The sequence below is a fragment of the Tetrao urogallus genome, assembly GCF_951394365.1.
Source record: "Tetrao urogallus genome assembly, chromosome: 2".
Classification (NCBI taxonomy): Eukaryota; Metazoa; Chordata; class Aves; order Galliformes; family Phasianidae; genus Tetrao; species Tetrao urogallus.
This window is the reverse complement of record NC_136814.1, coordinates 17,789,082-17,861,170: the sequence shown is the minus strand read 5'-3', so window position 1 is coordinate 17,861,170 and position 72,089 is coordinate 17,789,082. Positions and strand designations below refer to the sequence as shown.

General features: G+C 44.5%; 1 protein-coding gene across 1 annotated transcript; it reads right to left on the bottom strand.

The window, feature by feature from the left end:
- Positions 1-35,117: 35,117 nt before the first annotated feature.
- Positions 35,118-54,994, bottom strand: DUSP10 (dual specificity phosphatase 10; the record flags this gene model as incomplete). The annotated part of the gene is made up of 3 exons (XM_079549891.1): positions 54,193-54,994; positions 38,052-38,426; positions 35,118-35,383 (listed from the first exon to the last, which is right to left on the bottom strand). The coding sequence occupies exons 1-3, from the start codon at positions 54,986-54,988 to the stop codon at positions 35,118-35,120; spliced, it is 1,437 nt and encodes a 478-aa protein (XP_079406017.1). The 5' UTR covers positions 54,989-54,994.
- Positions 54,995-72,089: the final 17,095 nt, after the last annotated feature.

Sequence of the window (72,089 nt, the reverse complement as noted above, 5' to 3'; positions counted from 1 at the left end):
CTGTAAATTTGGAACTGACCAGATTAACAATTTTAGGACTGAATGCAGAAGGTTTATCCTAAAAAGAATGAAATAAGTGAGCTCATGCTGTATTTCAGTGAACCTTGACAGCTGTGGACGCCTTGTTTGTTCTAATATTGTGCTGTGGTCCTTCTGACATGATTTTGGAAATATCTACCTCAGCCACCATATTGCAGACCTCTGCTTCAGCAGCGGACTTCTCTTCTAGCAAGACAGGGCAAAAGCTGAGACTGGAAGAGCAGAAAGAAAACTGCACTACTCCATATGCATTTGCTTGCTTAAGAAATGAGGGGATTTAAAGATTTATGTGTCATACTAAAGAAGGGTCAAAGGAGGTTTGTGACTTGCTCTCATCAGCAGAGTGAAGCAGCATCTTGCTCTCCTTGGAGATTCAGCTAATTTCTGTTAAGCCCTTGGTCAATATAGGAGAAAGACATAGCATACAGCTACTAAGCACAACCAGGAGAAGCAGTGCTGACGATTGGCCTTGATCCTACAAGTAAGTGCTTGAACGTCTCTCCTCATAATTAAAAAAAAATAATTTAAAATGTAATCATTTACACACTGGTAGAGTTCTTCTAATGCTCTTAACCAAATTGATTGTAGTTGCTGAACACATGATCCCAGCTCCTACCCTGCCAGCTTTTCAGCACAGCCCAAACACATGACTGGGACAAGGGAATGGAAGAATTGGTGGAATAATTACCTCTACCTATGCTTAAATAGGTCTTGCTTAAAGTCTCCTGAGGACTAGCAAAAACAACACATAAGTACACGCACAGTTCTGAAGTGCTCAAAGTTGAGCAACACAGGAAGTCTGAGCAGAGTGTGAAATAGAGCATAACCACACCCAGTACTAAAGCTCAAAATCGCTTGATCAAAAGTGCAGTATTGAATATCTTTAACTTACAAGCGTTATTCAAAGTTAGCTGCATTTGTACTCTTAGTTGGCGATCAAGTCTGACAGGCATCTTCACACTGCTGTATAAATCTAGGTAAACCTCCAGGGGTCTGCAAGTGACTATATGAGAGGAGCCTACTGAGCTCCGCATAGAGTTTAGTGCCAGAAATAAGCTAGCACTCATGAGCCCTTGGCTTCCAGTCTTTTGATTAACTCGTCATCTAGAAAATATGGCCAGATCCAAAGGACAGCATGGGAAAATGAACAATAGGTTCATATGTGACTAAAGACTTTTTTTGGGATAAGAGCTTAGAGGAATTTTTTTTTCTTTTCTCAAAAAAAAACCAAAACAAACAAACAAACAAAACTGTGTGAAAAAAAAAAAACAACAAGGTTAGTAACTTTGCAGGAACTTGATTTTTTTGCTGAATTATCTACCAGAAAAACACATTCACACATTTTCATTGGAACTTCTGCTTTTTACATTTCCTTAATAAAAGATTCAGCACTTTCAAATTGAAATTGATTAATAAAAGGAAAGCTCCATTTTCTTTTGTTTAATATATATATTTATATATATTTAAAGTTCTTGCACAAGACTTATTCAAAAAATAAATTTTGAGAAGGCCATGTGATTCTGCAGTCTTTGACTTCCTGAAATTACCAAGAAACCATGAGACCTAAAAAACAACTCAACCTAGTTCTTGCTGCTCATTTCACTGTTGTCACCTCTGCCAGTAACAGTACTTGCAAATCTGGTAACCTGATGTGGTTTAACCCAGCAGGCAGCTAAACACCACATTTGCTCTCTCTCCAATAAGTGAGACGAAGGAGAGAACTAGAAAAAAAATAGAAATTGTAGATTGAGATAAAAACTAAGACTGAAGAGGAAAACACAAACAAATACACAATGATACGAACATATATGTAGCCTCAATGCAATTACTCATCAACCAGCGTCCAACTAGCACCACATCTGCCCACCAACCAATGCTGTGCTATCGAGGCAACAGCTTACCCCCCACCAAACAACACTGCGAATCCTTGAGCAGCAGCTGCCCCCTGGTCAACTCCCCAGAGCTTCTAGCTTTCCATATGATATTATATAGTATGGAATGACCACCTCTCCATCTTTTTAATCAAACCTAGTTGATACTAAACTGGGAGGTAACTGTTCAAAGATGAGGAAGGACCAGTAGACAACACTCTTTAGCCTTATTTCCTGGACTGTCATCTGCTATAAAAGTCCATTCAAGAGAAAGAACAAGGAAATCTGTGATTGAAAGGAATGAATGGGAAAATGAACAGGGAAAAAAAATAGGGTGGTAAAAGACATTGATTGAAGGCTGCATCTTTCCCCTATTCCCTGGCAGGAGAGTTCCTCTGTTTACTGGACAGAGCTTTATGTAGTGGAAGATAACCTTTTCTGTTTATTGCAGAGATGACTTTTCACAAAGCTAACATGTATGATGGATGAAGCACACTTACAGTTTCTCTACCTGATCTAATTCTGAGCCCCTCATAGCCATAAGAGAAGAAAAGCTTTCTTTGATTATTACTAGATTTGATATTCTCCCTCACGAGAAACACCCCTTTCATATAGGGGACTTGCGTCTGCTTTGATTGTGGGGAAACAGGACACTTCTGCTCCTTCTATGCATTACTCCACGGGTTTTGCATATAGGATGACTCTTAACACTCTTCTGCTCCTCTCATACACTAGGGCTGCATAAGGATGACTCAAAGGCTTTCCCCAGGAGCCAAAGTCATCAAGTGTGGAGAGAAACCTCATACTCTGTCATTTTTCCACTTTGCTTTTTATGCATAATTATGAAGATCCACCCAAAAGATCAAACATCATCTATTCATTATGTATCTTCCCTGCTCTTGCACATTATCAGCAGAGCACTGACAACTTATTTTCTAGATTAAGTGGGCTTCAGCACAGACACTGAGGAAACATTTTAGGAGTAGTTGCATTTTGTTTGAGCAGATACCGTCTTCTCTACCTGCTGTTCAAAGAAAGTGGTGCCCTAGACTCTGCTACAGATGGGCAGAGATGACATTATATCTTTAAAGGTCAGCCTTGGATGATGTATTGGCCACTATGAGGGACCTCTGGGAAAGCACTGGCAGGTGGAGAGGGACAGAGGCAGGAAGAAGAGTTTATGCTGGGTACAGAGCTGCCACATGCTTATTTCCTTTGGATCACAAAACCTACATAGCTCCCAGTTCAGGTCCTCTCAAGACCAGCTCTCACATATGGCAGAATCCATCATCTCACACAAGCTCTGTTATTGTTATCAGGATATTATCATCTTTCTAGGTCAAAGGCATGTAAAAGGCTCACTGACAGCAGGTGATGATTGCGCATTGGCTGCCAGGCCCCCAGGTGGGATGCACAGTGCCAGCAGTTCTGGGAACATGCCTGGGGTTGAAACCAATTGAAAACCTATCCCCTTGGCATCAACCACTTACAGCCTGCCCTGCTCAATTATAAAACATGAGAAAAGGGCTGTGAAGGGTCACCTTCATACATGGTAAAGCAGTGGGCAGCTGAAATAGAGACAGATCTTTTCTCCTTTTTGTTCCAAGTCGTGAAAGCTTTGGGCATTTTGGCATTTGATTTTTTAGACTGTAATTTTCATTGCTTGCTTAGGCAATGCATTTACTCCAGCCATGTACTTCTCAAGGAGAAAATCATAAGTCCAATGAAAGTATTTTACAAGGATCTTACCGCTTTATGCATCTTATCCTATTTAGGGTAGAAGTTATTACAACATAATTGATTTAAATGGTGCAATAAATTTGATCACACATTCCTGCAATGCAAATATCGTTGCTGTAGGAGATGGGAACAACAATGTCTAAAAGTCTCACCTCCAACTCCTGAAGACAGTGCAACTACTAGCACAACCATAAATTCAGATAGGCAGGAAATGTTTCATCCCTGATTAGGAGACAGTACTGTGCTTACTCCTGTTCCTCAGCTATGCAGCCTGTGTGCACACAGAAGTCCTGAACTCAGTCCTCATCCATGGATGTGCACTCACGGAAGTCTGCTTCTCAGTGATGTCACTGTTTTATGCACAAGGAAAATCACACCCTGCATGGTGAGAGAGCTCTGCCAGTCATCCTGTCCTGATTCACCTAGTTTGTTCAGCCAGCACCAGCCAGAAAACATGCATGAGTAAGTGAATGCAGCAAAGCCCAGGGAAGTGGTGATGCATCAGCACTCCATTCAGCCATGCATCGTTCACGCATTTTTAAAGGTGAATGGAGTGGAATGACCTTGTATTTCCTTCTGCTGCCGATAAAGCAGAAAAAACACTTAACACATATTAATGGAAAGAAAATATAAACTGCTTTTGAAATCAACCCTACAAGATCTGACTGCTAAGCCAAACACACCTATCACATTGCACTCATCTGAATAAAAATGTGACTCATCTTTCCCACTGCTTATGCAGACATCTTCTGCTTCTTCAAGACCTTTCATCCTGCTGGAAGGGCCCAGGTACCAGCAATTCACCCAGCAGAACACCAGTGATGCCTCTCCACCTGGGGAAAAGTCTGCTACCTGTAACCTCTTTAAGGTTCTCTATTCTTTAGCTCCACACAAGTCTTAGAAATTTTGGAAGATGCTAGTTTGGCATGCCTCCACTGGCTGAATGAAATTTCACTGGATTATCCCATTTGAACTCTCTTCTCCAGTGTAGTTGCTCTACTGGAGGGATCACTGCCAATGCACACAGCCGAAGGAAACCTCCCATCAGTGCCTTTGTGCTCATATCACATCCAAATGGTGCACATGGCAGTGGTGGTGGAAAGTGACAGTTTGCTCAAGAGTACAGCAAAATTTTTTCAGTGCCTTACAAACTGTCTCCTGGAGTGCTGGTATAAATCAAGAGTGCTTTCACAGAGAAAAGTGATTTTGCTGCGCTGAATCTAAAGTAAAAGAGCAAAGAGACGAGCCACCTTCATCCAGCACTTCAGCTGGGCTGCTTGTCTCATAATGTATCATGTTGTTCTGCTAGAAATGTTTTCAAAAATAAGCTGATGTCAAAGCAAAATTGGACTCTGACAGATCTCAGCTGTGCAGAAATCTCCAGTGTGGACTCAGCACCTACAAGAGAAGGTGAATAGAGCTTCAATACCTACGGGCTTTTCTGACCTCTAGGGACTTCAAGTGCCCTCATAAAACAGAAATGTCACAATCTATTTATATTTTGAAAATGCTGTAGGAAAAGTACCCTTAGTTGGTCTCCTGGTTTATTTAGATCAGTATGCTCCTGTCAGAGAAAAGCAATCATCTTTCATAGCTAGAGCTGTGAGAATTAATTATTAGCCTTACTTCCACATGCGCGAAGAACTTCGTATACAACATGCATAAGATAAGGTACCATCATTTTAATATAGCACTGTGAGCAGTTGTTTCAAACAATCAATTGTTTAAAGAACAGCCCCAAAGAGGTCCAAATCTACGAAAGAAGCTGCGGCCAGGGATCAGGAGCTCCTGTACTTTTGTGTGCCACTGAGTTCACAGCAAAAGGACACTCCTAAGTCCCATCTGTGCTCCTGGAAGAACTGCTAAGGAAGAAGGGAGAAAATATGAACGGGAGAGAAGAAAAGGGACCAATTATTTTTGCAGAGCTAACCCCATAGGTGGCTGGGGGGACTGGACAGGGACACACAAGCAGTGGCCATGTACTCATTGTAGTCTCCAGTCAAAACTGGAGGTAACACATGCTCATTTGAAATGTAGCGTTGTGTTAAATTAAAGTCAAATTAAGTCAATAAAGTCAAATTAAATTATAACTCTGGGGAAATCCCTGCTTTATAATTTACAAGGATGCCAAAGGGAACTGAGGAAACAGAGACAGATAAATAGTAGAGCACTTACACCCAATTATACACTTTTTTTTTTAAAAAACACTTCTTGTCAAGAGCGTGATAGTAGATTAATCACTTTCTCCTCTTTATTCTGGGCAGAAAACTTGAGTTGTACTACAGTCAAGACAAGAGTTTCTCTAGGATGGATCCATAGCTGAAGTTTTCTTCCCATGCCAAGGCTATTACTCATTCTTTCCCCACTCAAAACTCCAGCAAAGTTTGCAAGATCCTCCAGCAAAAGGTAGCAACATTATACATGAACTCTCTCCCTCCCCGTTCTACACATACCAGCATTGGCCAGCTGGAAAGATAAAGAAAAAACTAATCACTGCAAAGATAGTGAGAAAAACCATATTCTATGCTGAGGTCAGGCTAAGAACTGCTAGTCTGACACTACAGGGAGAAAAACAAAACAAACAGAAACACCTCTAAAGCTAAGGCCAGTGCAGTATTACAAAGACGGCATCAGAGAACACAAGAACGATAATTATTTTCAAAGTATACTGTTAAAAAACTAATCCCAGGCTGTGGCAGGGCACAGTATTTCAAAGGCCCCTTCATCCCCTTTCTAACAGTTTCTATAACAGCTGCACTGCAATCATTCACACTGGCTAAGGATCACACCTAGGAAGTTAAAATAGCATTGCCGTAGCTTCTGCAGAAGTTCTGTGTAAAACCTCAGCCCAAGGCATCACTTCAGGCTTGCTGTTCCTGTTACACATTCTTGCTCCACACCAAAGCCTAATTCTCACTCCAGCCCAATGGCAGGTCACACTTCTCCTTTATGTGAGTGAGAGAACAAGTCAGGTGCACCCATGTGGCAGCAAAACCCACCTAACACTTTCCATTACCAACTCCACTCGCTAGCAGTTTCACACGAGCACTGATAGCCTGCTGTCATTTCCCTAGACTAGACTTCCCCAAACTAGACTTTCCTCCCCACACACAATAAAAATGCTAAGAATAACTCAGCATAATCTCCCTGAAGATCAAAGTACCAGCTTCAATCCTACTGTACCATTTGACATGTCAGGACTATTAGGACCTAAAAGCTCAGTCCTAGAGAAACGGAGGAGTGTGCACCCTTCAAACCAACAACCCCAACAGCATTTACAGCTCTCTTCCTCTACAGCATCAACAGTAGACCTATAGAGCAGAGGCAATATAATATTGCAATTCTCCAACACCCTGAAGAACTCTTCTCTGCCCCAACTGATAATTTGATTCTTGGCACAAAAAGTATGGTTGCAGTCTTTAACACCTCACTGGAAAATTCAATGCAGCTCAATGCTGAAAGAGAGCAGCATTATGAGACTATTTTAAAGACCTATCTAGAGAAATTTCTGCCCACACTGTATGTAAAAACTGCCATTACACAAAGCCAAATCACTAAGCAATTCTACCCTTTTTCTCTTATGAAGAGCCACTATAATTCATAGCCCTTTTAACTATTAAGTTATATGTAAAGATCACTGGGAAGGATGGAGGATGTAATAGACAACGTTCTGGACAATGAACTCGTACATCACATCTCTTACTGTAAGGTAAAAATACATATCAGGTATGAGCAGACCATGCAGCCAGCTTTTATTTTCACCCTGGTTATGTTGCGCTTTAACCAAGCCTGGATCCTTCAAATTCTCTGTAACACATTCATGCTGACTTTCTTGCACATTTGTTCTATCAGGACCTCTGCTGCCAATTCTGCAATGAGAATAGATCCCCTCATTGCTAAGAGAGCACTCACTGATGATTGGTTTGGTCACTCTTGGTCACTAGTACCTTATTCTGCCAAGTAGTATGAGTAAAACCAAGGAATAGGGAAGCAGTAAAGAACTAGTGATCAAAGGTACCTAAAAAGTATGCATACACACTGGAAACAAGTGGCTTGTCACATCCTCTAGTGGACTAATTGCTAACATCTACACCACCACCCAATACAGAAGTGGCTTGATAGCAAATAAATAATCATCTCAAAACAGCAGAGATTAGGAGATCAGGAAGTTTTTGAAGAACTCTCCTTTCTGAGGAAAGAAAAGCAAAAAAAAAAAAAAAAAAAAGTAGCACTTCATCTTCATTAGGGTTCATGCCTACGTACATTCCAGATATAATCCTCAGCTTGACTTTCCAACCCGTATCATGCCCTTCCAGAGAGATCTATTGCATACAGGTGTCACTTCATCCCCAGCTGATCCCCAATATGCAGGTGCCCTGAAATGTTGCACGTTCACAATGAATTTTGCTGATGCTGCTTTTATTCTTTCAGTTATCCATGACACACTCTGGTAGCCAGCACCTTCTACATGTACACTATTTTTAGAAAGCACACTTTATACTTACACTTACATCTGTCATCGGGAGACCTATGGCCAACATCTTATTTATGCTACTGTACTTTGACACATTGTCAGGCCCACATTTCATCTGAAGTTTGATGTTACATCGAAGGTCATGTCTGTGGTAGCATTTTGACAAGCACTCTTCTAAAGCAGGTTCTGAACACTGATCCCACTAAACTTCAAGCGCGCTGTCTAGGGAAGGAGCTACCTCTACCTTGACACTGCAGCAGCATCAGAAGGGCAAGTGAAGGAAAAAGCTCTCTTTTAAATAGCAAAATGCAGTGGGAAGGTCTAGACTAGCATCTCAGTGAACATCTAGAGCATTGAGAGTCTTTGAAGTTTTTAATCAGGACTGATGGGACTTAAAGTCATCTTTTGTATTAAAAACAAATTTTAAAAGCCCCACAGGAAAAAAAAAATCCTCTGGGAAGGTTACACAAGATTTGTTACTTTTAAGAAGTCAACATCCTTTTTTCTACAGAAAGTGCAGTTGTCCACAGAAGTCTTACAAGAGACATAGTCAGCAAGAGGGGCAACAGCCCAGTCCATATTCCTCCCATGGTGAAATGTGCCCCTTTTCCTGCAGTCACCACAGTGAAACTTCTTTCTTACACCCCACCAAAATACAGAACAGATCAATCTTTGACTGTTTCATAAAACGTTCCCACCTGGAAGTGACCCATGAGGATCCCTGTATCCAACTCCTGGCTCCACACAGCACCACCCAAAATCCAAACTCATTGTTTGAGAGCACTGCCAAGTGCCCCTTGAACTCCAGAATTGGGGCTATGCCCTCTGCCAATCTCTAACAGTTTTATGTCCGAGTTCGGTCCCTATGCCTGTTAAATGCAATGAGCAGCTATGCTGGATCCCTCCAGCACCTGTACGTGGCAAACCAAGTCCCTTCTCCACACGCCTTCAGCATCTAAGCAACACCTTTTTCCCCATGTTCTAGACAACAAAATGTTTAGACAGCGGCAGACCAGGAAGAAAGGGGAATATTAAAGCTGAACATAAAATCTTCATTAAAGCTTCTTAAAACTTGTGCTCCTGTACCCTTTCCTCAGCACCCAGCTCAGAGTCCAGAGGGCTTTTAGCTGCAGCCTTAGACTTCACAGGTGGAAGGAAATCACAACACTGCTGCACCTGGCAGGACACCATGAATTGCCATTTTATGATGCCAGATGACATCTAATGAGACAGCACAAATGACATCATGCCCCTGAGAGGATCACATTTTCACAGATTTCTTTGCCTGCTTTGAAAGGCTAAACTAAAACAATATTTGCCTTGAAGAAGTGTCATGGGAGAGAGGGTCAGAGTGTCTGCCAGGATTCAAGCCTGGGTTCCCCTGCAGCTGGAAACCCATTCTGAAGTGGAATTGCATCATAGCAGAGAATAAGCACAAGGGGACTCAAAGGGCAGGACATCAATTTACTGACTGGAATCTCATTAAGAATTTACAAGGTGGGCAGAAGTAATTGTCCTCATTTGGTATATTGCATTTCATAATTACATTATGTCCAATAATACTTAGAAAAATGCACTGGTGCTATGAATCCAAGTGCTTAAAGTTGCTCTGATGGGGGAAATATGCATCCTTGTCCATTATAATGGACCCTAATTATGTGCTGCCATTCCATTTTGTTTGTTTTTCCCTGGCCTATGCTTTGTTCAACAAGGAGCTATTGAAGTATACCTTCCTCTTCTCCCACGCCCTGTGTTTCCTCAGTGACAAAATGGCACCACTGTTCATTCACAGAACCCCACACCTGGCCCTGAAAACCAGATTTCGGAAGACATGATCACCTGAGGGGAGATACCTGCCCCCAGAGCTGCAGAGGGCCACCAGCATGGTGCATAGCAGAGGATGCAGAGGCCCAGGTAACCCCAGTCTCCACAGCTGCTTTCTAAAAGCAGAAGACAAAGGCTCAGCCCACTTCAGAGCCAGTTTATGAAGTGCTCAGGTTCCTCTTCCCTACTCATCCCCTGCCTGTCTCAGTTCTTTTTCAAGTCTCAATTTTGCCCCTATGTACCCCTCCCAGCCCCTCCGTTTTCCAACAAAGTGCTCCAATATCATCACCCTTACCCTGTTAAATCCCAGACTCAGCATTTTCTCCCCCTGAGGTTCTTGCCCTCAGACTATCTCCACCAGTCTTCACCCCTTTTGAATTTACACTCAGCCTATAAGCTTTGGCTTATAAAAAGAGAAATCAAGGAGCATTGTTGTGTTGCCTTTTTTAAGGACCTTTCCTCAGATAACATGGCAGGCATGGACAGCTGCAGCTGTCCCTCAGCCAGCACTACATGAAATAGCCTACCCTTCACCCTGTAAGTCTCACATGGGGGATATCTAGTAAGCTGCCATCCCTCCAAGTCACAGCCAATAATAGGTGCAACATATTCCATGTCCTGGGGCACTGCACATGAGGGTCTACCTTCAGCACAAGAGCTGGGACCATGCCCAGCTTTTCCTGGACCAGAGGGGTTCCTGTTTTGGAAGCATCAGTGAGCACTACTGTGGACTGCAGCAGCTGCAGCATTGTGTATGGGAGCTGAGCAAAGGTGGGCATAATTAGCATCACTCAGAGCACAGCACTCTGCACAGCACAGCAAGCGTGAGGGACATGAGGGGTGAATGCTTATCGTCCGGGAAATCTATCCCTACACAAATCTAAGTGTTTTCTATCTTGTTTGTATGGCACATTGCTCCCAAGAAATGCAAGAAATGCTGCCTTTCCAACTCATTGCTTTGTAGAAATGGAGATGGTTAAAAACAGCTGTGAAGGATTCTTTCTGGTCTGGACAAGTCCAAACATCAACTTTGATTTCATGGATGCAGTATGAAGAAAGCCGCTGAAGACTGAAAAGAGTATTTAACTGCAGACAGCATAGAACATCCATTGGGTGGCCAGATTCTATATCTTTCCTTCTTGCTGCACAGAAACTACAATTTCTGTAGGTTTCGAGGAAGAGAAAATCTCATTTCAGCTAAGCAGCAGTCTCACCTGTGTTTGGCAGAACATGCAAGAAAGAACCCTCACAATGAAAGTGTTTGTGTTTGTTGGTTTTGTTTTCTTTTTTTCATCCTAATCGCTTTTTCCCCAAGATAAGATCCTTTGGTGTTGGGGAAATGGCCTCAAGTTGTGCCAAGGAAGGTTTAGGTTGGATATCAGGAACAACTTCTTTACAGAAAGAGTTGTCAAGCACTGTAATAGGCTCTCCAAGAAGGTGGTTGAGTCACCACCCCTAGATATGTTTAAAATCCATTTGGATGTAGTGCTCAGGGACATGATTTAGCAGAGAGCTGTTAGTTAGGGTAGTTTGGTTAGGTTGCAGTTGGACTTGATGATCTTTAAGGTCTTCTCCAACCTGAGCGATTCTATGAACAACAACTTCGACTGGAGGTCTAATTTATAAAGCCTCCAACGTACTCTCTAGGTAGGAGCAGACAGTGATGTTACATCCTCAATCTATATTTCAAAAGGAAAAAAAATGTAAGAGTACATCGCAATAGTTCACTGCTGCAAAAGTGACTTATCTCCATGAATATATTTAATATTCAGCCCCAGCTGAAATCCAAGTGGTGCAAAGGCACTGATAACTCAAGCATCCTGTCCCTCCAGGTGCTTCCCTCCTTACTACACTTTGTTACCAGAGCTCTACCAACACTGCACCTACCATTTTTAAAGAGTGGTAGAGGAAATCTTATAATAAATCCAGCTATTGCATTACAACCCATGTGGCACGCAGCAAAGAACTGCAGAAAGCCCCCACTGACAGATTGCTGGGTTATAAATAGGTGCAGGGCTGACATAGCTGGAGTGACTCGTAGCTGCAGAGCAGCCCTCCAAATAAGTGACATTTATGATGTTTCTCACTGTAGCCAGCTTGCTAGCTGCCCAATAACTGGATCTGCACAGCTTCCCTCCAAACACCATTATCAGGCATGACCAGCCAAGGAAACCTAGTGAAACGTGTGCAAGCAGAACTGAAGGCAAACAGGTGAGGAAAATGAGTTTATAGTATATTTCCGAGTTTATAAATCCACTAATGTAGGGGTTCTCTTCTGCCTTCTTCCTAGCAGCCTGGAGGCACATTGTACAGCATGTTGAGGGACCTTCTTTGTGCACTATCACCTCAATAAGCACACACCAAATGAACTAGTTGACACTCAGTTAAGTAGAATTAAATAAAAACTTTAAAAGCACAACTTAAAGCAGCTTGTATTTGCCGTGACACAACAGCAAGCCAGCAGATGGCTGACAGATTAGCTGAAAAAAGGCAATCTGCACTTCTTCAAGCCTTACGTAATTCAACTTCATAATCTGGCTGAGGTTTTTAAGTATCTTCCCAGCTCCAAGAGGTAGTAATAGTGCTTTCCTTTCCCAGGATGCATCCCTTCAGGTGTTTCCAAAGCCAGTTCTCTGGTGCTGAGCACAAGGTGTTGGCAGGGAATACATCAGCAGGAGCGAAGACCTGAAGATGCCTATTTTTGCCCAAAGCAAACAGAGCTGAATGCAAAGGGACAAATATGACTAAATGCTCTTCAAAATCCTACCAGAAATCTATGGCTAAGAAAAGGTCAAAGCGACTTTATCAAGGAGAGGAGCCACCAGAAGCAAGACCAATGGGCTTCATCTTTCTGGCAAAGCCACAGTATGGAACTGTTGAGACCTAGTACCTCCCCACGAGCCTCACACAGGATCCTGAGCTCCCTGTGTCTGCAGGGACTGTCGAGCCAAGGCTTAGTCACCATTACAGTTTTGAATAATATTACAGAAGTAGTAAATATGCCACTACTGGGTCTGTAAGCACTTAAAAAAAAAAAAAAACAAACATGTAGAAGAAGGATATTTTGCAGCATTCATCAAAACAGAACAAAACTGCATCCAGTTACTGGTAGCAATAGGAGTTCATACTGATATGGAAATGGAAAGTCTCAAATGGGATTTAGTCACATGACACCAAGCCCAAACTTTATCTGTCTGGCTAAATACATTTCTTCATATTCTTGCCCCTTAAAATTGATTGCTAAAATAACATGTCAAATATATTCTGTCTTTAAAGAAAGACTTTCTTAGAGATTTAATTTTCATGTAAGGTCATATAATGGTTTGGATTAGAAGGGATCTTTGGTCACCTATAGTCCAACCCGCCTGCTGTAGGCAAGAACAACTCCCAATAGAGCAACATGTATTCCATGGGGCCAGCAGGCATTTCCCATACCACTATGGATGCAGACACTGCAAAACAAAGGTGAGAATACTCAGCATCTTTGGGATTATATGCCTTATTGAACAAGGTAATGACATATTGCAGGAGACTTTAAGCCCCCTATAAGTTTTATATCATTTTAAGTGACTGTACATCACATCATGCACATGTGGCCCAACACCTGCCTTTTCTTTTTCTTCCGTTTTTAATTACCTACATTCTTTGCTTCATGTCTCTTTTATAGTGGGATGTAACCTACTACAGACTGTGCTTTAAAAGTAAGACATTATTAGTTTCCCAAGTAGTCAAACACTAAGGTGACAGCAAACCAGGTCAGTATAGCTTCTGCAGACCAGCAGAGAAATTGTGCTGCTTTTCCTTAATGCAATCTTCTCTTTTTTTTGCTTTTAACACCAAAATAACATCTTTATACCCTCCTTGCCCACAGGCTCAAATACTCAACTCTCTCCTTTTCACCTATTGCTTGTGTCCCCCAGAAATGTTTTTCCTATCCACAGACCCATTGCTTTCAGCTTCTTGCTCAGCTGTTGGCCAACTGGCCCAGGAGTTGGGCACACAATACATCATATTACATCAGCGATCTTCTGAAGCGAATGTACAAACAGTCTTCAGAAGACCTTAAACACCCATTGGAGAGCTGACAAGCTTGCAGTGTTAACTGCAGGGCTAAAAATACCTCCCCAGGAATTCAGAATACATGGCATAGCCATTAGGACTCCTGACTTCCAATTGAGCCAGAAGATGGTTTTAGCTTCAAAAAAGATCTTTTAAAAAGGTCTGATCTCATGAAAGTTTTCAAAGAAATCTTCTGGAAGTCGTGGCTGCTGCTGAAGGGCTTTAGATTAAGTATAAGTCAGAAGACAAGAATAGAAAAAAACAGAAAAGAAAGCCTAGCCCTTTCCATAGAAGTAACATCTGCAGTGCCTGGTGATAAGAGTTGTCTTTCAGCAGTAAACTCCTCACTGAAATCCTATGAATATGACAAAACCGCCAGTGATAAGGGATTGGGAAGTGTGGAAATATCACACAAAGTAACTTCTGGAAATGCTAGGACTGAGCAGAGGAAACTTTGCATCCTGACCCCCCACAGCCAGTGGTGATGCCTGCTAGCAGTCAAGTATATCCTGCTGTTGCTGATCTTTTCTCCTTGTAGCATGCTACAGAGCATTAACTTGGAAGCAGGAGGAGCTGAGCTGAAGACACCTATAGAGGTATCTATATAGGTATACACTGGGTTAAAAAAAAAAAAAAACAAAAAAAAAAACACCTTTTTTTCCTAGTTCTGCCACTCTTCTGGTGTCCGAAGTTGGTCATCTTGTGACTCTGCTCTGTTGGTGCCATTTCTCTCCCAAAAACATGAAGTACTAAGAAGAGAACGCAATGAGAGCAAGCAGGCTGCTAACAGAAACAAATACCGGGAAGGAAGAAGTAGTAAATATTTCTCTTGTTACTATTTGTTTCATTGTTTTTAAAGTAATATTGCATATGTAGAAAGAAACACAAAAAGGCTGAAGCAGAATTGTTGTCTTAATCAGCAGCTAAAATATTTAGCTGGCAAAAGCAGTTTTTTTTTTTTTTTCAGCAATGATTCTTTCTAGCATATCAGTGAAATCTTCAGCAGATGGGCCCCAGTGAACAGTCTGCATCAAATGACAAGCTCATAATCATTTGGGTTCCATGCAACGCAGGTTAGAAATTTTCTTTCAGCTCTCGCAACCAAACGTCATAATGTTCTCTATGGGGAGAACAGCTAAAAATAAAGAAATATCAAAGCTGAGAAGACTGCTTTATGCTCCTTGGACATTGTTTTGATGCGTCTCAGTACTCCGGAAGTAAGGCTTATAAATTATAGATGCTATTGGGAACTACATGCAAATACTGCACGACAGAAGCAGGTTATTAGAGAGAACACAGTGAATAAAGAAAGATAGAAAGTTATTTCAGACAGCCTAGAGAAAACAGCAAAGGCTGCTTTGGCTACTATTGTTCATACAGAGAAGTCTTAATTAGAAGAAGTAACTTTTTCTGTCAAGTACAGAACTTTGTTGTCACTGACACCCCAGCAACAAACACAAATACATGAGTCAATACTATGAAAAATACAGGGCAGATTAATGAATTATCATCATCTCCTACGTATCTCCAAACCATGCTAGTGAACAAGGCAATGAGCTCCCCAAGCATCTGTCTCTAACACAGCTTTCTCATTAGGCATTGTGGACAGAATTTCAGCACAAGGAACTGATTTTGGAAGATGTCAACCTGCCAGAAGTGTAAGTTGCCCATAATTTTAAATCATCAACAGCAATTTCAACTATTTCCTGACTCAAAAACACTTTATCTTGACTTGATCTAACAGATAGCTAGCACACACAAAGTTAGAACAGAAACCAAATGCTTTCAGTGCATGACAACATGGTTTGGCTATTCATTTTGAACACCACAAATGCAGAATCCAAATCACTAACTATGCCCTGCCATTCCATCCAATCACGAACATTTGACAGTAAGATAGAAAACCATAAACACAAAAACATGAATTATCATTTTTAATAGCATTTTATTGGATAACCTAGGAATGAAGATGCCGCAGTCCAAGATAGCCTTCAGTGATTATAAAAGCATTTGGCTTAAAGAGAAAACAAAAAACTCAAGCTAAAATACTTTGCCAAGGGTGAAGTTAATAATATAAATAAATACAACAATAAATATAAATGTAAGCACAAAATAAGAGGTTGAAGAAAAACTCTGAATTTAGCACAAAAAAAGAGGATTGGATATTTCTGAGCATGCAAAGAAGAAAAGAAAGTGATACAGAACCAGTAGTATTGAGTACTACAATTCCTTCAATAGATATTTTAGTACTACAGAAATAGGTAGAAGAACACATATGCATTATGCATGGAAATGAAATACCATGTGTTATCGAATAATAGAGTGTTTAACGGAAACTAATGCAGAGTTGAGAGCTAAGAGATATCCAAAGGACTATTCAGATCGCTGACTGTGAATCTTCAGCTCTTTGAATGTCGGGGAAGTTCTAGGAGAGGACAAGAATGTCCATGTTGTACCAGAGAAGTCAAAACCCTAACTTTGTAACAGAGTTGATAGTGGTTTTTTGCTTTTCTGCAGTTTCTCAGATCATTAGCTGCAGCCATAAACAACAGATCGTTCCCAAACACACATGATTTTGGTGGGATTCTATAGGAATCAGCCCTCACCTTCCATTTTTTACTCCTTGGGCTGCTCCTGCCACTGACCTCAAAGGACAGATAAGCACTCTGGATCAATAGTTAAAAACGAGACGGGTTTGAAGACTAGCAAGTAATGAGGACATTCTTTAATTCTTGATGGTCTGAACTGATGGTTTGCCAAGAACAAGAAAGTAGCTCCTGCTCCAGGAGAACCAGCCATTTGGTTCCGAACTCTTAAAAGAGAAATTCATTCAGACCACATTCCCCTGGGAACCAGCTGTTTTTAGAAAACACTTGTTTATGGCAATTATTAAGCCACTGTGACACACTGTGGCCAGTAAATTTTAAGTATGCAAACAGGAGAATATCAAGAAGCCAAACAACTGCTCACTTTGCTTTGTTGCAGCTACTACTGTGCTCCACTCTGGTGTCCATGTCTAGAAAGCAGGTGAAAGTCATAAAAGGATGAGTGAATAATGAACAGAGTGGAAATGAAGGATGTACGCTGTTCAGTCTGTTTAATTTATGGAAAAGAACATTACAAATGTTTTCATCACAGTTTAATCATCAGCTTTCACAATTGCCATAACTAATCACTCTTGAATTTAGGAACCGAAAGTGCATCGGGAACCAACTGATGCAAGAGGAAGCTAGGAAAACTCACTCTAGAAAGAAAAGACAAAGCAAGAAGAGAATAGCAAATCATTGAAATTACACATCCCATACCTTATGTTAGATCACCCCTGGAAATCTTGGAGCAAAAATGAAAAGCATCATCTGAAAACTACACTCCAGATCAATGTTAAAGTGGACTTGGCATTATCAGTCCTCCTAGGGAACTGTCATGATATTTACAACACAAGAGGTGATCACATTTGAGTTCCCTAAACAAATTCTGTTCACACTGCAATTTAAAATTGAAACATAAGATAAATTCCCAAGTAAATGCACTTCCAATCCACTTTGAGGTTTCTATACTATGCCATGTTTTCACAACATCTCCTTATGGGTACATCTTTGTGTGTCTGTTATGCTGATTGCTTAAAGAGTCATTTCTTGAACCAAATACTGAATTCCAAAGTTGATTTCTGCTGGTTCCAATTCCACCTTAGCAACATCTGAAAAGGCCAGGGCAAAGGAAAATGATGAACTTACAGACCCTAGCAATGGACTTTTAACGAGTCTCCGGTGTGTTCTGAGAATACACAGAACAAGTTTTTGGAAGTACAGTAGACTTCAGATAAAGGAGAGAGCTGCATGTCTACAGCTCCTCTCAAGTGAGATCATGGTCTACAGGTCTACCTGTAGGCCATGAAGATTAGGCCATGAACTGTGCTGGTCACAGCACTCCGAGCTGTCACCTCTTACTTTACAGAGGGCTGGCCACTTAACACCATGCTATTAAGCTGTTCAGAGTTTGCTCCCAAATGTTTATAAAATGTGCTGCATAGCTCGTGAATTATCAAGAAGTTACTGAAAACTCTTATCTCTGACTGCCTCATTGACTCAGCCATTCAAACTTAAGCACACAGCGCTCAAATGGAAATAACTTGGAAACAACAGCCTCTTTGGAACATAAAAGGCAAAGCCTGCATGATAAATACCACAGCAAGATAAGTTTTCATTGAAAAAGTTGTCTCATTTAAAGAGACCAGACTAGCAAAAAAAAAAAAAAAAAAAAAAAAAAAGTCAAGAGTTAAATTCTGGCAGAGAGATGGAAAGGAAGACCACATTATCTTGTCAGAAACATGCACGAGATACGGAAAAAGCGATTTGCAACAGACCATAATATAACAGTATGACTTCTGGAGGGAAACTTGTGGTGCCAAATATATTTATTGTTGTCCCTTATCTATTATATGCCCCTAGGTGATGATGAAAAGAGTCATTTCATTTTGGAGCCTGAGGAAATGCTACAGATGCTTATCAAACCTTACGAATAACCACCTCTGCTGTTAACTGCAGTTGTTCTAAAAAAGGGGTAAATGAAGTACCATACATGAGGGAAAAGGCTCATCAGCAGTCCTCCACAATTGAAGCAGCTCTGAGAAAGGGACGCTAGAAGGAGGATACACTTAATTCCAGTTGCACAATGCCTGGATTCAATTAAGTCAGGAGCCAGAGAACACACAGGAGAAATAAATTGGGTGAGTACTAAGTACAGCATGGGCACTGTCAGGGAAGACAAAATTCAGTTTAATTGTCATGGATTGAAGGGGTGCTCCTTTGCCTATGGTAGTCCTGTACCCCAACTACAGATGGCCTCTTTGGTTTTCTCAGAATTCCTCTGCTATGAAAATAAAACAGCAACCTCCATATATATATTTGCTGCATGTTTTCTGATGGTTCAAGAAAATTAAATGCCATTTCAGCAAATGGCAACTACAACGGTCAGCAGGAAAAAAGGTAAAATAAAAAGCTTGTGTCTCTGTAAAAAGCTTCATTTAATGCCTTTTGAAATCAGTGTAAAGCCCTGCATTGATGTCAATGAGCTTTCAGATTTGTACCACTGTAAATATAAATTCAAGCTTTCCACTGGCAGAATTCATGTAATAAATCACATTTTTTATGTACTGAGCAGCAAAATCAAGCTTTCTTTTGATCATCCTTAGCTATCTCCTTCTGCAGGTTTAAAGTGTATTACAAAGGGCAGCAAGCATCATCAGCTTCAATTTACAAGTGAGAAAGGAGAAGCAGGAGGAGGCAGAATGATTAGCTAAGCTGCATAATACGTCAGCATAGAAATGAGAACATAGCACTCATTTCCTGATACCCAACAAGGATCTTATCTAGTAGGTCACACTGATAGAGGATCTAGATTATTGCACAGACACCAAAACAAACCTCTTTATCTTCCCAGGCAAAGCTTTCAGAAAAAATTTCAGAAAGAAAAGCTTCAAACAGAAATTGCAGTTGATATGGAGGTATGAAAAATAAAAATGACCAACCAAGAAAATAAGTAAAAATGAAATGGTGCAGAATCCCTGTGATGGACCTACATGGCCTCTGCATCACCTGAGTCCAGGATCTGGTCCGCAGAAAAGCCTCATACACAAGCCTACCATTAACTGAGGAAAAAAGTCTACGGGAGATACAATTTGCAGATTCTTAGTTTCTTTCTCCTCCTTGCGCTGGGTTCCCTGACCAGACAATAACTTCCTTTACATTCCCTTGTCCCTTTCTTGCTATTTGGACCATGCCTATGCCTTGTGGCATGATCTTCCATGAAGCAATGGCCCAGTTGAGCTGGTTGGCATTGCAGGGTAACAACAAACTCAGTTTCCAGAGGCAAACTGGAATTCAGAGCAGGCAGGGGCTCTATGCACAGCCTTCCCCATTCCCCACAGTGGGATCAGCCATCCCATCCATGTTCAGCTCCCCTAGCAGTTAGAAGTACCTCTTTGGGCTTACCTGCTTTCTGGCCTGCCCCTTGATACCAAAAATCCCATTTTGGGATAGACAGATATAGAGCTGCGCTGCACCCCATCTTATAGGTACCATTGCATATCCTCACAGAAAAATAAAGATTAAATCTATTAAGAAAAAAGAAAATCTAGCCTCACAGATGAGAATGTTCATATTTGTGTCAAGACATGATGCCATGTGCTGACCTCTTGGTGCATGGTTAGAGAAAGGAAGAAAATAGGAAGAAAATCATCAGTTCCCATTATGTCAAGCAACCACATAATTACTCAGTCAAAAAAAGAAAAAAAAAAAAAGAAAAGAAAGTCAGGTCAGTACAAATAAGAGAATCTAATATTTAACACATCCTTTCCCTACTCTTTCTTCCTCCAGCAGAATTAGTCCTTCGCAAATAACTTGATTTCCCTAAATGTCAGTTGACAGTGTGAAGATAGGGATATCAGATCAGCTGCCAGAAACGCTCGTTGTTTATGCAGAGAAAAGCCTGATTAATTAATCAGTGTTGGTTTTTATTATTATTATTTTTAAGCACATAAGTGGAAGGAAAAGCAGAGATACAGAGCCGCTCCAAAAGACTCAGTAAGGAAATGCTATTTTTATTAAAAAAGATTGGCTCACAGTGCAGCACTCAGAGTCAGAAGGACTTAAAAAGCGTTTTCTATTTCTGTTAGCAGAGCAGTCAGATCAGGAAGCTGGAGCTCACTGCTTTTTGTGTATCAGCAACAAGCCCATTTATGTAAGCTGCCAAGTGTTAATACACACAAAATAAGAGTGCACAGCTTGTAAACAGGCAGACAATGCCAGAGAGCCAGTAATACAAACACACAGATTTCAGTTCTGCAAGAGGAGCAGGGAATACAGCGCTCTGAGCTACCTGAACTTTGTGTGCACCAGGCAGACCCAAAGCTGCCAGATCAATGTTCTGCATGATGCACCTGTGCACATCAGTGTGACATCACATGGCAAGTTGGATTAGCCCCAAGTGCTTGCTCTTACCTGCTTCTGCCATGTCTTGCTACAGCTTGTGTCCTTCCAACCTCTTATCCAGCCCTAGCATTCTTCCTGTGTCTATATGAGACTGCCCTCGTCAATGCCCCCTGGCCGTTGCTACATCCTTTTTAGCATCTCCTTTGCCATGGGAGATCACAACAAAACAAAGGTAAAGTTCTGCCCATGGACATGGGACAATTTTACACTATGCTTCACATATACTTCCACACACCAACGAAGGAATAGCTGAGCATTTTTTTTTGTCACAGGACGTATACCACTGGCTGCACCACCATGACATCCTCTTGTCTCCAGAGATTCCGTACAGTGCTGTTATGTTTCACCTTAAAACCCAACTAAACTCTTCACACTAGATGATTCCCACTGATCCAGAGGAACGCAAGCAACATGTTTCCCCTGTCGGAAGAAGGACTCTGTATGTGTTCTTTCTACAATCAGGTAATTTCAGCAGGGAAAACTTTTAACACTCTATTGACATTGTTTCTTCTTAGACTTTGCTGCCCTGTGGATTAGCACAAACTTCTCCAGCTGCTACCAGTATTCCACTTGCATCCATGTGGGCTCCATCTACCAACACCATTGGGCAAGCATAGAACACTAAGTTCCTACTGTTCCAGGCAGGACATTCCTACTGCACTTCCCTTTGCTGATACAGACATTTAGTTGCCCTTTGTTTTATGTTTCTAAGATGCTCCTCTCTCCAGAATAGGTCACAGATCACTTGGAGGCCTGGCTGGCAGCTTCACTGGCAGATGACATCTAGGGTAAATCAGGTTGCCTGGATCTTTCCTAAGGAAATCAAAATCTAGAATTGTTTTGGAGTCTGTTGAGCTGCATCAAGTTAACCAACAAAGTTTGGGGAGCAGGGTTGTGTCCCTCTATTGCTGGGCAGTGGTGAGGGTGGTGTTAGGGCTTGCACACATCTAGTGCATGAACAGTTTTTCCATTAAAAAAATAAGGCATCTGTATTTATCTGCAGCAGCACTTCCATAGGGCTGCCTGAAGCAATACTAGGACCACATCTTTGTGAAATTTACTAATCATACTTAAAATAGATACATTCTTCTCCTGATGCTCTTTAACAGCACTGAGGAGCAGATGGGACTGAGACCACACTTATTTCTGGTGAGGTGGAACAGGGAGCTTCGCCTACCAGAAAGGCTCAAGAACCACTACCATAACAGGCTGTGATTTAATGTCAGGAAAAACTGTATCCCCTTAAAACTTAGTCCAAGTGCACGTACTGTGTAAGTAAACACAGAAAAACCTCACTCATTGTTATGTCACTAATCCACTCACCTCATAATTTGCACAGGGTTGGAAGAAAAAAAAAAAAAAAAAGCCAGCACATCACTATTTTCCAGCCAAAACAGAGCATTGATTTCTCACTGGTAAAGTTTCAATAACTTTCTACAATACAACAGTGTTTACTACAGTGAGCAAAGCCAGGCACAGTAGCTTTTGATCTGCAATAGCTGCTACATATAACTGGATGCCTATGCATACACAGATCTAGGGGCACAGCATCTTTTTGGCATGACACGTTTTAGTGGTGAGAATGAAATAGAAGCTCTTTAACTGTCTGAAGGCATCACATCTCTTTTCCTGTATTGTTGAAGCTCAAATACTTTTTTTTAAACAAATCAGCATGTAGTGTTTTGGTGTATTTTAGGAGTAAAGAATCCACATCCCCGTGCATTCACTACTATTGGAAAGACAGCTCAAGCTCCTCTGCTTTTCCATCACTCCCTCCATCCATATGCACACCAGGTGCATCAAGTAATGCACTCACTGTTTTCTTACAGGTGCCTCGTGCCTGCTGTGAGACCATACTTTTAAGAAAGAGGAACCTTTGCAGAGATAAAGGAGCCTGAATGCACAGAGTGCACTGGATCAATGAGAGCCCACATAACTGCCACACATCAGGTCAACTGAGTCATATATAGGAACTTGGTAAACTTCCACCTCACGAGGCAATGGAGGTACTTTAATAATCCATTGGCAGTACCCAATGGAGTATCTGCATAGGCAGAAATGAAAATTAATTAGTTGCTAAACCTTTCTCAGGAACCACACTGCCCTCAGACCCAGTGATGTCATCTGCCAGCTTTTGGGGCTCTTCCTTAAAAACAACAGATTCTGTGAAAACTGATTTTTTCATTCATAGACACATCATTCCCCAGGCCACCTGGTAACATCCACTGAGTTTGAAGTTCCTCAAGCATATCATCACGTTATTTGAAACTCCCAGTGACCACGGATGTCTCATTCCTCCTTAATTGGACCCTACAAGATTCCAGTTCTCCCTTGCTATCAGTAGTCCTAAACAAACATTCCCACTGAACAAGCCAAAACAGAAATATCTACCAGCAGGTCTCCAAATGTTATCGCCTCAGAAAAACACGTTATTGGTAGTATCCTGTGGGCAAAAGCTCACTGTAACATCAGTGTGAGCCAGAACAATTATCACAGTGCTTAGTGCAGATGTTTTTGGGTAAGGTGCAGACATCCTGGGCTCAAGCTGATTCACGAGTGCTGAATAACTGCATCAACACTTCATCTCTTCTGGTAGAAATTCTCAATCCCAATTGCTCACCCTCACTGTTAGCAATTATACTGCTCCCTCTTGTGCAAGCCCAGCTCTAATCCACGGCCTCCTGACCAATTCTGCCTCTTCACAATCACCACGGACAGATGTAGAGAAGGGACGCAGTTCTTACTATCCAGAAAGCTACTTTTAAAGCAGTTTAAGTTTGCTTCATTCAAGATATTTACTTTACCTTTCTCACCCAAATTTTATGCCACACAGCCCTGCCTGGAGGCAATTACTGTGGTCTGGGTTTGTTCTAGGATTCATGAAAATGCTTCTGTAGATTTTGGCAGTAAATGTGTTTGTTATTTTTATATAACACTCAGAGTGCAAATGATCACTGAGGGCGTTACTGCCAAAGAATTTCCACCAGGTTGGCAACAGCATTATGTTACTTTAGAATAAATAAAAGGAAAGGTAGCTCAGTTTCCCTGCCCACGCACACAAACTAGGAACAACAATGTCTTTAGATGAAAGATATGCAGATCCTCCACTCATGGCATTGCTCACATATTAAAGAATGATTTGTTTTGTTCTAAATGGAGAACCACAGTCTTCAACCTACGACTGCATTTTCCTGATGCTGAAATCCATTCACAAGCAACTGATGCATTTCACAGCTGTCTCTCAGCTTCTGGAACCTACTTGTCAGAACTGGGTTTGAATAAGTGACCTGACAGCGATTAGGAAATATTTATTCTCAGAAAGAAGTGGAGGGACATGGTGGGGATGAGGTGGTGGTTGGACATGAAATCTTAGCATCTTTTCCAACCCCCAGGATTCTATAGCAATGCAGATGGGCTTATCTCATCACCCTTTCACTGAGCTCCAGAAGCTGGAGTCAACACTCAAAGCCAAATCAGTTTCTGAAGTACAAACTTAAAGATCATTCTGTCCATTTGGAAGGGAAGAGTGCACAGGAATGTGGATCTTCAGGGATGGAAAAATTCAGGTCATAATCATGCAAGTAAGGAATTAAAATTATTTCTTTGCAACTTTGAAGTTAATTTAAATTATTCATTGAAACTTCAAAACTCAGAGTTGCTATCAGGATTGCAATATAGTTTGAATATAAAAAACTCAATACAATGAAGGTTAAAAAGGAAGTGTATTAATAAAATAACTACATTAAATAATTATCCCCTTCTTTGGATTCAAAAAAATCCTTTGAAGGATTACGAAGTAAGCTTGAAATAAAGTTAGTCAATCAGGCAGCAAGTATGTAGCTTAGATGACAGAAAGCAGGCTAGCAAATTGTTTGTGGAAGGCTACTGCTGTGGTATTCAGCCTCAGGGTCAGCTAAGGGGAAGATGATGGAGTAAAACTGAGCAAGATAAACAGTATGAAGTACCAGCAGAGGGAAAAACAATGCTGTTGGTGGACTGAGGTGGATCAGACTGTAAGCATGAGCCATGGTCAGCACCATCTGTGGAGACAGGAATGGAGAGAGCAAGTGATAAAAAAACCTGGTGCTAAACATGACACAACTTAAAATCTGGATTTATAAGTAGACACTTAAATATGTACACAAATTTTGGCTTGAACTGCCAAAATTGTGAGTAATTTTAAAAGCATGGGTACAGAGATACAGACTTGTTCTGTAATCATTCCAACAGTGTGGTTTCGATAACTAGACTGGAATTTGAACTTTCGCTGATTTATTTTCTGGGTTAAAGTGGGGCTGATAAGAAAGCGAAAAAGGGCCATCTTTTCTGAGAAATACTGCATTCTGTCTGGAACAGATAATTGAGTATTCAAAAGTTAGAAGGCAGGGAACAGAGGGAGTTGTGGGGGAAAAAGGAAAAGGTATTTTTCCTTACAGATTTTCTCCAAATTTCCTTTCCACGTCCGTCCCAAGACAGTAAAAAGAAAATAGGACGCTTAAAAGGAAGTTTGCAAACTTCAACACCTGAATGTTAGTAGAGGACAGATGCTATAAAAGCATCACTCTTTCTCAGTAACTACACTATGCCACGCTAAATATTCAGATAAGGCCTAAAGGAAGTTTTCTGATAAACCATATACGTAAAACCTTCTTGAGGTTACTGTTTTAAAATGCATGGAAAATACCAGGTAACAAAGGCTGTTCAGCTTCCACTTTCTTAAAAGAATTATTCAAGCTGCTAATTGTAAGGATAGCCTTGAGGAAATTAGGTTGTCAACATTGTGATCATAGGTCTGTAGAACTGTTGACAGCAACTTCCAAGAACAAGCAATAAATGCCTACAAAATAATTAAAAGGAGGCAATCTTAGCTTCATTCATGCAACACCAAAACTAGGGGAGCGTACTTCTAGCAAACAAGACATTACATTCTGAAATTTACATTTTAAGAGAAATCTTACTGGAAAATTAGTTTAAGTTATACCTTTTACTTCCTCAGTGAAGTGAAAATTTTCTTAGTAGCTACCCTGAAAACAACATATAAGCACTCTTTAAAGAAATAAAGCATATGTACACAAATCACCAAGATTTTAAATCCCTTTTTGACGCATCATTTTTACTTCTCCACAGGAAGAGTTTAATCATAGTTAGAAACCATTTTGTTCTTTTCAACACATTTTCAGCTAATGTTCCAATATCACGCATTGCAAGTTTTTGTGCCAGATCTTCCTGCTTGTTCCTTATTATCACAGAGGAACCAACTTCAACATACTGAAGCTGGAGGAAAGGCACTGGAGGAGCTCGTGGACCTCAGAGCAGGAACACAGCGTTGCTACAGCCACAAAATTGCCCTTGGAAGCATGGTATGTTCTTGGTGTTGGCTTGGAGTTGATGAGTCCAGGGACCCAGCTGAGCTGTACCTTCAGATGCAGCCAAATGATGTGCCAGGAGTCAGTATCAAAGCATGTGTCAGTATTTCTGAAGGTCTCACATATATGAGTAGACTTTCATGCTCACTCTTAGAGCCAAGCCACAGACACACATTCGTTTGGTCTCTTTGCAGACATGTAGTCTTAGTAAAACTGTTATCAACATCTACCCTCCAGGGACAGTGACAGCAGTCCTGCAAGTGTTGTCTGTGCTTATGGCTGACATTTCCCTTTCACAAAAGTACAGGCTTCCTGTAACTATCACCCCTGCTACAGAGCCAGCTGCCCAAAGACAAGCTCCCTCAACAGGTCACAGGTGCCTCCTTGCTGCTACTAACATCAGGCTGGGACACATCCTTCTCTGAGCTGGCTTAAACCACTTAGAAATCTGTAAAACAAATAAGACAGCTGTGCAAAGCTCCTCCTTCCACTCAGACATACAGTTTGCAATAGTTGCTATCTGAGAGTATTATCCACCAGAAGATATTGATGCTACCCATTGGAAGAAACATCTTCCTTTCAAAAACTGCCAGCATCAAGCCACATCAAAAACTGTCAGCTTGCAAAGCTGAAGTGTTTCTTTCCAACAGCAACTTTATTTCATTTTAGATATATATCCAGAACATCATGTCCTTTCCTGGAATGAAGAACTGAAAGGTTTCATTGCTGAAAAGGTCAAAGTGAAGTACTCTGACCTTATCAAAAGGGCTTTTCAGTTATTTTCTATACAAAACTTTATTAGGATTATGTATTTCAGTAATTCCCATGCTGCTAATGAAATGGATATTTTTCCTAAAAAAGGTAATTATTCCCATTTCTTTAGGAAAATGATAAAAAAAATTGAAATGTTATTCCAAAATTTTTTCATAGATGAAGTTAAAAGAGCATTACCTACAAAGAGAAGGAAAATAGAGTCAATCTGCCTCAGCTGAACACAAAGGGGTACTTAGCCTAGACACCCACCTGGCATGGAAAATTTTAGTCCAAAATAGCTGAAGTTCAGCAAAGTTGTGGGGAACTGAAACCTGAGCTCTCTCATGAGTGCACTGAGAATGCAATGAGACTGATGAAGTCAGCAGGATAATGATGAAGTGCCCATGGCCCCTCCTGGAAGCAACAGAACCAAACCTTCGTGGCAAAAGGGTTGCAGGGAAGTATAGAAAGTTTCCAGGTGAGCAATGCTGCAGATGGGTTGGAAGTTCAGTACTAGGATGCCTACTGGGCCCAACTGTCTGACCAACAGTAACAACTTTGGTCCCACGGGCAAGATGAAAGTTTCAGGAGGATCTCAAACCCTTGGATGCACGCAAAACATCTCCAGAGCTCTCTGCTGATATGTATCATATCAGCACTAGGGCTTAGGAGACTTCATTATTTTTTCCTCAGCTCTACCAGCAGGATAATGAGGGGCAGCTGTGTTTCAGAATACTGTTTTTTTTTTTTTTCCCCACCCCAAGGTGAGCACCTGCACACCAACTTATTTCAGGCCTCTCCACCGATCTTCAGCCACCCAGCTCTCTCCACCACTCAAGGACCAGAGTGGAATTTTAGCTATGTAGGAACTTTCTATCTGAGTCACTCTGGAACAGGCCAATGATATCAAACCCACGTGTGAAGAAAAATTATCATCTTGCTGTACCTGGCTCACACCACCCTTTTCTTTGCCTGGCTAGCAGCTCATCCTGAGAAGCCCAGCTATCAACTCCTGACATCCCACCACACAGCAGAGGCTCTGCATCATAGCCAAGCCCAAGGGAGTTATTTCCTCACTTCTGCATCCAGTTTTCCCTGCATTTCTCCTGCTTCTCAGCATCTCTCCGCCCTCCAATCATTAAAAGCATTTAAGTTTTTTCACCTTTAAAGGCAAAAAAAGAAGCAAAAAGGAGTATTATCTCCAGCTGAAATTGAAAGGAGAATTTTAATAGGTAGAACGTTGCTATTCTGTGATTACAGGACACGTGCCCATAGTGCTCCTAAAGCACCTTTCAGCCAAATGTATAGAATAAGAGAGGCTAAAGATAAATTTCTATAGAATATCTCTTTTGGATCTCACGGTAGTCCAGAATTCCTTTTGCCCAGTTTCCCCATACACGACCCTTGCTCTGACAGATTACAGTATGTCATGATTCCTCCACTTCCTCACGTACAATGCACAGTCATCTTAGCAAAAGCAAGGCAAAGGTAGCAGGAGCTTATTAATTCCCCAGCAGCTTATCCAGTCAAATCCAGTCCAGTCATCCTAGGAATGCAGCTGAGAGGGACATAAGAGCCCTGGCTTGCCAGAAGCAGCTCCTCCCAATGTATTGGGTGGGAAAAGGCCTGGCTCTACAGAAGCCCACACTGAGCTGCAGCTGGCTCACCCCCACCCAGATGAGTGTAATAGAGGATGCTGCTGTCTTCCTCAGCATTCAAAGCTAATAGGATGTATGCAATTAAAGTGAAGAAAACAGACAAAAATATTCTAAGCCTTCAGCAGGCATCAGCCTGTCCCAGAAACCAATCTGTCTGCACAATATGTAGTGATTTAGAGAGAATTATCATTTAGCAGTCAAAACATCAGCACTACTGCACCTATACTGGCCCCGTCTCTGCAATCCTTGTCCTTGAACAGTTTCCCTCCACCACATAGAACCCACCATCAGGTGACCTAGCCTTGCTCCTGCCACAAGGATCTGGGGAGACAGCAGCAGTACTGAGTGCTGCTAAGGGTTTTCAGAAGTTTATGGAGTCTCCTGAGAGAAAATTTCTGCAAACACAGCTTTAACTGGAGTCACTGAGGACAGCAAGAAAACAGGTTTTGCTCATTAGCAGTGCTAGCTGTAGCCTCCAGAAACACTTTGTGCAGGTGCCCAAGAAGAAAGCTAAAGAGAGAAAAGAACAACACAGCACAGACTCTTTGCACAGCAAAGCCCTGCCAGCACCTGTTGGGCTTGCACCCCAGACATCTCCTAAAGCACACAGCCTTGCAAGTCCTGGGCCATCCCTGCTGTCCAAGGCAGTCCAGCCAAACAGAGTCCCTGCCAGGCGGTGCTAGATCTCATCTTGTCCAAATACGTCAAAAACAGGAGCCCAGGGCGGGATGTAGGTTTGCTGAGATCAGGGCTATTCTGGTGCAGACAAGCTATGTGCTGCTGATAGGGAGGATTAATGAGCCAGGCTGCTCATCCGTTGCAATTAGAAACAACACTACAGCTATTCTGGTGCCATTTCTCTGCTGAGAACTTGGGCTGCTTATCAACACCTTCTCCTTATGTATCTCTGTGTAATTGCAGCTACATTAAACATAGGATGGCAAAGTGGCAACAATGCTGTCACACACACTGCATTGTGCCTAGAGCTAAGGTGCAAAGGGCCATTCGCAGGTGCTCACACAGCAGCAAAGGCAGTTTAGAAAAAGGCACTACTAAGACTTCTTTGTCACGTAATTGACTCAAAAATCGCTCAGTGCATACAGGAGAGATAGGTACATTGAGGACCGAGTTTGCCTAACTCCAAAGAGGAGCTCAGCTAGCAAAATTTCAGCCAACTGAAACACTTTTCAGCAAACAGTGGAAGTTTTAAGAAACAGATTAGTAGCATCAGTAAAGCAAGAGAAACCCTGAGTCCTTGGCTCTCTGTTCCTCATTCCACTCTGTGACTAAACACATCTCTGACTCACAAAACAAGAGGAACACCACCTCTGTAAAGGTTGGGTACTCACCTTCTGCTTCCACAGGGTAATTTACACACATGAGCAAATCTTAAGGTCAGAGAAGAGCTCCTGCAGAATCCTAATGCCATGTATTGCAGCCATACCGTGCTCTATACAGAGCTGCAATCATTTTATCTGTCTAAACTAGAAAGGCTATATATTTGCAACTGTGTACCATCAGACATCAAAAAACACATAGGAACAACTGAGCTCTCATTGTAAGCTTTTGGAGATTTTTAATAGCTCTACACAGGCAGGAGCTCAGCTGATTCAGCTAGTAGCAGTCCATCTGCTGCCTGCAAATTCCCACTGACTACATCAGGGACCCCAGCAGCCCAGAGCAGCTAAAGAACAGCACAGGTAGAACATTTCTCAGCACCTTCCTAACTCCCACTGAAAGCCAATCACTACAAGATGGCCTCAGGTGTCAGAGGCTTAGGAGACAGGGCCAAGCAATCTAAGGCACATGCACAACTCTACACCTGACCTGCATGCATTAAAAAGAGCTCTCAGGCAGTTACTACCAGGGCCAAAGCTCCGTACAGGACTGTTGGATAGACCTTTGAAAGCAGCTTTAGGTAATTCCTCAGTCAGTCTGCCAATACCTCACCATTTCTCATTCCAGCATCCTCTTCCATCACCTCAATGAATTTTACCAGTAATCACAACATGTTCTCAGGGCAGCTTCTAGTATAGCTCTGCTACAATCTCTACACCTAAACATACCTTGTAGTACAGCAAGACCTTCCAAACCCAGTGGCTCTCTACTTAGAGCCCTTGCATCACACACACAACCTCTGTTCATCCTTACAGCAGCTGACCACTGCACTCTATGATGTGATCTTCTCCAAATGCTCCACTGTGAGCCAAAGGCGCAACCCGATACAAAAACCTCAAGCGCCAGACAACTCCTTCACCTCTCCACCACAAATAAATCTTCACGATAAAGCCATACTCTCTTACATCACAACTTATATATAGACAATCAAAAGAGGTAGGGTACAGCAAGAAATATAAAGTCAAAGTACACGAGTCAAATTACATTTAACCTCTGGCTTAGTGCCTTCAACTAGTAGATCTAGTTTGCATTACAGTGTTTTAACTTTACTCTCTAATTAATATTAGTTCCCTGAAGTATTTCTTGCTGTACCAAACTCTCCCTATCACAGATACAACAACAGTTATCCCCAGGCACTTACCTTGAGGTCATCTTCCCTTATCCTCGAGATGAAGCCAATCTTAAGGCAGGAATTCACTGCAACAATCCAACATTGCTTGCCTGGGAAAGGAACGTGCAGGAGAGCAACTCCTGATGATGGGCTTAAGCCCAACAAAACTCAACAAAAGCTCAGACTTCTTAACACAAAAGGCTGTATTTCTGTAGACTCCAGCATGCTATCTCCGCAAAAGCCCAAAATGATCGGTGCTGACTCACCAGCGGGTTTTCTGCATCTCACACTGATTAGGTTCAGCTGCAGCTCATTACACACCTGCTAGGCCTCCCCACCCTAGAGAACATGAGTTGGAGAGACCTGCACGCTGCTCAGCAGGTGCTTGTGATGTGTAATTGCTTCACCCCAAAACGTCTCCTGCCCAGTAACAGAATAGCTCTAAGCAAGGGTTGGCTGCAAGCTTTTGTCTCTGGCCTTTTGGAGAGAAATGCTGCCTGGACAATCATCAAATCAAACCAGGAGCCCTTCAGGGTGCCTGAAGACACGCAGGGGCTGTTAAGAGGAAGGCAGCCCCTCAGCAGCCGTGGTGCTCAGCTGAGCAGACTGACCAACATTGCCCTCACCAGCAAGAGGACCTGCGGGCTGGCAGCAAGAGAGCATGAGACCACAGCATGGTTTGCGCCATCTTCTTCCACTGCCAGCAGAATGCCCAGCTGTACTCTGTGCAATCCCTGGCTCTCCCATCAGCCCTTCATGTCAGGCTGTGCTCCCACTGTTGTAAACCTGATGTTGGTCAACACCTGTGTACCTATAAGAGGGCAAACAGGCCACATGAAAATAGACATCTGCTAATGAGCCAGCCATCAGCCACTCACAATTTTGACTGCCTCCTTAACTCTGCCAAGAGGTAATTTATTTCTGCCCTCCCCACTGAATCTCCCTTTCCTCAGATGTCCGCTGGGAGCATGTGGCCCAGAGCCAGCCCTGCTGCACCCAGTCAGGCCTTGAGTCTTATGTGCTCCCAGCCTGCTGGGTGCCTTCCTACACCCCTCACAGCTCCTGCCTCAGCCCCATTAGCTCCTGGGAGTGCTTTTGAGCCTTCCCCCAACCACTGGCTGGCAGACCTTGTGACCATACAAGATGCTGCCTCCATGACTGTTCCATCTTGAAGCACTCGTAGCCTGTATCTGCCAAGTGGGTGGGACAAGGACTTCAGACTTGTCTTTTCCACAAAGGAAATGTAGGGCAGGATCAAGGCACCAGCAAACAGTAACAAAAGGCCTTGAAGACTCATCTTTAATTTAGTCTTTGCTCCCCTTAGGCTTAAGACTGCCACGTCCTACATTGTGTACTCCACTTGCTCTGTAGAACCCCAGCATCATCATGCAGATCCTACTGCCAGTAATGCAGGCTGCTACAATCTCAGCTAGCCCTGCTGCTCTTTCCCTTCCTCTGAATCACAGAGCTGCAAGCAGCAAGGAGCTTTCTTAACCTCCTCTCTGCCCGCTCACAACTTGACCCAGGTGCAGCCATCTGCAGTTCATGGAGAACAGCTGAAAAAGGCTGAGCCCAACAGCAAAGCAAGGAGCCCATCTTTAGGGAGGGATGTCTTCCCCTACTGCAGCATGCTCTCCTCAACTCACAGCAGCTGGAGCCTGAAGTCTGGGTAATGCTCCCTGCCAAGGGCATCTCACTGAAGGGACCAACCATGGGAAAGAAAAAAAATCAGTTCCAGTAGAAAAATAATTTAATAAAGGGATACGTTTCAAGAAAATATCGGTATAGTAACAACATTTTAAGTAAAATGTCCACAAAAATATACATGTCTAATGTGATTATACATAAGTTTTCTGACAGGTCCTGTTTTAATCTTGGTTCAGTCCACACTGGTTTTCACCTAGGAAAAACCTTCACAGCTACGAGGTTTCCTGGGATATATCAGCTTGCACAACAGAATCGTACGAGAAATTTTTTTTTAGCTCATTATAGGCTAAAGCAAATTTTAAATTGGTAACAGTCTGGAGGAGATCAGTTTATACCATACCATTAATTTAAACAAAAAATAAAAGACAAACAATGAAAGCAAAAGAAGTCAGCCACCTAAGGGACATTGCTGGGCAGAAGCCTTGCGATACACACCACACTTAACAGTGACACAACTGGAAAAGGGAAAGGATGAAAGAAAAGCGGGCAAAGAGAAGGAAAAATTCCAGCAGGACCAGGGATCATGGAACTGCTAAAGGAGCAGGGTTTGGAGAGGCCAGGGGAAAAAAAAACCAACCAAACAAACAGAAGGACACTCATCTCTCTCTAGAAACTAGTTCTGAAACACAGAAGGTAAGCTAATTGCAGGAAGATGAAAAGGAATCATTGGAAAAATGTTTATTTCTTATTTTTTTTAATAACTGTTGAGCTGTAGGTCTGTCCCAGAAAGCCCACCCCAGTCATGCAAATTCATCTGAACAGCTCCAAGTTCAATGTATTTCCAGGAGATAAAAACATGGCTACTGAAAGCAAGGGGGGATGCAAGAGTACAGCAAGAAATAAAGAAAACACATTCCACCAGCAGAGGACAGGAACAGGACACTGAAGAAGAGATGTCAAACAAAAGGTATCAGCTTTGTCAATGGGCATTGTACACTGCAAAAGAAGAAGCAAACAAAAACAATCCCCTCCCCCCCCCCCAAAAAAATCAAGCACAACCAAAAGCCCATCCGACAGAAGCAAATGGAAAACTGCTAAAGAAATAAAAGGACACACATTTCCCAAAGGATTTTTTGCTTTTATAATCAAATTTCTTTTACATAGACAACTGAAACACACCAATATTTTGTGCGAAAAATATTTTTAAATAAACTTTGCTCGTTCTCGATTTTTGTACATTCTGATATACATATGTAACAAGGTTTATGGCACTGTAACTAGGATCAAAATCATATAAAGGAACAAAATAATTGCTTTCACTTATCCCTTCTGAACCAAGCCAGCTGCCGTTGCACTATTAGATTTTAAAAATTATCTTCTTATTAGTGGGCAGCCAACTCTAATTGGATTGAACACTCAAAACAAATCCCAAATTATTATTGCACAAGAAGCCAGTGAAGGCATATGGCATAGAATGATCAAAGTCCCTTTCTGTTAAAACCTTACACCCCAAAATAGAAAAATAGAACTGGAACATGAAACACGCCAAATAAACTTTTTTTTTCCATCTTCTTTCGTTTGAGTCAGGAGTGTGAAAAGTGCCTGCAGACTTTTTAAGCTGCTCTGATCTCCTCTGCGTCAGTGAGCGACTTGCTAGGTGATCTGTAGCAACGCCTTTGCGGAACGAAGGCCCTCATGCTTCAGCAAGTTTTTTCCGCTTTATTTTGGCTGTTCGTGTTTTGTCTTCAACTTAGGTTTCTTCAGTCTATGAACCTGCACAGACTACTTAGCCATAAACTCTATGAGTAGCTGGAGAGGAGGAGGAGGAAAAAACCAACCAACCAACAAACAACAACAACAAAAGAAAAGCCCAATATTTCTTCTTGGCTTTTGGATTTTAAAAAGTACTCCTTTTGCTCCAAAGCTTCTCTGCTCTATCAGTGCCCGGGAAGGAAATCACAACCGCATCCCAAACATGGCCAAGTTCTTGGATCTCTTTTAAAAACCTTTCCTTACAAAAAAAGGTTTTTATTCACAAAAAGTTTGCTGCAACTCCCTCCCCACCCAAAAGCTAAAAAAAAAAAAAAACAAAACAAACAAAAAAACCCCACAGCCCACCCCTCACTGCCTTAAATCAGGTGAAGAACAGGCTAACCCCTTCATTGACCACCTCTTTGCAGCTTCACCATCACACAACAGTTTCTACACCGATCAGCTTTGGTGTGAGGATTCGCGGTGTGACGCCATTGTTTAGGTCTTCCTCAAACTCCAGTAACTGCCCCATAAAGTTAAGGTTAGGGGAAATGATTGGTCGTTTGCCTTTTACAAATTTATAGGCATCCGTCATGGTCATGCGCGTGTGCTTCATCAAGTACGCAATAACTATGGTGGCAGATCGGGACACTCCGGCCTGGCAGTGAATGAGGAGACCTTTTCCACACTGATGGGCTTCCTCTGAAAACAAGAACAACAGAAGAAAGTAAGATTTCTGCTATTTAGTAAATTAGCAAACCTCAGTGCAGTGAAAAGTAACTCGATGTGAAAAGTTGCTCTATTTGGCTAGAAGCACAGCAGCATCTCCTCCTCTTCCTCTCTAGTCCACCCTCCTTTAGGGAATCAAAGTACTTCACGTGAAGCACACAGGCCAGTTTACACAGCAAACTCTGTTTCTACTGAATCTTTGCCTCCCAGCCCAATTTTAATCACTTTCATTGTGTGAAAAGGCTACTGTCATCATCTCTGCCCCTTAACAACTGGAGCACATCATTCTGCCGAAGGTTACCTTTCCCAAACATCTCTCTAGGAGCAGTGAGGAAAGAACGAGGGGAAAGAAGAAAAGAACAGCACATACGTGCAGTCAGATGTACATGTGCTCTCCATCAAAACATATCATCTACACAGAGAGATGCAAGAGCAAAAAAAGCTCCTGGAAGCACAGGACCCAGGAAAGAGGAGGAAGTCACTGCCATGGCATCTTCATTTCCCACAGCTTACTTTGAAAATGGAAGTTAAAGCTTTCAAGATGTGACATTTCAGTGTACTACTTCCTTTTATTAATCTGGAGGAGAAGATGAATTTAGCTTACAGGTTTTGGTGTGAATCCAATCCCACAGAGAGTAAAGTGCATCTTATTTTACAAGTTACACCTGTATTACGAAAACTTAAAGGAAGCTGATTGTATGTTTCTATCAGCCAGTATTTAAGAAACTCAAAACTCCAAACACTTTTTAACACACGTTTTGAGCTGCACTTCCTATGCCCTTAATCTTAACTAAACTTATGTTCGTTTTCTAATTTGTTTAAATAGATACATGCCAATGATCTACTGTTTACGTATTTCCCTATTGTCTCAAATGAAATTTAAAAAGCTTACCCTGAGGGAGGGAAAACTTTGACTAGTTACTCTCCCAGCTAGCTGAATTTGCTATGGAGAAAAACCTCAATGGAGAAATATTTGTTTATTAAAAACAAAGCTAGCCCCTCAAGCTATAATTATTGAAGAGGAAAGCAAAATGGGTTTCAAAATACTTTCTAAATGTTTTCAGAGTGAGGCTGTTTTCTCTGCCCTTAGTAAGGTCATCAAACCAATTAAAAAAAACATACAGTCTGTAACTTAAGAGTTTGAGTTGTTGAGTTCTAACATTGAGTTGTATTTGAGTACTAATGCTGCCTGCCATCAAAACTACAGTATAAGCAGTGTTCTGCTTACTCACCTTCACTGAAATAACGTACACTACATGATGATCTCCTGCTAACCAGAACACAGCCACAACCAGCAGCAGCCAAGAGCACCGAGACCCAGCACCAAGGCAGATGGGACCAGAATATGCTAAGCCTGGGTTTCTCACCCTAGGCCCCAGCTGCACGACCAGGGCTGGATCCTTGGTGAGCTCAAGCGCACCCCACAGAGCCAGCACAAGCAGGCTCAATTTCCACAGGAGCTGTGCAGATGCTCTCATCCGGGAGCCATAAACAGTCTATTTTTGAAAGCAGGAACCAAGGAAAACAGCCCCGAGTCCACTTCAATAAGTCCATGGGGTCAGCTAAGGACCTAAGCTGTGATGTGGCAAAGAAGTATGCTTTTGTCATCGTGGCTTCCACTACCAAACCCAAACTATTGATAATAAGATTAGCCCAGTTTCAGCAAGAGGAAAAAAAATAATAATTAAAAAAAAAAAATAAAAATATCATAGCCATGGTTCCTCCCCAACACCAGGATGTTTCAGGAAACATCTAAACACGTGAACTGCTACTGGATAAACACCAGCAGACATCCACAGCGCTGCAAAAGGCTGAGCTCTGTGTGTACACTGCAGGAAGCTGTGCCCACGAATATATAGAGAAGAACAAGGAAAGGTCCTCAAAAGCTTTCAGCATTACTTAATGTTCTCAATGACCAGCTCCACTTAAAACGACTGTCTGGACTTAGCAGAGATGACCAGAGCTGAAGGCACAGCCCCCCCAACCAAACTGGATGAGGTATATGCTGCGTAAAACACAGCGAGGTTCCGATTGACACAGTAATTTCATTTCCTCAGCTACATCCCCAATTTCAGATGGAGCTGCATTTTCACAGTGAACTGTCTCACAGCCTACAGGAATTTGAAGCTTATTAATACTAGTTTTCACTGCTACCCACTCACCCACACATACACTGAAGTTACAAATCTAACGATAAAATAAGCGGAGTGTGAAAGTTTGTAATTTCTCTCATAAAACTGAGTTAGGGAAGACTCAGCTGTCATTAAAAATAGTTACTATAAAAATTTGGCTAGAAGCCACCGTGAAGACTAGAAAATGCAAAGGAATCACGAAGAGGGAATGACAAAAATCTCAGCTGGGAGAAGCAGGGGTGGAAAAGACCCAAATTTGGAGGGTTAGAGGTAGGCATAGCTATCAATGGATAAAATTGTACCTCTGGGCTACTTAGTCAGATGTGCCAGAAATGAGAATCAGCAGAAACATGAGGTGCTCAGTATTTCTGACAATCTAAACAAAAGTAAATGTGACCTTACACAGCCTTCAGGGTAGTTAGCAAAGCATAAAATTCATTCCAGATTCTTGTAATAGGTGAGGGGAGGGGGGGAGTGGGGAGAAAGTAGGTCCAGTGAAGGATAATTACCAATGAACTCAAAGGCCTCTTCAAAATACTGCCTGAGATTCTGCTTGTTGCTGTCAGTGGCTGGGAGCCGCTTGTAGTTGAACATGCCTTTCTCGTAATGGTACAGGGGCAGGTGGGTGGTCACGTTGATTACATAGCCTATGTTCATCCTCTGCATTTTCTCCAAGTCCTGAGCATCATGCTCATTTCCGAGGAAGAGGAAGGGCAGGATGGGGGTGAGCTCGGCATTCTCAATGTCTGGCGTGGTGGGGATGGACTGAGGTAGTGTGGGGGGCACTGCGGATGCACCGCTGCCTCCCCCCTCCTGGCACTCTTGCAGCTGGAGGGAGTTATCGCAGAGGTTTTCATGGTTCTGCTTGAAACCGCTGAGTCCTCCTGGGGAGAAAGACCAAGCAGATATTTTGGTTAGAGACCTCTATGGGGGCAACCGCAGCTCTTGGGGACAGCATGCAGCCTCGCAGCCTTTACTCCTGAGAACAGCACATGCCCGCGCAGTCGGACAAAGCAATGCTAAACCCTGAAATATAACAACAACCAAGGTGCTTGCCTAACATGGGGCAAACAGCTCTGCCTTTTCTGTCCCAGTTGCCTGAATATATCTAGCAGGTTATTTTTAGGACATTAATATGGATTGGGAAACGGGCTTGAGGGGGAAGGGAGAAGTCATTTTTTTGGCTCATGTTCCCCTAGCTCTACTGCAAGTCACACTACTGGCTTTTTCAAGCAGCAATTTCCCTCTTTTTTCTTCCCCTTCCACCCCCCCTCCAGGAGGGCAGCTCTGCAGAACTAGGAAGAAAAGCAGAGCTTCTTTCTACACCTCATTCGGCAATTACATCAGCCTTGGGCTCCCCACCTGCCCAGTTTCCATAGCAATTACACAAAGCACACAATGACATCAGCTGGCATGACATCAGCTCTTTGAGCGCAAACAATACAAGAAGAACCACTTTGTTTGGGGCCTTTGGTACGACGGCGTTCTTGGGAGCCAATGATGTAATGTTAACAGGTGGCTCGCCTCCGCGCCTGGGAAGAGAGGGGCAGGAGGAGAAGGGCAGCCATACCCCCCTGCCACCCACAGACATGTGGGTTTCTGCTGGAGCAGGATACATGGGGCCACATGTTGTGCTGAGACCAGCCAAGTGCTTGGGCTCAACTGCACTTTGTTAAATAAAAGCCAAAAAATTCCAGGAAGGGAAAAACTACACGTAGATTACTAGAAAGAGTTACACCAGCCAAAACAAATGCTGAATGTCACCATCCTGCTATTTTTTTTCCCCCTCCTTCTAAAAGGTTATTCGCCTTTTCTATGCTCTTTCACAATGATCTAGCAGAAGGAAGACTTTAACGCTATCATGCAGGCTTTGGTTCAGAAAGACACCCAACTCTTGAGCACTGCAGCTTCAACACCTCGGTGCCAGTGCTCACCCAGGGCCTATCTTTGTATCTAACAGCACTAGTGCCCCTCACCAGGCCACAGTCAGCTTTGAGAAGGGGGAAGCCCAGCTACAACCCATGTATACACTATCTATATTCCTGCAATTGGCCAACAAGAGGGAAACAAGCACAGTTAGACCTCACTTCAATGACAGGGATGAATTCTAAATCCCAAACCTTCCTTTGGAGGCTCACAATATGCAGGCAGCCCTGGGTCCTTCTGCTGAAGGCAGGTGGCCATAAGGCCTTCCACCCTTTGCACAAAGAAGGTTTATTGCTTCCTCTCCTGTATTCTCCACTTCTCAAGCAATCCCCCAACTCAGTCCCCTCCTCTGCACAAGGGCAGGTGAGTTCCCATCGTTCAGACAGCATCAAAACCAGATGATGGCCACACACCAGAAGATGGGACAAGGAAGCACAAACCAAACCCTGACAGGTCTGACTGCCTCCACATCGGGGCACTTCTGGATGGACACCAGGATGCAGCATGCTATAGAGCTACAGAAGTCCTCGGGCCTGTCTGATCTCACCTTCCTCCTGTCCTTCACATACTGCTAGTAACTAACTTTCCCAGAAACCCATGAATCGCTCAAAATGCAGAATATTTCCCATGCCTCAAAAAACATGCTCATCTTCAGCTGTTTCTGCAGTTTACTGGACAAAGCACAAAAACATCTGCCTTAACAATCTCTGTTCACAAAGCTGTTGTAACAGGGCACAGTGCAGAAGAAAAGGCAAGGACAAAAGTCTGAAACTCAACTGCAAACTACACCACCCAGTCTTTATGGAGGCTGAAAAGTCTTTGCAGGCTGCTCAAGACCAACAAAGAAGACCAGGGTCATCATGATGATGCCATGTGCCAGCTCACCCAAACCAACAGCCTAAGCTAACGGCTGAACCCTGACCACATTCCAGTCAACCCAACCCTATTCCAACATTTACACTGCTTTTGCACAGGCAAGCAATCCATTCAGCTTAAATAACTGTTCAAACAACACCCAGAACTCGTGGGGATCCCCAAGAACCAGTCCTAAGAATAAGCAGCTCCAGTGGCCCTGGGGTCAGTTCTCACTTTCCACCTCTGCCACAGCCTTCTGGGAGCCAGCAGCCGCAGGTGGATGTAGGACCACACTGCTTCAGCACTCTTCAGAGCTGCACTCATGACATCACCCTTCACCAGCCACCCTAAGCACACAGCAGAGTTGGAGAACTTACAGTAAGCTCCCTCCCAGGACACCAGTTATATAAGATCACTAACCTGAACTGCCTCAGACACCCAACCAATGGAGTAATGGACAAGAATGGGCATCCAGAAAGGATACAACAAGATGTAGACATAGAGGGGAAAAGAAATGTAAAAATGGGCTGTGGCACAACACATGGTGAGAAGCCACTCACCAGCACACAAGCAAGCTGAGTTTTAAAAGCAGATTTTCAGCTGCTAACTGTAATACAGAAAGCCTTCACCACTGCAGCTGCAGCAGACAGGCAACACATCCATTGGGAAGAACCAGTGGCATGCACGGTAGTGCTGAGCTCCAGCCATGGGGCTCACAAGCAGCTGTGTGCACACCTCCATTCAAATTCTCGGGCGCAACACACTGACTAAGCAAAATGCTAGCAGACATGCCAGCTACACCATTACAGAATGCTATGCTTGTAAACCATCTTCTCCATCTTCGAAGATATCACATAGCTTTAATAACCAGAGCGTGGTAAAAAGCCTGAACCATCCAGCCAGTTTGACAGCCCTCACACGGATACAGAGAACATCCCACATGCTGCTCCAAAACAGCTGCTGAGCAGGTTGTCAGGGAGCCTGAACCTACCCACACCCAAACAAAGCAACAGGCATGCAAGTATGTCCAACACACTTGGATATTCAGTCTTTTTTCCTATAAGGAAAGGAATGAAGGAAGCAGGACCTCTGAAGCAGACAGTCTGCCCTGCAATATAGCAAAGGCATCAGCAGGCAGTGCTTCTGCTCACCATTGATGTGAAGGGCCAGAGATGTTTGCAGTTATCACTGCATGAGCTGTGTGAAATATTCCACCGTTCTGTCCTGCCAGAACAGTTAGTGAATGACCACAGGCTAGGGATTGTCTGAGATGTCATAACTTTTAGAAAGCTTCAAATCAGCACTGTATACACTCCAGCTATTCATACTTGTTTGCTCAGGCCTTTTGCAACCACCTGCCCACAGACATTTTGCATGATGCCTCCCGGACCCCTGCCACGCAGCAGCTGTGGGCATATTCCCAGCTCTGAAGCCACCCTGTGCTCTCGAGGCCAGGTGAGCAGCTGGGCAGGAGCCAGAGCTCAGAGCAAATCAAGCAGTGGCAAACAGCACAGAAGTCATGCCAAGTAGCAGCTGTCATTTGCCATCATGAAAAGAAGCGCATAATTCAAAGCAGACACAAAATGTGTGGTAGAAACACGGTTACCAGTTTTGCAAAGGACTGTGACCTCATAATAGGAACAGCCATCTTTACAGAAAGCAAAACCAACATATTTTATCTATACACGTTCTGTGCAAGGGATTTATAAGGGAAGAAAACTGGAAAAAAATAGGCAAGGAGCACATTAACACCCACCTTCCTTCTCCATGTTTTGCAATACCTCTTCATCAGTGGTTCTGTCTACAGTGAGGGGCTGGACTCTATTCTTGTGGATGCCTTCCACAAGGATATTCTGTAATTCTATATAAGCGAGGGTTTGCTTTGTGATACGTTTCAGTAGAGCTAACATATTTCCTACCTCAAAAGAGATTCGTACCCCATAGTAAAGTTACCTTGATTCCTCTCCCACAGTAGGGACAGCTTAGGCAAAGTCAAGCAGCACAAAAAGCCCTGATAGAGCAATACCTGTTGCAGTTACAGCAGGAACATTTTTTATACATGACAGATTGCAGATGCGGGATCCACATTTAGACAGAACACGTGATCCCCACAGACAAACAGACCTTTTATACAGCTTTGAAAGCTATTCAGATGGATTTTTGGATCCACTCATCCTCAATTACAACACCACAAAGCAACCTAAAAAAAAAAAAAAACAAACATAACAAAACCACCAAACCAAAATTCACATGCAACAAAAGCAGAAATCCCATAGGGCTGTGAATTATCAGAAAAAGATGTATCAGAGAGTGTCCAAAGGAGGCCTAGAAAAATGGAGAAGGGCCTGGAGGACAAGGTGTGTGACAAAAGCTGAGGCCGCTGGGTTTGCTCAGAGGAGCTGAGGGGAGGCCTCATGGTGGCTGCAGCTCGTCACAGGGAGCGGAGGGCAGCGCTGAGCTCTGCCCTGTGTGACAGCAACAGGACCTACACAACAAACTGAGCCCTACAGCTAAATGTGTTTGAGGTCAAAATGTTACCGTTTTAAGCAGCTAACGTTTGTGGCACGAGCACAGCACCACAATATAAGACATTCAGGCAATTGGTGCGTATCTGTTTAAGATGACGCCTTGAATTTGTGCAAGTACAGCCTGTTCCTTTAAACCTGTGACCTCATTTATTTACATTACTGCAGAAACCATTGCCAGAAGCAACAGCTGATGACAGTCTCATGTATTTTTCCACTAAGACAACAATTAAACTGCTTCTGTGTTATTAATGAACAGATGACTTTGTGTCAAGTCAACTCAAAGTGCAGGATGCCTCAAGGTTAAGCAAACGCGACTTGAGCTCATACAAACAGAGGTGTGCTGTGGGTTGGGGGTGCCCAGCCTGCGCCACCCCAGGTGGGCAGCAGAGTCTGGCCCTGGCCCACCCCACCCCCCCCACTCTCACTGCATGTGCAGGGTGTGCTGAGGCACCTGCTAGCAAGCATGAGCTCATCTGGGTCGTGCTGTTGTGTATCCTCTCTGCATGCTTGGGTGCGCTTTCAGCAGCAAATCTATCACAGCTCGCTTCCTTCCCCAAGGGAAAAGCAGCTTTACAGGTTGAAGCAGAGCTCTCTGCCAGTCGTGGCCAAAACTACTCTCAAGATGGGACAACCGCCGGGACCGTGCCTTCACAATACCAACCCGTGCCCTGCAGAAATGTATGGCCTTGAACCTGGGCTTTAACCCAACCAGAGCTCCATCAGTCCTACCTCCATCAGATGACACAGAAGGGGACTTCCCTTATGCTCTCTCTCCACATTTCTCCTGCAGTACTCCCTCAGCCTTCCTCTGCTTTTGCCTCAAGCAGGGCTAAGCCTACATGGTGTGCAATGCTCAGGACACTATTGAGAACAGCACATCCCACACCTCTTGGAGCAACAGGGCTAACTCTAGCATGGCAGGAGTGCTCCTGTTATCCAAGACAGACATCCTTCCCCTCAGCATGGCCATGTTCACGCTCATTGCTGTGGAGAGCTCAAGGGTTGTGCTGTGGTTGAAGATACTGTATTCAGCCCACTCAGCAGGAAGAGATGAGAAGGATGATTCGCTTCTCTCATAACTAGTGGGAGCCTGTCAAACCACATTCAAACAAAATCAAACAAATTCAAACAAAAGCTCCTTTGACTTCAAGAAAACTATGGGGGTTTTGCTTGTTTTCATAAAAAAGACTGGATGGAGACTGAGGCATCAAGCCCACTTGACATCTCAATTTAGTCAAGGTACAAGGAGATACAGTGATGCTAAGACTGTTCCCGTGCATTTCTGCTGTTAAATAATAGAAAGAAAAACAAAACAAAACATAACTGCAACCATACTTAGCTATTCAGAACAGAAACCTCATTCACCATCCTTTTGCAATGTAAGTATCCTCAATGGTCTCAAGAATCAACACTGATTTTGGAGAACTGGGGGTGGGAGAACACATAGATATAAATAACTAAAGATTTTTGCATTCGTGTGGCCACCAACACGCGAGTTACGTCTCCCTTCCAGACCTACAGGCAGGCTTCTCGCCTGTCTACAGGAGGTTCAAACCACCCATTGCAGGGCTTCTTTTCCCATCACCCACATGGCATTTGGCATCAGCCTTGCTGCAAAAGATTAAACTTTAAACAAACAACAAAAAAGTGAAAGTAAACATAGTTCACAAAGAACAGCTTCCACTTTGATACATTCAATCTAATCTAGTCTCTCCCTCTAATCAAGCTGCCAATGGGACTTCAAGACAAAGCAAAGCAAAGATACCCAAAAAAAGCAAGCCCAGGCATTTCAGAGAACTTGTGAGGGCAGTTTTTTTCCACGTGGGAACTACCCGAGATGCTGTTTCATTGATGAGTTCCAACCCAGAGAAGTTACAAACACATCCCTGACCCAACTGTGTTGAGACCCCCTTGAAACGTTGAGAGTCTGACCAGATAAAAAGAATTAAATTACCTGTCCCCCAGCATCAAGGCACACATGCATGCATTTGCGTATTACTTCTAATTTCAACTTGCTGTGGCTCACACCCACCATACATCCTCTCCTGCTGGCCTCTTGCAGCCCCTGCTCTTACCTACTTTGCTCTAATACTTCACACAGGAACAGAGCAACTCGCTGCCCTGAAGGACACATTCCAGGTGTGCAGGAGAGAGGTCACCGAAGGCACTGCCCTCTGCCAAAAGACAAAGGCTCTGCCCAGCTCCACTCATTTCCTTCCATCATGTCTACCACTCACTCTGCACCACATTTTCATCCACAATACAATCCACACCTGAACATATGACTTGCTTCTTCACACTGCTAGCTGTCCCATTGCTTTTTCTCTTGTGAGAAAGCACAAGGTCATCCATGCTACTTCTAATTAGAAACAAGCTATATGTATAGTGGTATATATATATGTATGTATGGTGTGTGTGTGTATATATATATATAAATATATACACATACATACATACTGCTACTGGGGAACGTTTCTTGGGATTTCAGTTTGAGGGTTGGTTTTGTTTTGTTTGTTTGTCTTAACCAGTTTTGCTTCAAACAGAAGTTGGACACCCAAGCTACCTATGAAAGCAACATACCTTCCATGCCAGCTCTCCAAAGAGATGCCACTAGTGCTTCTGGACAACTCACCAGCCCTTCCTAAAGTCACCACACATATGAACTGAAGAAGAAGTTCCAGTTTTGCAACTGGAAGTCCCCTATGCATTAAGTAAGCATCGAGTTTGTCCATTTAGGATAAAATATAAAAAAGAACACTCACAGGAGAGAGGGACACATCACAGGACAGCATCCTTCAAAGCATTCTGTTATTCTCAGAGAGTGATCAGAAAGGTAAGAGGAGGAGCTCAAGCTATACAAGAATGTAACTTGGAACAAGAAATTAAGTCCTATATCCCAAACTGTGACAATTTTGCTGTGACAGATGAGGTTTGGACTTGCCCTCCCTGGAGGGCAAACATTTATAGCAGAAACTCAAAATTAGACACTTTACAACTTCTCATAGCAAAAGTATGCTCTCCCATGGGGATTTAAACTAACATGAAGTCCAATTAAATAATCACTGGAAATGTCAGCATAAGCCCTGAAGGAATACATACTTCTACTGTGAAATGCTCCCACTGGAAATCATATTAACAAAAAGGTCATCAAGAAATGCTAAAGCTATGTATAAAGGAGGCAGGGGAAGTGATGGGGGAGGGAACAGAAACTATTCATGCTATAAAGATACCACAAATGGTTTTACATTGACAAAGAGTTACAAGTCTGCTTTCACAGAGGCAGAATGGATGAGACCTCCAGGCTCTGGGATGCATGAGGACCAAGACAGCATAGCGGGCTCGGTGCATCCAAAGAGGGAGAAGGGCCTCAGCACAGTTTCAGACGTCTGTAATCCTGGGTGTGTATGAGTGGACGTTTCTGTTTAATTAGCAAGTTTTAGAGAAGGCTGACATTTTCATGGTTCAGTCATCTGTTTATTCATTTTACCCTTTTAAGGGCAACCTCTTCAGGACAGCTTCACTCCAGCAACCGAGCAAGCTGCTCTGTTTCTGTTGAGAATGAATGCAGGCTCCTTTCCAGCCCAAACCACTGCTCCTCTGCATCAGAAACACCAGCAACACATTGCAACAGTGTGAAAGGAAAGCAGGGTTCTGCTACAACACACCAGTGAATGCCATCCATTCCTGCTGGATCTAAAACCTCTTAAAACAAAAAAATCCTTCCTTTTGAGTACAAATTGTATCTGGCACTGATTTGACACTTTCCAGCAATCTGCTTCAAAGCATATGAAGTTTTCTTCATATCCAGTAAAGGAAGCTGCCTTGAAATATCCTAGTGCCACACTCTCCAGAACAGCCAACTACCAGAAGCAGTGAGATGCAAGGCAGTCCCCACACTGCCACCAACACCAGGGCCAGCCCAATTGGCACCTAAGCCAGTGCTACAAGGTTGAGCACCTGGCAGCTCACTCCATCCTGGCCATCAGGATACCCAGCATTGCACAACAGTCCTAATGGACAAGGAAGCATGGCTAGAACCTACACTCCAGCATCAAGGGAAGGAGAAAACTTATACTTAGAAAAGCCAGAATTAAACAGCGATCAAACAAGGAATGTGTTCAGCTAGATCAAAACTAACTTATGTCTTGCCTCTACACATAAATAAACAACAGTACTTTGCAGGAGGCAAAAGTAGTATATTATTCCTTGATAGAGACGTAATACTGCCTTACAGAACTAAGAGGAAAATATTGAAAAAAATACAACGGTTTCACAGAATCATAGAATTGTAGGGGTTGGAAGGGACCTCCAGAGATCATCGAGTCCAACCCCCCTGCCAAAGCAGGTTCCCTACACCAGGTTGCACAGGTAGGCATCCAGGCAGGTCTTGAACATCTCCAGAGAAGGAGACTCCACAACCTCCTTTGCCTTGAGGTTAATCACACTGAGTGTTTACAGACAAAACTCCCAGTATCTTACGATGGCCAAGATGAATTAGAGTCCATCACTAGCATAATACAGGTCAACTGCTTTACCAAGAGCTTTTGCTTTAAAACATTACTGGCCACTTGCTTTACTTAAGCCCCAGTATCTCACTCTGGCATCATAAACTGGCAACAATCAATTCAACTAGCAAGCTTCTCTCACTTACTTTCCTAATCTCTTAAAACCACTACAAAAATATATATGGGGAGGAAAAAAAAAGTATGTATTTTTTTTTTAACAAATATAGTAATTCATGTAGGGACAAGCAGCGGCAGCAATAGGAGGCTCTTCCTCCGGGAGAATCATAGAATGGCCTGGGTTGAAAAGGACCACAATGATCATGTACTTTCAACCCCCCTGCTATGTGCAGGGTGTTGAAAGCCAACAACCAGACCAGGCTGTCCAGAGCCACATCCAGCCTGGCCCTGGATGCCTGCAGGGATGGGGCATCCACAGCCTCCTTGGGCAACCTGTTCCAGTGCGTCACCACCCTCTGTGTGAAAAACCTCGTCCTAATATTTAACCTAAACTGTCTTAGTTTAAAACCATTCCCCCCATCCTCCCCCTATCCACCCTCGTAAGAAGTTCTCCCTCCTGTTTATATACGCCTTTCCTACAAGGCACTGGTGGCTCCTTGCAGACTTGCCAGCTCAGGTCAATGTGGGAGTAGTGATGTGTTCTTAGGGGCACCACTAAAAACAAGTGGAAGGAGAGGACAAGCTTGTGCTCCTTCCAGACCTTAAGCTGCTCACGGTGGCTCCTTTTAGCAAGGAGATAATCTGTTCACCAGAACAGAAAAATAAAACTGAACCTTGAGGTTTTTAAATCAACAAAAATGTCAACAGGCAAATCAGAACCTACAATGTACTACATTATAAAGGATGTGCTGCTAAGGGAGGAAGTAAAAAGGGTGCCTGTTATTCTTTCTCCCACTTTCTGCACAAGAGAGATGCGTTGTTTCAGAGCACTGCTGTGACTGTGGATGGATCTGGGTCCTCTACACTTAATTGGTGATCTAAGTAAGAGATGAGCTCAGTGTTACAAATGGTGCAGGGAACAGAATAACGAGACAGATTAAAATGACTCGTCCAAGGTCTCACAGCAAGCCTATTGTGTGAGGAAAAAGTGAGAGAATGACCACTGTGTGGCCTTGGCCAGAGCTCCCCTTGCCCTGAGACTGGTATCTAGTCATCCCCTTTTCTGCACCACGCAGGAAAGGAATTTGCTTATCTTCCTCTGTCCTTTAAGCACTTAAAAAGCTGCTATCTCCTATCAGGAACCTTCTTTAGCAGGGGGTTGGGCTAGATGATCTCCAGAGGTCCCTTCCAACCCCTACTACTCTGTGAATCTATGCTGTACAAGTCCAGAGCCATGCTGAGACCACCTGCTGGAGGTCGCATGCTCCTGGGGAACCAGCAGCTTTCACAGCAGTAGGAGGATGCACTGAAACCATCTTCAGTGAACTGTGATGCTTCCAGGCACGAGGTTGCCTTCATCACAGATATTAATTGAAGCAGTTTCCTGTACTGAAAAGTCACAAGGCATTAAAAATCCCCGCAGATTCACTGCTGAAGCTGCTGGGGCATAAAGCATCAGCTGAACACGCAGCACAGACCGTGACTGCCCCGGGACGTTCCAGCTGCAGAAATAACCACACTGAGACATTTTGAAAGCAGGGGCAGTGGTTCTCCAGGTGAGCCTGTCCTAACAGCATCCCTCCCTGCCTCCACATAGGGGATGCAGGGGCACTGCCAGGACTGCTGGCTGGTTTTCCATCCCAGCCAAGTCTCAAAGGCACTGGTGCACACTAGAGCTCTATCACTCCAACTACTGTCAACACATTCATCACACTAAAACCATAGCTCACAGTGAAAACCCCTGAAGGCCCTGCCAGCTAAAGCAAGCAGGTGCAGTGCTCAAGAGGTTACCTCTCCCCAGCTTGCTCTCATCATATCCAGCTGAACAGCTAGACACCAAGCTTCAGGCAACAGTCAGTTGTCATACTGAGGTCAGTCTTGTATTCTCTGCAGCCAATGTTCCCCAAGCCCACCAGCAACTTCCCAACAAGGCCAAGGCACCACACATGGTCTTATTTTTGCACAGAGTGACAAAGCATTAGGTCTTTTAAGTAGATTAACAGTGTTCTTTTTCTTCGCAGAGCATGACTTCTATAGCTCTGCAAGCTTACACTAAATATTTAAGAAAAAATTCTTTAAGACTATGGGAATGCTGCTCCCATTCGTGTCATTTTGTCACTTAAGCGTTGCTGGTGTAAATAAGAAATTGTAATATGGTTTTCCATAGAGTAAAGAAACAGTCGTAGCCTAAAGACAAGTGACTGATCCTCCACTTCAGAGGTGCTGTAAATCAAAGATAATTTAAAAACGTTTAGGCTCCTAAGCATAGTAAAAAAGAACAAACATCAGCTGTTGTTTAAGAGGGAAAAAAACCAAAAAGGCATGAATAGATCCTAAAAAGATAGAGGCCTATGTGCATTAGTTGACAACTTCTCAAACCTCAAACACTACTACTGACAAACATATTTGAGCTCCTGCAATCAGATTCTGAAAACCAAAGGTGAAATCTTTGTCCGTGAAGAAGCAGCAGCAGTTTTTCCCCCAGTGACTGATGAGGCCAGATTTCCTCTGCAGCACAGAGGGAACACATTTTAAACACACTGGATGCATCTCACGCATTACTTCACACTTAAAAATACACATTTCCCTATTTCAACCATGACCTAATAATTATTCAGTGGAGATCTCCAGTGGAAATAAGCGCCAGGCACATATTTGCTGGACAGCTGGATTTTTTGACCGTTGTGTCAAGTTCTACTCTTGAATGTGCTTCTGCAGTGTAATTCAATTAGGGCTTAAAGTAACACTGGCACTGCTGGATTACATAATAATAATAAATCACGTGTTTGCAACAGATTACGAAAACATCAGGTATTCCAAAGGCAGTTGATCACACTCCTTTGAGTTAACACGAGACAACGTAAGGCAGGCGCTTATTCCTTTTATAGGTCTCTCGGTCCCTTTGTAGTTGTTTCAACTTCTCTGATAGGTGACTTCAGCGCTGGTAAGAGATCTGAAGCTATTCTTAGACCACAGCAGTGAGCACGAAGTGGTTTGCTGGCAGGTTCTGTGCTCCTTGCTATAACGAGACCCAGCCACTTAATTTATGTCCCTGTTAGACAAGCAATGAGAAGACTGCAAACCAGATTTTAAAAAAGCTCCTCAAATCAGGAACAAGAACAGAGAAGTAACTACGCGTTATCACCACTGTTCCGCTCCTCCCCAAGCCCCGTGCAGCGCTCCAGTCACCACTTCACAGCACAGAGGAAAACTGGGATTATTAGCAAATTTTCACATCAGACCTTTGATCTGGATTGGTTTTCCCTCAATCAAACAGAAGAGTTTTTAAAAAAACAGAGCCCAAGGCAACTGTTGGTTCATGAGGCTCCTACAGCTGGGTCTCCAAGGCAGAGGAAGATGGGTAAGGTGAAGCCAATACCACCAGAGACTGACTAGGGAGACAAAGGCAGCTCTTCTCATTTAAAAAAAAAAACCAAAAAACTGTTGAAATGTTTTGGCACAGACACCACACTTTCTCATTTTTGGTTCATTTGTAGATTTAATTTAACTTGAAAGGAGACACTCAACTCCAAACCTAAACACTTCATTCTGTGTAAAATAATACTTTTCATTTGAATGCCAAAGCATTCCCCACTTCCTATTTTTATGTCCCAGGAGCAAACTAAAGCATGCAAAAAGCCCAAAACTGCAAGCCACTTTCACTATGAGCTAATGCACCCACGGATGGCAAATTCTTCCAGTAAGGCAGAAATACACTGCTGCTACCCCACGACAGTCCCACCACAACATGCTGCTGGGCTTTGGGTAGCAAAGTGGGCACTGGGCCTTTGAGCCAACTCGGGAAGAAACGCAGCTTTGCCATCATCAAGCAGGAAGGGCGAATGTGATCACTGTTTGTACCTCCTCTCATCCCAGTACTGGACAAAAAAAGACACATCCACACAAAGAAGCCTTTAGGTTTCAGTAGGGATGGAACACCATGGTCTAACAAGAACAGCTGTGAGCACACGGGGAGAAACAGGAATTCTTCATATTTTGTATACAACCAAGCAGCAGCTTCAGCCCTTGATCGCTTTGGCTGCTAAAGCCCACGTAACAGCAATGTGAAGAACACGATACCTTTTTGGTAAGAAATGAAATAGTCATGTCAGTCTTCTAAATGCTGCTGTGCCTTCTGAACAAAGAACAGAGCAAATCTTTGCTTCTGAAGAGCTTAATTGAAAATGACACTCCATATTAAAGGAAGTAGCAAGGAGACACAAAGGGAGGCACACAGCTCTCAAAATCCCTGTAAAGCCCAGTGCTCCCTTGTCAGCATCAGTTTATGTCAGTCTGTTACATTAAAAATAAATCAGACAACCTCTTTTTAACTTGAGCCTAGTCAGGCACTCCGTCCATACATTTATCTATAGAGCCGTGTGGCCTTTGGAAACAGTGCTTAAAAAGAGTAGGGCACCTAACCCTAAATACACCGAGGGCCACGCTGCTGCCGGACAGCGGTAAGCCAGGGCCGTAACCCAACCCTGGGTTTGCCGATCGGGTTCCCCCCACAACGTGACACCGCAGCGCGCAAAGAGCAGTGCGGGCTGACAGGCAGCACCAAAGATGGAGAACGTGGCACCGGATCAGGGGGACATAAACTTGGCCGGCTAGGTTAGCAACCAGTGTTTGCAAACACAACACAGGCATCAGATGGGTTGGCCATAAATTAGGAGTGGATTACAGCAAGCAAGAAAAGCCACTCGAAAAAGGAGGGGAAAGAAGAAAAAAAAGAAGTGGCAAAGAGCTATCTCTGGTTTCATTCTGGTGTCTGCAGCCACGGGCCTGCATGCACATATGGTGTTAGTGTTTGGCCTGCCGGGGCGTGATGGAAAAAATGCTATCTGACAGGGGGAAAATGAACAACTGCACGGCCAGCACTGCTCCTCAGGCTCAGAAAGTGAGGCAGAGACTTCCTAAGCACTGCTTTACTACACAGTGAACTCGCAAATCCATAGAGTGGCCTAGGTTGGAAGGGAGCTCCATTAGAGCCTCCTCTGAGAAGGGAGGAAAGTGAGGTGATGGCAGGAGCACTTATTTCCCCAGGTGAGGCTTGCCCTGGTCCAGCCAATTCTTACACCCAAAAAACCAAAAGGGATTTATGCTTCCTATGTCTACTTGCAGAGTCTACTTGCAGAGTCCCAGATCTGTTGGCAGAAGAAGTTCAGGGAGGGGATTTCTCCTAAGCAGGTCTTCGAAACAGATGCTCACATTTCTCAGTAACTGAAAACCAAAAATAGCCCAAGTAATCCCACAAGCACCCAGCCAAGCCCCGTGCAGCACCCAGGAAATGGTGGCCAGAGAGGGCTGCCCAGACTGCCCACAGGGCCCAGCAGCCCCACAGCCTCCCGCTCCAGGTATAGCCTGAAGTGGTAGAAGCTTCAGTGATACAGAGAAACATGGAAGACAGACACCTTCAGCATCTCCCTTTTCTAAGGGTAGGAAGACCTGCAGACCACACAGTACAAGCTGTAGGGCTAGCTGTAAGGACTGAGGAACAGAATAACTGCCATCAGAGAGAGAGAACCTCAGAGGTAACCTTACCCTACTGAGCACCTCTCCCTTTTGAGCAGGTACAGGGCATCATCATGACAGGACAGGCACTAACAGCACACTGGGAGCCTGCAGCACTGCAACTACATGCTTTCTGGAGCTAGAAGAATTTTAAGTTTCCACAGCATATGCTAAAAGAGGAGTATTGCACTGGACTTGTAGCTCCTAGATGGCCACGAACATAAAGGGAGAAAATGAACTAAACTGTCAGACCAACCCATACTTTCACCACACCATGGAGGCTGGTTTTTCTGTACAATTTACTAAGTTACTGTTTTCATGTGAATTAAGTACAGACAAATCCTCCAGTAGTTTCGTGGTACCATAGCCAATCTCTATCAACCATGCCTCTAAATGGCATAAATACCCAGGGGCAAAGAGATTTATAGAGGGCAGCATAGTTATAAATAGGAGCTACAAAATAAAGGGAAGAAAGGGAAGCTTCCTTGGATGCTACCTCAGGGCAAGTGGGACTGTTCCTCCCCAGAATATTAAAGAATAGGGTAAAAATACATTTAAAAATGAGCCTTTAAAGAAGAAGAAAAAAAACAACACAGAAAGTACGCATCCACACACACATATAATCACTACCCTTTCAGACCACTTTCTAAAGAAGCAGCTCCCTCTGTCCATTACTCTAACCCTGTTTCATTAAAGCAAGACTGGACTGATTCTTGAGCTTTGTCAGCTGGTCAATGATGCAATGTCTCCTTTATCGTTCTTCATTTGCTCTCCCTCTGCTTATCTCCAGCACCTAGAAGCTGAGTTTAACATAGACTAAAATACAGCTGCTAAGTAAAGGTCAGTCTGGCAAGCTAAAAGTGAAGTATACTCTCCTGGACCTTTGCCCCTCAGGCTATAAATACCTTGAGAAAACACTGGGGGAAATTCTTTGTCTATACAGCCAGCCACCAGGAAGCACGCTTCCTCCTTCGTTCAACTCCCACCCCACCACTACTCAAGGACAACCATCAGAGGAAGGCAATCACCCCACCACTGCCAAGTGGCCCATTCCACCACCTGCCCATGGAAGACATGCTTTGCCATCTGTATTTTGAGGCACAGTGACATTCCTAGAAGTGCACAGCCATGCTGGAAGCTCAACCATCAGCAAGGTGCGTGGCACAACGCTCGCACAGCACATGGGGGGCAAAGAGGAATATTACCTTTTAGGACTAGGGGTTCCTTGCCTTCTCTCTTGAGGGACTCCAACACTATGTGGAGGGGCTGAGAAGGCATCACTCTGCTCGGCTCATTGGTATTCTCATCATAAACTATGATTTCTTTGGAAAAGATCCTCTTGAAGGAGTCCTTGCCTTCCCGGCAAGAGATCAAGTCCAAGACAGTGATCTTGCCCTGCTGGAGCCGCCTCCGGCTGATCTTGTCTGCGCAGTTGATGTGGACAGCCCCTTGGATGTGGCTCTTATTATACTCCATGAACGGCCTGCAGTCGATGATGACAGGCCCTTGGTTCTGCGCGTGGCTCTTGCTGCATTTCGTCATCTTCTTGGCCAGGTCGTTGGGGTAGATGATCTTGATGCTGGCTAGCTGCTTGCCGCCACCCGACACCGGGCTGCCCACCCCGCCCAAGGGGCTCAGGCCACCGGCGCTCTCATTGCTGTTGACCATTTGGTTGGCGGGGCAGGACGGGGAGGCCGCTGCGCTGCTGGTGCTGGTGTGGGCTTGGGCCTGAGCGTCCTTGTCGTACGTTGCCACAGTGCAGCAACTGGCACTGCTGCATCCACAACTCAGGGAGCGGGCAGAGCCGTTGGATGAGGGCATATACGTGAGATTCGCAGTCTTGAGGGACACGACAGCTGCACCAAGCAGACCGGGGCGGCTCTCGCCGGCGGAGGAGGCGGGTTCCAGATAGCTAGAGTCTAAACACAGGTTGAGATCCTGAGGTCTCACCGGCCTCGAGAGTGCCACCACTACCCTGTCGTCTAAGGGAGACGGAGGCATGAGGAGGCTGAGAGCTAGCAAATTAAGAAGAACTCAAGATCCCCCTGCAAAAGAAGAAAGGGAGGGGAGAGCGGCGGGGGGAGAAAGGCGATGAAAACAGATCAGCGCATCGCACAAACCTACGGATCGCTTCCCCGACACCCATCACCCACGGGTCACAAGCCCCGCTGACGGCTCCCGGCCCGCTCGCCGAACAACCTTTCCCAACCCCTCAGCAACGCTACGTGCACGTACGCGAAGAGCAAGCGGAGCAGCACGCCGGGAGGAGGCCGCGGTCAGCACGCAGGCGGTGCGGGGCGTTTCGGACACCCCGGCGCGAGGCGGGCGGCACCGCGCTCCGCAGCGAGCGAAGGGCCGACAGCCGCCGCAGCCCGACGCGTCGGCGGCAACGTGCAACTTTTCCAGCGAGCCGGAATGAAATCGGCTTTTGATTCAACGCGCAGAGACAGCTGCAAACTTGAACACCGAGTTAAACAAGAACAAAATCTCGCCGAAAGCAGGAAACGCCGGGTTCAGAGCAGCCTGGCGGAACGCAAGCGCTCCCGCCGCCCGCGGGGCTCCCCCCACTCTGCGCGCGTCCCCACGCACGGAGCCGGGCAGCGGGCGGACCGGGGGCAATCCTAAAAAAAAAAAAAAAAAGAAAGAGAGGAAAATCCCTCATGCTTTCGCTGTTCAGAAAAAGGATAACCGAGAGCGGAGCCTCTCCGCCCGACACGCTTTAGAAAAACAACAATAAAAGGGCAAACAGCCCATCTCCCTAAAGAAAGGGGAGAAAACATACAATAACCGCAGCGAACCGAAGCAGCGCAGAACCAAACTTTCATTCTCCGGCCCGGCACCTCCACCCCTCGTGTCTCGGCGGCCCCGCGCCGCTATCCGCCCGCCCGCACTCACCGGCGCGGCGCGCTCCGGTGCGTCCCGCTTCTTGGCGGCCCCGCGCCGCTGTTTCTCGCGCCCGCCGCCCCGCGCGCCACCCGCACCATCCTCGTTACTTTCTCTTTTGCTACCGCGTAAATGTACGGCTTTGCGGGGGCGGGGCGGGAGGTGACGGGCGGCCCAGGCGGCCAATCGGCGAGCAGCGGGGCGGGGGAGGGGGCGGGGCGGGTGATGTCATTGGCAGCCAATCGGAAGGGCGCGGCGCCGGCTCGCGCCCCGCGGCGGCAGTTGCTCCTCGCGGACGTGCGGCGCGCGCCCCTCTCGCGCCCCGGCGCTGCCAGAGCGGCGGAGCGAAGCGGGAACCGCACATCTCAAGGGGGGCGATGACGTAGAGTGGAGTTGAGCCTAAGAGGCTTCTGCTGGATGCGTCTGCCGATAGTCCCGTTCTAACCACCGTGAGCCTGCACGAGATGCTCTTTGCAGAAAAGTGAAGGGAAGCCACGTGCGACTTTGCGTTTTTGTAGGAAGGCTGACTGAGTGACAGACCCCGCGCTGCCCGCAGACAGGTGCCCCATTCATCCTGCCCCGCAGCGGGGAGCTGCTGTCAGATAACCACGAGGTGCTCCGCGATGCTGGGCAAGGCAGCCACAGCCTGGTTCACACCATTAAACAAAAGCAACACAGAGCAACATTTCAGTTCCTCTTCAGGACATTGACACGGCGCTTCGAAACAGATGTATTTCTACATACCTGGCAGATAGGCCACCTCCTAGGGGTTGGAAGGGACCTCTGTGGATCATCTGGTCCAAACCCCTCCTACAGCAGCTCCCCACAGCAGGCTGCACAGGTAGGCATTCAGATGAGTCTTGAGTATCTCCAGAGGAGAGTCTGCAGCATCTGTGGGCAGCCTGTTCCTGTGCTCCGTCACCCTCATAGCAAAGAAGTTTTCTCTATATTCATGTGGAACTTTGTATGCTCCAGTTTGTATCCATTGCCCCTTGTTCTGCCTCTGGGTATCACCAAACAGAGCCTGGCTCCATCTGCTTGACTTCTATTAGATATTTATAAACAGCAATGAGAATCCCCTCTCAGTCTCCTCCAGGCTGAACAGCCCCAGGTCTCTCAGCCTTTCCTTGTCCAAAAGATGCTCCAGGTCTTCATCATCTCTGTGTCCCTCCACTGGACTCTCTCTAGGATATCTTGTCTTTCTTGAACTGAGGAGCCCAGAACTGACACAGCACTCTAAATGTGGCTGCACTAGGACCTTTACAAGCCATGCTCAGCTCAGACATGACTGTAGTTCCATTTCCTAGGGTCTGGGTGAGATTCCTCACTCTGCCCATCCTTGGTGCAGCCAAAGGAAGGGCCCCATGGTGGGGAACTGAGCTGGTGAGCCAGAGGCTTGAAGAGACCCCAGTAGAAGTCACTGTCACAGCAGTGCTTCATAGTTTGGGGTGATAAAGACTGGTCCTCCTATCTTGAAAAAGAGACCAGGAAGATGAATTACTTAAATCAGCCCTATTGGAAGGTAACAGCATGGATAACAGCAGCCCTGAGAGAGGAGGCCACCGTTATTGGCATTCAGCTGGGTGAGATCCACTCTACCCTGTGCCCAGAGAGCCTATTGATCCCCTAAGAGCAAACCCTGCTTTCACACGGTGTCCTTCCCAGAAGCAAATATCCAACTGTGCTGGCCTGGGATCTGCAGAGAGACATGCATGAGAGGCATGTCTAGCAGCACAGGGCAGTACTTTGGAGAGCCCACCAGGCTCCCAGTGAGAAATACTGCAGGTACAGACTGGGCAAACCCAACCCCTCACTGCAAGCACCATTCCTATGGGGAAGCCACAGCTTTGTTCCTTTGCCCAAAAGCAAGCAGCATCTGGCCTCAGGGATGTGCATGCCATGGTTCATGCGTAGGCTCCCAGTCCTGCAAGACCGAGGCTGTAAAGTGAAACACATCCACCAGCCCTGCTGTACTCCTATGCTCACTGGTGCTGCAGGGGAAACTAATAGAACCATCACAAAGTCACTCTGAATGTTTGTCCTAAGAGAACATCCTAACCTATTTGTTGATGGTGGAGGCTTTGTATGGTAAGCTGCTGCTTGTCTACTAGCTTTCAGTGCCAGTTTCCACCACACCCTGTTTCCATCTGTACTAGATGGAGCTGTCAGCATCTCACCTCTGTCAAAAAGAGCATCAGTATTCCTTGGCAGCAGGCAGGGGAAGCTCTGCACACAGCGAGCACTTTAACATTCTCGTGGATGTGCAGGCCTGTGGGCCTGGAGATGTTTGCTCAGCCAGACCAAGTGGCCGAGCCCAGCCTCCTCTGCTACAAGCAGCCATTAGACATAGAGGGAGCTGATCCTTGTTTCGTTCACTTGCCTCATGCATGGCTGGTGTGACGGGAACAGCTCCTGAGCTGCATGGGCCCTCCCTGCACTGCAGATTGTTGAGTTATGCTCATTTTCAAGCAACCCCTCTCCTCCCACCTGGGCTTCAGGCACATCCCTTCCATAGGATAAACCACCTCTTCCTCAGTTTGGTTACAGCAACCCTAAAATTGGAAGTGAGAACTTAGCACGAAGAAAGAGCTGGGATCTTATTGAGATCAACTCTATTTCTGTCACACTGACTGAGACAGGCAGTTGGCCTTGTTCTGCTCCCGCCTACCTCAGTGCGAGCCCCGGCTTGCTTTACCCTGATGTAGCACCGCTCGGCCTCAGCCCCTCACCCAGGGCTCCTGCCCTGTATGGGACTATAAGCAAGCCACCAGCAGTCACCCTTGCACAGCCAATATCAGGCAATGGCAAAAGTAGAAATCACATTAATGGGTTCCAAATTTTGATAGCATTAGTCAACGAGCAAAGTGCTCTGGGTCATAGAACAAGCTTGTTTGCCATCTTCCCCTGCTCCCCGAGCAATAATTAGGCTCACCATCTTCCTTACACTGATATGACAAACCAGTTTAACAAGAGAGATCTTCCCTTGCCACTCTGTTGTACCAAAGGCAGTTGAGCCCCATACCGGCTTGTTCAGCTTTCATCTAAAAGATTTCACCTTTAAATGGGATGATAGCCAAGAGCATCTCCTGCCTTCATAGAGCCACTCCCCCACCCAAAAACCACCCTCACCTCCCTCTGCTCCCACAGCTGCCAGCTGGTCTCACAACGCACCTGTATATGCCTTTAATTTTCCCCATCTTCAGTGGTGCTAGTGGTGTGCCCCTAGTGTGCTGGTCTCTGCAGGTGACACAAGGTGACACTAGGCAGGGGACAGCAGCCCACAAGTTGCTCATCCCAAGTTCTTTTGTTGAAAGCTCACTGCTGCTTCCAGCTTGATGAGCTGCACCAGCATTGCGGAGCCTCTACAAACGGTGTTGCTTGAAGAGGAACAGCGATGTCCCCATTGCGGTTCAAGTGTCCCCTAGTCCTTCGGGAGGTGAACATATGAAAGCCACCAGGAGTTTGAGGAAGGACACTGAGGTTTAACATGTTAAGAGAAAGCTAAAGATCAGTTTGGCTCTCCACTGGGTGTGCATGTCTCAGCGGCTTACCACCAAACTTCAAGCATGCAGGGAAGTGCCCGTGCTCTTACCAAATACACTGGTGCAAGACATTCAGATAACAAAGCCAAGTGGTGAGCTAAAAAGGAAAATAGTACTTTGACTTTCTCAAGAAGATGATTCTTCTTAGGCAGGGCCAACAGCTAATCAGTATAACCAATGCCTGTTAAATCTTTTAAGGCAAATCCTGCTCCCTTGACTCATAGGACTGACGTCCTAAGGGATTTTTGCTGCTCTTAGTACAAGTGAAACAACCAAATGCAATCTAGAGAGATGAGGAAGCTGGCTCCTCTGTGTCTGTTTCTGAGTACAGCAAACTACTTGGCCAGAAGTATAGATTTCATACAAAATGCCCACACTTACGTAGAATGTAGATAGCCCACATTTGAATTAGACTAACTGTTGCTAGTAGAAAATCTCGGAGCCCTTGTCTTTTATAGCAAGTCACAAAAAAATGAAACCAAGTTCATTTATGGTTAATATTAATGTCCTAGATGTTTCTTACAACTTTTGTTTTCCCACACTGATGATTCCATGCTGATGGATTGTGAAACCACAGTGGAGGGACTCACAAAACAGATGTCAGCAGCAGAGATTACAAACTATGGGCTTGTTTCCCCAGCCCACTGAGGATTATCACCACACCTACTATCTACTCAGACACCTCCTTGAGAGATTGTTTCATTGCTTGGACCAACAATCATTTTTCTGCCTGCTACGCGCTGAAAGCAATTCGGCACGCAGCCAACAGTTGACCAGTTCTATTTCTCACTCCAGTCCAATTCCTGTAGACCTCCTGGCTTCTAATGAGTTTACAAGAAATACTACTCTCATTAGGCAGCCACATGACTGCTGCTTAGCTGACTATAAAATCCCTACCAGCAAGTAGTTGCCCTGGCTCCAGATCCTAGAAGCACTTTGCTATAGCAGGTGCGTTGTATTGGAGGGAGATCCCCTGGTGAGACATTTGTGCCATAGTTTTGGGTTACATGGCTTGGCTCTGCCTGTGGTCATCTCAAGAAGCACAGCTGTAGCTTCACTCCAGTGTCTGCTGGTGATCTGGGCTAATTTAACCCATTTCTCTGTTCAGCAGCAAGCCGCAGAACTGGGAACAGGATGGACAAGCTCTATTTGCAGCCCCCTTCTCATTCTCAAAGCAGCACCTGAATGGACATGCATGTGGTGTGCAGGGAGGTGTAGAACTGCTGTCAGTACTGTGTTATTCCTGTGCAACACCATGTTGTTCTGTCACTTCAGTGCAGTGGCCTCTGCTTTCCCAAGTGGTCTCTGATGCATGAGCCACCTTTTCAGCTTTGGCTGGAAAGAGCCACTGAAGATGAAAACAGTGGTAGTATCCATCCTCAGCAGCAAAACCATTGTATCCCATGCCACCCACCAGGACAAAACTGCACCAGCAGTGGCTCTACAGACTCCAGTAGCAGTCTGAGCAAGATCCGAAGGGCAGTGTGGTAGCTTAGGGATCCCAGGGGATTCAATAACAGGAGGTTTAGGACATAAAAGGGTCGGGAGCAGATCCAGAAGGAAGAACCCAAGGCAAATGCCTCCAGCCCCAGCATCAAACCAGTAGGAGCGTGTCAAGACACATCAGAATTTCAGTTCTACGCAAATCCTGCAGCAGAATCAAAATGCTGGGGCTGATGGAATAAATAGCACCTGCATCTTCTCACCACCGTTTCTTAATCCTGCTCATCTTCCTAAAGCCCTGCTAAATTTCACTTTTATAAACATGCTTTGAGAACACTGCTTCCCCCCTCTCTCTTCCAATAAAAGGCCATTAATTACAGAGATCTAATAATAACGATATGGTAAACTTGCAGGACTGTGTATGTTATATATGAGGTGGTGACTCAGGCTTAAAACATGGCAGAAGCCAGTGTAAGTAGCTGTAACCTAGCTGGAGAGAAGGGTTTCTATGGAGAACTCAAGTAAAACAATCACCTCCACACCAGGACATGGGGCTGTGCAAATGTTCCTGCCCCGTGCCCATCGCTCATGCTCGCATCGGGAAAGTCAAGTGAATTTCATCAAAAACCGAAAGGATTTTTTTCTAGTGCAGCAAGTATGTTTACTATTAGTCTGATTAAAGTAGTTTTCAATCACGACTAATCTGATCTGGCCAAGGAAAAAGCAAATAACCGCTCCTTTTCCATCAGATAGCCCAGTAAGCACTGTCACTCCCTGTCGCACGTGGCCCCGCTCTGGTTTCTGTCAGGCAACTTCCACTCAGGCCCTGGCCCCCTTTCTTCCCATGCAGCCATGCCATCTGGATGAGGCACCCAGCCGGCTGCCCCCATAGCAGCGCTGAGTCACCCGCGGGCCCCCGACCGCCTTATCGGAGGGGATCAGCCAGGAGATGCCAAAGTCAACAGAGCGAGTCGTTACTCACTTCTTTAATCGAAGGAGTGTAAAAATAAAAAGCGATGATGTCACTGTGAGGGAGAGATTCTTCCTTGACGAGTGGTAATTAAGTCATGGTCACAAAGCCCTTCTGGAGCCATAAGGAGGCTCTGGACTCCAGCTCTCAGGTGGGGTGGCAGACACAGGTCTACTCATCCTGGGAGACAAAACTCAGCATCACCCCGGTCCCTTTGGCCCCCTCCCTCGCCACAGGGGGGATTACACCCCTCATCTCATGGAAGAAATCCTGGTTCCTTTACACATCTCGGTCCCATTCTGCTTCACCTCTTGGCCGGGGGAAATCCACTCAATACCCAGCTGTCAGGCATGCACGTGTTTTGGAAACACCACAGAAAATCACTAAGAGATGTTTCCAGCAGCACTGCAGTAGACGTATACATAGACAACAGCAGCCACTGGAACGCTGCGTGCCTGTGCAGGCACAACACATGTTCAGGGAGATTTATCTTCTCTATTTCTTTACTTCCTCCGAGCAGAATGACCACGTCAGGAAGGAGCACTCCCGACAGACTTTCCCCATGACATTACTGAAGATATATTTCCCTGCCGACATGAGCAGCCTTGCATCATGGCCAGCATCCAGCAGCACTGCCCAGGGGCTGCTGCAGTGCAGGAGTTGGGAACTGGACTTTTATTACCCACTTAGAGGCACAGATCACAGACTGCATGAGTTCCAAAAATAAAAATATAAAGTACTTTAAAGTATGGTTTGATGCTTCGTATTACATTAAAAAAGAAAACAACCTTAAAAAAAAGAAAACAACAAAGTTTCTTTCTGGCATCATGGCCAAACATGGGCTAGCAAATGTCACAACTCAGACAAGCCTCATGTCCAAAATCATTCTCACTGGCGTACAGGGAGAAGCTCTAGGCTATATTTTGTGCTCTGTCATATTGCAGCTTTTCCATTTTGAGGACACAGAACCCTCTGGATACACACCTCAATAATTTCTCTCTGTGCTCCATACTTCTAAAATGCACACATAGTTTGTGCTAACAGGTGGGGAGAAATCTATTTATAACAAATTTTGCCAAGAATGGGGACCGGGACCTATGCTTGAAAAAGTGTACTCTGAGTGTGTCCAGCATTGCTGAGATGAGTAACTCCATGTCAGTTTTTAGCTCCAAACTAATTTTAATGGCTGAACCTTAAGCACTCAAACAACAGAGTAATAGAAATTCTCACAAGCCCTTATCTGCAGCAGCTCTGTTGGCTGCTGCTACGATGCTGTTGCTCACTTCTAACATCTTCTTTTCTCAGAAGAGTCTTTGCCTGTCACCTGGTTATCTGCAGGATGAGCAGAACAGGGATTGAGAAATGTGCAGAAAAATTGTTTCAGATCCAGAGGCTCCAATAATGAATCACCAAAGCTCGCTCTGCCAAAGGAATACATTTCTATCCCTAGCACAACCCAAGCTCTGCTTCTCTCTGCCCTCAGTGGCGTATCAAAATGTGAGGACCAAGAACCTCAGTCTTGCCCATTGATGGGCCTCTCCAGCCCTTGGATCCCAGCTATGCACCATGGTGGAGCTGGGACACTACAGCGTGCCCCTGGCAATGTGAGACATGGGCTCAGCCCTCACCCCTGGTAAGAAACAAGCATGGGGACCTTGGGTCCCAGCTGCCCCATGGCACCACACTGCTTGCAGCCGGCAAATCACTCCTGAGAATCATGAAGAGATCAGCACAGGGCTCATCCTGAGATCTTGTGGGCCTAAAGGTTTAACACAATCAACACCCTTTCAGCTTTTCATTTAGATACCACATATTTGTCTGACTGCACTGCCTGCGATTAGCACTAATTGTAAATGCCACAGGAATGAGCAACGTCCTCTGCATTAAACACAGAGCGCACACAAACCATTAGTGTTTGATGCAAAAATAAGGAATTGCTTCATCAGGTGAAGGATGTATGCAACTGGCGTGACGGACCGATAAACAGCAGGTCTTTTCATCTGCTCCAAGTACAGCACACTCATCCCCCATTCACAGCACTTCTCAAAAGGCTGCATTGTATTATAAAATTTCACATCCTTTCAAAATAGATTAAGTAAAAGCTTAGGAAGACAGTTGTGTGATCTTACGGATACTTCATTCATGACTAACATTCTTCTGGCAAACTGCCTAATAAAACTTCAGCTCAAGCTCAGCGGAGCAATGGGGGCTTCCAAGCATTTGGTCATCTAGGCTGGAACATCTTCCTGCAGCAGGCAATGGTCAGGACTGCGAGGCAGTGCTCAGACCCTGGGACTCACAACTTCAGCAACATGTTCCAGGGAAACTGAACAGAGCTTGGAGATTTTAGTTCGACCTCCAAACTTTGGTGTGAGGATTTTAAACAGGGCAGATTCAGTGAACAAGCAGGGAGAGAAAGGGGAAAGGAGGTTGTTTTAACACGACTGCTTGTTCAGCCCATTATAAAGGAAAAGATTTGCAAAATTCAAACCTAGCTCGGTGCAGGATTTGGGAACATGCATAGGTAAGCAGTTGGGAGGCAGTGTTTTGATACTTCTTCTCGATATTGCTGTCTTCATTGCTACATTTGCTGAGGTCAGTGCGTAAAATGGAGCCTGCAAGCAAAAAGGTGATAAATGCAACTTTTCTCCTTGAAAGTGTCATGCCTTCAGATTTTCCATCCACAAAGCCTACTGAGGTCAGACCAACTATGCATACTAAATAGTTCCAATTTACATAGCGTGCATATGTATATTTACACACACAACAAGCGTGTGTAAGCATTCCGTGATTCCCTCCATGTTACACAAACAAATTGCTGCTGTGGGTTATTCCTGTGATCCACTTAATCTGAATTTTTTGCTGAATCTGTTCACTTTCAAGAGTTTTGATATTCGTGAACCTCTCAACGGACAACTGAGGAACAATGACATTGTTCAAACACTGCTAAATGTTCCCAGAGGTGAGAATTGTTGGTGCTCTCAGTGCTTTCTAACATACTAGTTATGAGAAGTCTCATTAGCCCTGTAATTGTTTCATTCAGTCTTTTATTCCTGCATGCCTCTTGACCCCAGGGCTCTCTCTGAGAGGTGTTTGCATGTGTTAATTACGCCATGTGTAAAACAGCATTAGCACTTCTACATCTGCTGCCTCCTGCACTTTCTGGGATACTCCCTCACACTGAGAGGCACCATCAGAACCCCGTGATGTAATTTCTCCAATTCATTTGTTGGTTACCTGAGGAGAAAGGGCTGTGATAATCCTACTCAGTTTCAGGGAACTGCTCCTAATCTTCCGTTTTGATCTTTCTCATTTTATGGGAGCCTTCCTATGCACCAGTGACTTTATTCCTCTGCTGATGAAAAATGCCTGTGAGAAGAGTCACGTTCTGATTTCCAATTATGAGCTCACTCATCTTCAACAAGGGACAACATTGCACAACTTGTAGTCATTCACTACAGCAATGGCCAGAGCTGACCAGTCATGGTCAAATATTTGTAATACAGGGAACACTTTAAAGGAAGAACATTTGTTATCAAACTACAGAAATAAGAGGTGATTCATGAAGTTTACACACATAGAAATCCAAACTGACACAGGTGGTAATTGAGCTGGAAAGGTGGTGAAGCACAAAAAAAAAAAAAAAAGAAAAAAGAAAGAACCATAGAATCTTTTGAGTTGAAAGGAACTTTTAAAGGCCACCCAGTCGAACTCCCCTGCAATGAAGAGGAACATCTACAGCAGACCAGGTTGCTCAGAGCCCCATCCAGCCTGACCTTGGATGTCTGCAGGGATGGAGCATCCACTACCTGTCTGGGCAACCTGTGCCAGTGCCTTACCACCATTAGTGTAAAAACCTTCTTCCTTGTATCCAATCTAAATCTCTAAACTAAAAAGTTTGAAACCATTTCCCCTTGTCCTATCACAACAGACCCTGCTAAAGAGTCTGTCCCCTTCTTTCTTACAGCCTCCCTTTAGATACTGAAAGGCTGGTCTCAGGTCTCCTGGAGCCTTCTCTTCTTCGGGCTGAACAGACCCAACTCTCTCAGCCTGTCCTCAGAGGGGAGGTGTTCCATTCCTTGGGTCATTTTTATAGCCTTCTTCTGGACACACTCCAACAGGTCCATGTCCCTCCTGTACTGAGGATTCCACATCTGGAATACTCCAGGTGAGGTCTCACCAGAACAAAATAGAGGGGCAGGATCACCTCCTGGCCACACTTCTTTTGATACAGCCCAGGATACAGTTGGCTTTCTGTGCTGTGAGGGCACACTGCTGGCTCATGTCCAGCTCGCCTATACCTCCAAGCCCTTTGCAGCAGGGCAGTGCTCCATCCTTACATCCCTCAAGTTGTAATGATAGTGAGGATTGCCACGACCCAGGTGCAAGACCTTGCACTTGGATTTGTTGACTCTCATGAGGTTCTCTTGGGCCCACCACTCAAGCCTGCTGAATTGAATTCTTTTAGTGACTATCGTCCAACTCTCACACAGTTCACACCCTGCAGAGACCCAGACAGAATTTTCTTTCCTAAGATAATTGGATGCAACCATTGCCAGGGGGAAGAGTGGTTTTGCTGAAATACAAGCAATAGGAGAAGGTAGTACACATACCCAGGGGTTTCATGCTGTCACAGTTTAACAGCAGTCAGGTGGATATTACAGAGCACAGCCTTATCCTACGAAAAGGAGCTGTCTCAACCATCTCAGGGGATTTGAAGAACAAGATCCCTAGGGCTGCAGAATACCTTCCTCAGTTGTGCAGTACCACAGCTCCATAATCCCCCTAGCCAGCTCCTTTGAGAGAAGATCAGAGAACAAACTATGCAGAAATTGGAATTCACAGGCAGGATACTGGCCACTAAACCTTTTGAGTCAAATCTGCTTGACCAAATCAGCCTGTTTATTTTCAGGTTTCTCTGAAGATACCTCTTGGTTGACTAAAAAAACAAAGGACCCACACATTTTATTTCCTGTGCTTATGAACAACGTTTTCCAGATTTGCAGGATCTCAGAGCCAAACAGACAACAGACAGCAGTTATCAAAAAGGCTTTCAAGCCAGAAACTTGTATTCCAGGTTCTATACAGTTGAAGGAGCACAGTAACCCATCAGTAATGTGACATCCTTACAGTACTGCACACCCTCCATAAAGTAGGAAGACCAGGGTATTATTGCTTGGGATAGATGTGGGAAACTGTTACCAAATGTGTCAGACTGCTCCTGCCTACACACACAATGGAAGCGAAATTTTCCAGTGCATTTAAAAGCTTTTTTGCCTCCTGGTTCCATTGGTGCGTCATTGTGCACAGAGCCCTGGAGCACCGAATCCAATACAACATAGCTGCATGCAGAACAGTTAGCATTGGCTGCCTCAAAGTTGCTTTGATATTACAAGGGGACGTTGCCATATATAGTAAAATACTTATTCTCCTCTGACATATATACTTTTCATAAATCAGGAAATTAAAAATAATAGCAACCCATGTTAGCATAAGATATAAAGAACTATGTTAGACTCAGTCAACCCAGATTTAGTCACCAGACAGTCCATTTGAAAAACTAGTATGAGTAATGCTGAGTGGAAAACTGAAAAAATGAGTAACTGAGGCCCATGGTAACAATGAGGCCAATGTCTGCTGTCATGTGTGTCAGAGCAGCTTCAGTGACACCAAGAGCATTCAGTCTGCTTATGGTTCATGCTCTTCCTTACAAAGGGATGGCAGAAGGTATCGAGAACCCCTTTACCAGTCCCAGAGAAGGGCATGTGCTTGGCCATTCCTACCAGACCCCGTGGTAACAACCTACTGATCAAGGCCCTGCTCCACATAAGCTCCACATTTCTGATGGACCAAATGCTCATATGTTTTGTTGCCTCAGAGAAGCAAGTAGCTCTGACACTGCTAAACTCATCTGTTACCCTCAGGGCATTGATGTTCCCTGGGTGTTGGTGGCCCCAGGATATTTCCCCCTCCCCAGACACATCACTTCCATGGACCATGCACAAGCATCATGCTGGGAAATCACTATGTCAAAATGTTGGCTACAACTCTGACTTTCTAGAAATGCTTCTGTGAGCCCTCAGAGGTGATCTGCATTATCAGTTACTGATGCACCAGAAACTGCAGTGCTCTTCTGAATGAACAAGAAATGACAATGGGAGACAACTGGACAGCCTTTTAAAATGTCTTTTTGTATGCAGATGCAAACATGCATGGACACACACAAACTAACAGGGTACATAGCTGAGGTTTTGTTCTTTTGCTAATTATAAAGTTTTCTTAAGTGCTTACAGCTCAAAAGGAACAGCCTTTTCACTCCTCCAGACCTCCCACCACTTCCTGCATACAGCTGGTCAGTGTGGGGACATTTCAGGCTTAGAGGGCAGAGCTCCCTGCTGTGCAAAGACCCAGTGTGATGTCCACAGGGCACATCTGTCCCATTTAAGTTTTCAGCTGTTGTGGACACAAGGAGTGTGGCAAGGGCTCCCAATCATTCCTGGGGGAGAGTTTTATCTATAAGCACCACTGCAGTTCGTGTTTATTTGGATGATACAAGTAAAGTTGCCTACAAAGCACAAGAATTTTCCCTGTGTTTCCTCATACCTCATGCACCAGACGTGCAAGAAGAGTGCAGTGCTTGCATCAGGGAGGCTCTTGCAATATCATCTGCTGTGTACTCAGAGCACTGACTGGAGCAAAAACCCTGCTGCTCCCTCAGCATCTCCCCGATGCATTCACAGTCATGGGATGTACCTGCCTGAGCTGCCCTGGCCTGAATGTTTGCCTCAGAAGGGTTCAGCTTTGCAAGGAATGGCTGCATTTGCAGTCAGAGGCTCTGCACACATTTATCTCCCAGTGAGGATCTGGCCTGTGCCTTTTCCTTTTCCTCCATAGCATGATCTCTGCTTTTAAACTAGGTATTTTCATACCAGTACTTCAGTCTCCTTCTTCTTGCTCACATCCAGCAATAATAAACACAACTGAAAAAGAAAGCAATCAAAAAAAAAAAAAAAATCCATTGCAGAGGAGAGAAAAAGAAAAACCATCCTCCTTGGTCATGGCTTTATGCAATAATGCACCTCTAAATCCAAAACACTTTTCCTGGAATGCCTTCTGATGCAATACAACCTAACCAAAGAGATGCTGTAAAACATCCACACGGCTTCTGCTTTGGATCATCTCTCTTGGAAAATCCCCACTAGCTGAAGATGAATCCCACCTCTGGAAAACCCCTGCTTGTTGCAGTTCAATTCTTTTTGTCTATGGACAAAACTTGAGCTAAGTGCTTTATTCTTGTATGTGTGTACTATGAGGTCAATCTTGCATGAACAGTGTTTGAAAAGGAGAAGAGGCAGAGGTTATTTCTGGGTGCTCAGATAAGGAAAGAAGTACAGGCTGAGGAAGACAGGGAAGAATTAGATATGCCTCAGCTGGCATTTATTGTCCTACAAGGGTCAGAGGAAGATCAGACTGAACAAGCAGCAAGTAGGAAAATTAAAGGAAGCAGCCCAAGCTGCAGACATGGCTGCCCTCTGAGGCTTGAGGTGATGAACTCCATCTTGCGTGACCTCATAGCTGTGGCCACCATGTGAAGCCCCATGGTCATCCATAGGCCATGGCAGCTTTAAAAAACTTCCAGCAAACCTCAAGGATAACTACAGGTCCTGACAGTTTCTCACTGAGGACACAATCAACCACGACTCATTTGTCCGATCCAGAGCAGTGGTGATGTTTTGGTGCTTGGGCAGATATGCAGCTGGGCAGGAGAAGGGTGAGAAGTGGTAACGCAGCATCAGACAATGCTCAGAGGTCCTCCTGACCACAGCCCTTTGTCCAATGAGCTGTGAGTCATTAAAAACTGAGGGATCAAACACTCCTACAGTGAGATGCCTCCCCATGACTGCTGTAGTGATTCTTGCTGCTACAACCTGGCTACCCAGTGTTAGTCACTTACATAAAATGTTAGATTCTCCATCAAATATATCTCGCTTAGTGCACGTCAGTGAAATGCAGCTGTAATCGAATTCTAAAGTCTTGGCCAATCATCAGATTTACTCCCATACTCATCAGAACTTAAAACTAAAAAAAAAACCCACAATAATAGAGAACCAAACAATTGCTGTCCCATGGACACGTGCAATCAGAGCCACAGACACAAGGGAGGCTGTGCGAAGAGCAGCTGCAGGACAGTCTCTCCCCAAATTCTGGGGGAGCAAAGTAAAGGTTTTGGAGCAAGAATCCAAACTGCCATCCTGCTTTGACCAAGACCTTCCCAGCAGCTTTGCTGTGTAATGGAGGGGACATGGAATGTTTGAGGCCTGCACGGCACTACCACATTTTGTACTTCATCTGTTACTCTCAGAGCACTCTCAGAGCATCAAGTAGCTAAGGTGCACAAAAGCTTTGATGAGGTATTACAATAATTCCTGCTTTCTAGAGGGAAAAAAATGGGACAAAAATGGAAAGCGTAAATCCACATCAGTCAGTGGGCACAGCCAGCAATATGACCCAGAGTGTGTGAGTTCAACCCTCTGCTTCAGCAGCAAGTCCAGCCTTCCTCTTTTCTCTTGTGCTTCCTGCAGATCTGAGTTTGGAACTCCTAAGGAAAGTGAAAATGAAAGGACGCTGTGGTCCTGTAACGCAAGCAAAAAGAGGAGGCTAACACGTGTCAGACAAAGCTTTTATTCAATAAGCTCTGAGTCAGACCACATTCTGCATCATATAGGTCCTTGATCAGCACCATTTCATTTAACTGATTAATTGTATTGGGAATGAGACAATACTGATAATTTTACACGACCGATCATGCAGAAAAGCTAATATTAAGCAACAACCACTTACTGGTCATTTAGCAACTAATTAGGATGTGGATAAAAGGGATACACTCAAAGCCAGATCCCCACTGCTCAGCATTTCTACTGAGTTTTATCTAATCTTGAGGGTGGGGGAAGGGGAGGCAATCCCCAGCACAGCCAGCAAGCTGCAGGAACTTGGAGGCTGCCCTTTCCCCATGTGCGGGATAGGATGAAATGTCAGTGCTGCACAAGCTGCTTCCTTCTGAGCTCCCTCATATGCCGCCAGCTCTGTGTTAAAGCCACCACCACGAATCTGGGTCAGCATCTTGATGCACCCAGTGGAAATGATTCCTCCCTTCCTCTTTGCATCTCTCTGTCCTGGCACTGGCTAGGGCACACACTGGGATCATCTCTTCTTGCATCCTCTTTCTGGACAGGAATTTTCTTCCACTGGCTTTCACCCACAAAACACACCTGTTTTTTGGATGCAGTCCCTAATTCACTTCAAGCCTCCAGCAGTTGCAGGACAGGCATCTTGAGTGGGTGAAATGCAAAAGAAACTCCACACAGAACAACATGCCTTGCAGCTGGAATCTCAAGTGACGGAAAGCATGGCGTGCCCCAGATTTGCCGCAACTGCCTTGGGAAAGGTTTTTCAAAAGCTGCTGTCTTGCAAGCACTTCTGTTACACTGCGTTTGTAACAGTCTCCTCCTAATCTCCAGTGAACATTTGCCTGAGGCCCAACACCTACATCTTCAATTGGCGTGAACTTGAAAGTCTCTGATAAAGAAAGACAGGAGATGGGCATAGCAAGAGGTATTGAAGGTTACAGTTGAAATATACTGCAGGTCCAAGCAGAGTTAGCAAGCACATTTCATTCACTTCCTATCAGCACACCACACTTCCCCCTAAATAGTACAGACAGAAGATACACGCAAACTGCAGCATCCCTGGGGCAGGAACTCTGCCTCTGGTAAGATGTGAGGGACACCAGGCTCCCACAGACGTGACCCTGCTCCCTGATGGCCACAGAGCATTTCTCTGACTGGCAGCCAAAAGGCTGATGGACTCGTTGATATCAACACAATTTCAGTCAGGGAAGGGCCTGAAACCCCTTCCTGAGCAAAATGCATAAAGTGCAATTTTGTATTCAGCTGTTTGACTTTTTCTTTCCTCCTGAGCTTGGGAGCCAGGAAGAACCAAGGGAAGCACCTCTGTTCTCAGTTTCTCCATCTCATGAATATGAACCCTGGAGAACCTGATTGGATGTAATTGCTGCTGAACAAAAACACTTCTTTAAGTTGATTAGACCCAATGTGATTTACAGATTGGGTAAATTATTCTCTCCCAACATAAACCTTTCTTACTGTTAAATGAATTAAAACACTCTCTTAAGTAATATTTTGAACACTGTAGAAAGCAGCGTGAGAAAAAAAAAAAAAGGAACCCAAAACCTGTACTGTACTTC